At 36.8% G+C, this 72,089-nt stretch overlaps 1 protein-coding gene across 2 annotated transcripts; it reads left to right on the top strand.

The window, feature by feature from the left end:
- The first annotated feature begins 62,369 nt into the window (after positions 1-62,369).
- Positions 62,370-65,557, top strand: LOC143603111 (type I inositol polyphosphate 5-phosphatase 10-like). Of its 2 annotated transcripts, XM_077080015.1 has the most exons (10): positions 62,370-62,631; positions 62,705-62,786; positions 63,204-63,273; positions 63,361-63,465; positions 63,553-64,105; positions 64,264-64,457; positions 64,548-64,656; positions 64,735-64,883; positions 65,108-65,230; positions 65,311-65,557. In XM_077080015.1, exons 1-10 carry the CDS (start codon positions 62,602-62,604, stop codon positions 65,315-65,317), a joined length of 1,422 nt encoding a protein of 473 aa, XP_076936130.1. In that variant the 5' UTR covers positions 62,370-62,601; the 3' UTR covers positions 65,318-65,557. The 2 variants fall into 2 exon arrangements, with proteins under 2 accessions (XP_076936130.1, XP_076936131.1); XM_077080016.1 differs by lacking the exon at positions 62,370-62,631 and having other exon boundaries at positions 62,683-62,786; positions 63,372-63,465.
- The last annotated feature ends 6,532 nt before the right edge of the window (positions 65,558-72,089 follow it).

Here is a 72,089-nt window from a genome sequence, read left to right as displayed (position 1 = left end):
GATGTCTTGACTTCACCAAGTTGTCTGCATTAGTACAACTACTCAACGTGAAGTGCAAGCACGTGGTATCTCATAAGTTCGTTGATGAACTTCTGAAATTGTTGAAAAAGATGCTACCTGCAGATAACGAAATGGTAAATAATATGTATTGAGGGAAAAAGGATGATAAAGGCAATGGGCTCAGGATACGAAAAGATACATGTGTGTATCAATGACTGCATTATTTACTATAAGGATTACAAGGATTTGGAAGCATGTCCAGTTTGTAACAAGTCAAGGTGGAAGGTGGATGAGAAGAACTAACAAAACTTACATAAACACGCCCGCTAAGGTACTGTGGTACTTTCCCATTATTCCACGATTCAAGCGCCTCTTTCAATCAAAGACCACCACAGAGAATTTAACATGGCACGCCACGAGTACCAATAAACCCGGTGTTTTATGCCACCCATCAGATTCACCAGCATGGAAAGCCATAGATGACAGGTACTCTGATACCATCGGAAGCGATCCAATAAATCTTCGTCTAGGGATTTGCACTGATGGGGTCGACGTACATAGAGGCAACAGAAACCACGGTGTCTGGCTGTTTTAGCAGTCATTTACAACCTTCCACCTTGGATGTGTATGAAAAGAAAATTCATCATGCTTTCCTTATTAATATCCGGAGTGTCAGGAAACAATATTGATGTGTTTTTACAGCCTTTAATTGACGATCTAGCATCTTTATTTGAGGTCGGGGAGCCAACATATGATGTGTTTTTACAGCCTTAACGTACGGTAGTTACGCGAGACGTTCAAAGAAAAAAAAACAAAGCTAAAAACCTAAAACGCTAAGCAAACGCACCCAAAAATTAATATATACATATATATATATAAATATGTATATATATATATATATTAATTCGCAATATATTATACTCTTACTTGCAGACAACACAAGACCTCTTTGAAAAAACCAAATGCCTGGTAAACGACAAGCATTGCTGGAAGAGGAGCATACTTTAAAGTTTGGTGACTGGTTACGCGACAAGGTAGATCAATTTATTAAGTCTTCTATAATTTTTAAAATTCTTTTATAGTTTCTACAATGTAGGTGAAGAATCTAATCCTTGTAATGAAATTACGGTTGAAAGAGAGCTAGCGGGCTCCCAGGTTCTGTATCGGAAACCGTAAAGTGGATTGCACACAGAGCACACCGCAACGTTTACAAATACGACTCGTACGGCATCAACGGTTTTGAATTTTCGTACAAAATCTCATGATGGTAGAGTTTACCAGAACAGCGGGGTTGGTGTAGAGGCGGATGACATGCACATCAAAAATACGTGGTGACGTATGGACAAAAACTTTTATTTTGGGGTTTTGCAAGAGATATGGGTCCTATATTATCATACTAAAAGAATACCGGTCTTCATGTGCCAATGGGTTGACCGTATGTCAAACATGATATTCTTGGTTACACGTTCGGTCGACCTAAATAAATTTAGCCACAAGGATGATCCGTTCATATTGGCCTCGCAAGCACACCAGGTGTTTTATTTTCAAGATCAACTGGATAGAAAAAATCATGTTGTCCTCATGACTCCACCCAAGAATTATAGGCATTCGTATGACGAGGTCAATGAGGAATTTAGTACGGTAACTTTCCCTCATGAGGGTAATACATTGCCACTTGTACAACCAAATCAACTGCTTCGTAATGAGTCCCCGGATGATTACTGGCGGCCCGGAAAAAGCCTACAACTATTCATAATGGAGATTGACACCGATGTCGGGGTTGTCGACCCAGCAGTTGTGTTCGTTCGGCTAGTTAGATGTAAATAATGTTTAAATATAGTTGTGATACATGATATCTTCCTTCTTTACTTTGTACTTATTAATTCAAACTAATGAAATATTGGTTGTTTTTAATACTATTACTACTTATACGTACAGGCCGAGGTTTGTTGAATTCATTTCATCTTCTGGCTATTTTGGTCAATTGGTGTCAAGTTCAAACATACATCATGTTACATCGATAAAAGTCACAACTGCCTTGTAGTGTACCATAGTAAGATCAATAAAGTCATTACACTCATAACTGACTCGTGCTATATCAAAGTTACATTACTACAAAGAAAGCCCAAAAATGCATCATTTCTCGTCTGATGGTTTTGTTTCTTGCACAACCTCTATTTGGTTAATGTTTCAACATACTTTTCAACAGCTGGTTTCCTGCAAAACATTATCAACTCATTTTATAAAAAAAAAGACCATTATGCCCTTCTTTTCACTAACCTGCATACCAAAATTGTACCCTCAGACTCTGAAGAAGCATTTGAACAAATAAAATTCAGTTTTGAAAAACCGCTTCCAAACTCAATGCCATCACCAGTAACCTTAGATTTAAGATTTGGTGACGGCATTGAGTTTTGGAAAGGATTTAATAAAATCTAACATCTTTGGGAAGTTTAAGACCTGTGGAAACCTTAGATATTTTCTGCTTGGCCAAGTTTTGGAATTCACATAACATATATAGAAGTGTAATAAATTTCAGTCACCAGTTTTATTGCAGACATTAAAGTCTCTGTTGTTATATAGTTGGTTGTTGAGTGCATAACTGCATACTACCTGTCAAAATGGTTTCACACGCTTTGGAAACGCACAGAAGCTAATTAATTTTGGAAATTAATTACATTTATACCTACTACCTGTCCAAAATCTTGGAAATATATTTATGTAATGATAGCCTACATTCAAGTTAATTAAAATAAAAAAAACTAGTATATCACACGCTTTTACGCTTTTAATACCTGTCAGAAAATATTTGAAATATATTTATGTAATAAGAGCCTACATTCAAGCTAATTAAAATAAAAAAAAACTAGTTTTATCTTACTAGATACGCTACAAATCAACTGAACACCAACAAATTACTGTCTCAACTACCAAAAATTAAATTTTAGGTCTATTTTGTTATTCACTCCCACTAACATCTATTTTAAAGTTATTTATAAAAAATCAACATCAACTACGCTTAAAAAACGCAACCAAAAATATAATAATAACATTTATAGTTAATAATAACATTTACAATAATAACATTCACATAACATATTAATACCAAAATATAATAACATTTACATTAATATAGAAAACCAAATTACATAAAACTAACTCCTAGCATCCGATTCCATATCGGAATCTACATCGGATTCTGGAGTCCTGCCATCAGATTCCGTATCCGAATCTACATCCGGATTCTCTTCTGGAGTATGAGAGGGCATGATCCTCTCGTACATGCCATCGGAGGTGTAGGTGGAGTCCCTAAGCCTATGGAGGCGAAGGTTCACCTGAGAATGGAATGCCCCATAAACGGACACCGCATTGAAGTCCCTCCAAGTCGTTCAACTCGATGTACGCCACCTCGATTCTCGCACTACCATTTCAATGCTGAAATAATCAACAGTCGTGTACCCAAGCCACCTAACCATTCGGTTAAGTTGTTGGTACGTGAAGGTTTGAGGGTTTGACATAGTCAATATACCTCACCCTTTGATTCCTCCGGACGACGCCAGAAAAAAAGTGGAATCGTATGGTGAAAAATGTGGGGTCGTAGTAGATGGGGGCTTGAGCACTCGGTGCACGTTCGAGCCAAGCTGCAGCCATTATCGGAAATTATAATCGGAAGAAAGGTGGATTGTGATTATGATAGTGGATTCTGATTATGGATTGTGATTGTGATTGTGGATTGTGATTGGTATTTAAACACCATCGGAAACCGCCGGTACATCTCCCTGACAATTTGAATTTGGCGGCACAAGAAACTGTAAAGGAATGATGACGTCGCCACTCGTCAAATCAACGTGTGGCCATTAATGACGATTGGACACGCTTAAAAATATTACAGTGTGACCATTTATCACTTATAGCCACAAAATAAGTGTATCCGTGACAATAAAAAACTTACAAAAAATAAAACTAAGATATTATTTGGTCACACAACCTCATATAAGTGGCATTAATTACATTTGGACACACTAAAACATCCTTTAAGTGTGACAATTTATAACTTATAGCAACACATAATAACGGTATCCGTGACAATAAAAAAACTTATAAAAAACAAAACTAAGATACTCTTTTGTCACACACAACCTCGAATACGTGGCCATTAATTACATTTGGACACACTAAAACATCCTTTAAGTGTGACAATTTATAACTTATAGCCACAATAATAAGTGTATCCGTGACATAAAAAACTTATAAAAAGCAAAACTAAGATACTCTTTGGTCACACAAACTCGTATAAGTGGCCATTAATTACATTTGGACACACTAAAACATCCTTTAAGTGTGACAATTTATAACTTATAGCCACACATAATAAGTGTATCCGTAACAATAAAAAACTTATAAAAAGCAAAACTAAGATACTCTTTGGTCACACAACCTCGTATAAGTGGCCATTAATTACATTTGAACACACTTAAAAATATTTTAGTGTGACCAATAATAAGTGTATTCGTGACAATAAAAAACTTATGAAAAATAAAAGTAAACTACTCTTTGGTCACACAACGTCGTGTAAGTGGCCATATATTTTAAGCGTTTTAGCCACATAACTAATAGATACAATGGTTGTTCGTCATATTTCGCCACTTTATTAAAAATGTGGCTAGAAAATGTGACATTAGGTCACACAACGTAATATAAGTGAGCTATATCTTTTACCTTTTAGACACATCTCTTATCAATACAGTAGCCGTTTGTCAATTTGGCCACACTATTAAAACATGTGCCTAGTTAAATGCCACAGTTTGTGCTAATGCATGTGTTTTTGGTCACAAGTATCAAAGATCAAACAAACTATGACTATAGGTCACATTTCACCACATGTTTTTATAATGTGGCTAGTTTTTTTCAAAGTGTGGCGAAAGGTACCTGACTAGGTATAGAATGGTCACGTGAAGAATAATATGTGTGGCCAAAACATTCTGGAAGGTTTTCAAACATGGTCAAAGACCTTTTAGCCACACATTTAAGCCAAAGTGTGGTAAATCGCCCAGACCACATGTGTGGCCGAAGGTCGATATTCAGGTAGTGATAAGCAACCCTCTTGCAAACCGTTCACCCCCAAGTTATTCATGCAATGCTAAATCAACCTACCTCGACGGCTCAGGTTCTTATGGATCAAACCACTCAAGATGCTCAAGTTTCAAGGTTCCAAGTCATGCGCAACTGAAGGTTTAAGCTACTAGAAGACTTTGTCGCTCGTCGTATTCTATATTACTTGAATTTGACTTTTCTGCCTTGTATTGACTATTTAATAAGTTTTGAGTTAACATTTTTACGAATTATTGAAGTTTAAAAATTATCGAAGGGTCGCTTTATAAAATTCCCCATTTTAAATAACAAAATTATAAACTTTTGTCTATTTAAAGACGTTTCGCTTAAAACTCTTTTACCTAAAGGATTTCTATTCTAAAAAATTTATTTTTCAAACGTTTTATAAATCCACACGATGCGACGAATCATGTGGACCATCCGACGATCTAAATAATTATGGTCCGGAACATAATTATCAAAGTCTTCGCATGGAAATCATGATGCGTAAAATTGTGTGTCATAATGTAGAATCAAAAGTAGTTGGGATAACGGTACAAATGTAAAGATGATAAGGACATGGTGGATATGCCGCTGGTACATCCTATATTTAAGTGCCCTTATCGGATTTGCATTTGGAGCGTTATTTTAACAATTCAAAGTTCGGTGCTATGACATGTTTTTAAATTTTATTTTAAAATTTTCTTTTCCTCAAAACTTAATGGTTTGTTATAGTAGCCTTTAATTTCAGGACGAAATTCCTAAAGTAGGGGATACTATAACAACATGAATTTTTATTTATTTATATTATATTCGTTACCCGGCCCGTTATATGTTCGGGAAATTACCAATAAAATGGCACATTTATCGAGTCATTTTTTATTATTTTAATATTATTGTATAATTATTTATTAAAATATTAAAACTACTTTGAAATATATACACTCTTAACCCAAAACAAACCTTTAACCCATTTTTGTTCCCATCTTTATACTAGAAGGACCATTGTGCAAATCTAACTTATATTATTATATTATAATATATTAACCAATTTAACCCAAACCCTATAACCTATATCCATGAACCTAACCCGCAACCCGGAACCCGTTTGATTTCCTTAAACCATAATTCTCGTAACAATTTTGAGTAATTAAATCATGTGTATTGATTCTCATACCATAATCGGCCTACTGACTATGTTAATTAGGAAATTCGTATCTCGTGGACCTGAACTAGTTATATTACGAACCGTCTATACTCGTTTAGGTTTTTACCATACAACAGTCATTATAATTCAATTAAATTTTGGTACATGATCCTTATACAATCATCTACGAAAGCCCATAACGAATTGGTTTCACCATCGCCTGATAAATCATTTCTTGTTCTTGTTCTTGCCGGCTACACACTAATCAATTAACCTCTCGTTGTTCATCGTGAGAGGATCCTTGTCGGTAAATTTCAAAGAGCTTGACTTACCGGTTTCTAATTTAATCATTGTTTCTTGCTTAAACGCTAAGGTGAGTATTTCACTCCCTTCCTTTACTTATTTTTAACAATTTTGGGGAAATATGCGTTCGTATATATTTTCTATTATATAGTATTGAACCGCAACTGTTTAACCTTGTGTGTTTATCAGTCTGCATAGCTTGCTATTTGCTTACTTGCTTTATTCGAACGCTATTTGCTTACTTCGGCAACCTATGTCCATTTTTATGGGGCGGTTTAGTCCTTGCTTGGTAACCAATGTCCATTTATATGGATTGGTTGAGCCCTCTATGGATTGTTTGATTGTTATGTGTTATGACTTAATTGTATATCTCACAGGAACAGTTTGCACTTTTACTTATTATTATTATAGTGTCTTAAATCTGGTGTTATACTCACTCAACATTGTGTTGACAAAACATATTTTATTTTTAACGCATATGCAGGTTAACATGTGATGTGATTCCCAAGCTTATTTTTGAAGAAAACTTAGGTTGCATGCTAGAGAAGAAGATACAAGCATTAGAATATTGGATTTGTTTTATTTGATTAAATTTTAATTTATGTACTTTGGTTATTTTTATGTGAATGATTATTTAATTAAATCTAATAGATATTGTCACATTTAATATTGCATGATAGCACATTAAAAGCTGTGGGCAATCAGTTCACGTCCCGGCATTTCCACCGTAAGTTGGGGTGTGACATATCTTGTGGTATTTATAAGCTTTTCTTCCTTATTTGTGATATCTTTTGCATTAATTATTATTGTGGTACTTGTAAGCCGTTCTCCTTTTTCCTGATATCTTTAGCATTAATTGTTATTATTGCGTCTTTATTTTCTCTATTAATTAAACATATCTTTTTTAACTTTTAAAGTTTAACTTATTATTAAATTAAATACAATTTTATGCAAAATGTTATAGCAATATCACTTTAGAATTTTGAACTTGATTTAACATAAAATACCCAACCTTTTTAATTTATGATATAAAACACATCTAAAAATATATATTAAAACATATATGTGTTAAAAGAGCTAAACTCATTTGTCGTGTTAACACGAACATAATCAGTTTAGTTAAATGTCTTCATGTGTTCAATTTTAAACTAACTAGAGCCTGTTTAATTTTGAACAACATGATATCGAAGCTTAAAATTCAACTAGGGTCGCGGCTTATTGCTTTTTATTCTAGGTAATTTAATTTATTTTTCTTACTTTTCATAAAGATATCTGGCATGCATCTTAAATTTTGATAATTAGTATCGATCATTGATTGTGCATACCATAAGTGTAACATTTCCAACCTAATTAACAAATATGATTAATTTTCAAAATTTCTTAATTAAAACTTTCAATTTTGGTTTCTTTAGGGCCCAAAACCGAGCCAAACAGACATACCATTAACAACAGTGTTGTTTATTAGCTATTAGTTATTAAGGAGATTACTTGGCTTGTTCGGAAACCTACAAGAGTGGTATCCTAAGCAAACTAAAGGATGCGTGAACTACCATGTTAGTTCGAGGCATATGGACTATTGGTCTAGTTTATGTATTTTTGAAGAACATGAAAGGCTCTCGCCGAGATCCATGCTCGTCGTGTGACTGCTATTCCGAACTTAGTTAATTATAAGAGATTCATGGTGTGCTAACTATGACTATCTGATCTTGCAAGTTTACACCTAGGACTTCTGATGTAGATAGATACCTCATCAAAGAGTTGCAATTAATGGTGTAGCATTGGCTGGATGACCATTTTGCACTTATTCCAAAAGGGTATGGAATTGTCATGATATGACGCATACCATTGAATCCAATCTTGGCATAATTTGTAATTGCAATTGATGTTTTAGTGAAAAGAAAATGAGTGAATTATAAGCTTGAAATTACTTCATATTTCTAAAGAATAAGCATTATATTAAAAATTTAATGAAAGGGGCGTTTATGTTTATAATAATGGGTATGATTTCAAGAACCTAGGCAGCAATAAACAACATACCCAACAATCAAAGTCTCTAGACCGTGAACAAAAAATAATAATAATAAATAATAAAAACTTAATATTGTGGTTTTTGTTTTATTTTATTTTCCTGTTTTAACTTTTGAACACTTTATTGACGAACTAAGGACATAAATGGCAAGGGCCAAACATAGTAGGTATTAATTAATAATTAGTTAGTTCACAAATATGGTGAAAATATATTTGTTTTCTTAAGAGTATATATTATTAAAACCAAAGGGGAAAATTAGCAAGCAACTAGTCAACCTAACCACCAAATAAGGAATCACCGATAGTTACACTTTTGCAATTGCGCAATATAAAAAATACACCATTTTCCCAATGGGAAGTTTCTTTGATCCTTAGTCATATTAACTCCGTTAAACACTTTAACATTTCTTAACCTCTATATACTCCAAGTGGTGATACCAAATATTATGATTCTCTGTTTACTAGAACTTTGGTAGGTACACTTATAATATTCCGATATACATTTTATTGAGAAAGCATAAAACAGGTTAATTTTGCATCATAGGCTAATATTCCGCAATATTTCTATAGTCCAAGAGCATGAGACCATCCAATGTTCGATCAGCCGACTCTGAAAAGTTCGAGCAAAACAACAATAATCGGAGCTTACATGAATATTCCTTTTTGACAATGCATCGGCCGCATGCAATCTAAACATGTGGCTCCTCCAACAGAGTATGTTAACCTTTTTCGAAATCCAGTTGTTCCATTTAAAAACTTTTTCATTTTCATTTCTAGTATAATCATAAATTTTCTGAGTAATTGATCGTACCAAAAAACTTCCGTGATCAATATTCATTTGTCCACGAGTTCGTTGTAATTGATTGAAAACAGCTTGGCGGATCAGCCTCTTAGGGGAATCGACTCAGTCCACACGTTTAACCAAAACGGAATTTTGTTACCCATACAAATCACACCTTTGATGCAGTTCTTGAATTCAACCTCATAGCTTGTTAGCTTCAAGTTAGCGGTCGAGCTCCAAGCCCCAAGTACAATCAGTCTTTCTTTGGTATTGGCACCGACGATCTAGATGTTTTATGGATAGCATATATTACAGATTCTGCACGATCATTTAGATAGGAGGCCAAGGTTAGCCGCCCTCAACAGGCGAGTTCCTAGACCCCCGACAGTTTCGAAACATTCACCTTGTCCCATGAAACCAGTTTATGGTTTTCTTATCCAAGTGTCCACTCCAAAAGAAACGCCTTCTCAATTTCTCGTAATCATCCAAGACTTAATCTGCTGGAGCTAGCCTTGTAGTCAATAAATAAAATAATGGCAGGCTACTAAGAACCGACTTCACTAACGCTAAACGGCCACCAAATGATAGTGTTTTTGCTTTCCAAATGGATAATTTATCCCCTAAGGCTTTAATTGCCGGACCCCAATTGTTTGCTATATTCATATTTGGTCCGACGGGAAGCCACAAACATTTACAAGGAAGATTACATTTCCGACATTGTAATAGGGCAGCCCAAGGTTCGAGTTCCGGAGATCTTGTTCACGTCCAATGCCAACTAACTTGCATTGGTTCACATTTATTTTAAACCTGTGGAGAGATAGAAGCATCTCATGCATCGGCCAAGGTTTTAACAATTTCTACAAGACCGTTCTCCCAAGAAGATTGCGTCGTCAGCACAGAATACATGTGAGACTACCAGGCCATTGTTTGCTGTTTTAATGCCTTGAAAAACATTTGATCCACACGCATTTACCATGGCTTGGTCTAAACTCTAAAGCCTCCATGGTTAAGATAAAAACCTCACCAATGACGTTGGAATTCGAAGGAACCAATGGCAGATTCAGAAATGTTAGCCATTGGGTGCAAAAAAAGGACAACCTATAACGAGTCAAGTCAAACTATAACCGGTGAGACCAAAATGGGGTGGGTCAAATCAAAATGGGTCGGCTCATATAAACAAACTAGGTATTAAAATGCAAGCAACAAATTTCACTGAACATAATAAACAAAGTTCATATTACAAATAACCTCGACGTGATTTCATCTTTTGAAAATGATCAATTACAGCTTAATTCGTAACACTTGCAAGTACTTTTTGAATTTGTACCACTTGCAAGTGCTTCATTCATGATTTTATATTTTAGAATCTTAAAATCCATATCATCGTTCCCCGAATGACGACAAAAAAAAGTTCTTGCCTTTTGGATTTCAAGAAAAACGTAAACACAATCAAATCAAAACGAAATCTACACGAATCAAAAAATTAAGATAGATAAACAATTGTTTGAACGTTTCTTTTACTCCAAAATATAAACAAGAAATAGAAATCATAAAAAATCTAAACAACAACTTGAGATGCGAAACGGTAGGAACCTATTCGTCTCTCACTCCCATAAAACTTGCAGATTCCAAATTTCCAATTTATGAAGTAGTTAGACAATTAAGCAATCTGGGTTTAATTGTTATTTTTCAAAGAAAAAAAAAACTTAAACTGGCTTAGAAAGTTGGACTCAAAAAGTTGGGTTGCTCTCACTAAAAAAATAAAGATGAGGCACTAGGTACCTTGAGTCTAATATATTAGAATTTTATAAAAGACTTATAGGTCTAAAGTCGTGGCCTAAAGTCGTTCAAAGCGATGAAATCAGCCCGCCTCTTGGGAATTGTACCTATAAAAGTCGAGTTACATCTCCTACTTATGACACCACTTTCATTGATATCGCCATGATTTTTATGAAGTACACCTCAAAATGATCCCAAAATCTCCTGATGAAAGTGAACGTGAACCCGTCTGGACCGGTAGATTTGTCACCTCCCCCGTCCCAAACATCGTTAGAAAAAAATTCCGCCTCATTTTTTAGAAAATTTTTGAAGCCACTAGATGCAAACTTTGGTCTATATATCATTAATCAAATTTAATCTTAGAGAATCTCTAAGCCTCGGCTTAAATCTTTTTCAGATCCATTCCCAATGTTCATCAATTAAAAGACCACTCTAACGGTTTCTTGCAGCGTTGCTATTTATCATCGCATGAAAGAATTGTGAATTCTAATCTCCTTTGAATGCCCGTTTTAATCTTTGGTACTTCGGTCTTCCAACGTTTTTAGTTTCATTATCGCCTGTATCATTCTGCCTATGACAAGGGTCTATCTTCTCCTTAAGCTTCCAGTTGGTTTATTACCGATTTCCATTGTCTAGTTTCTGACTCCTCCTTGCCCCCCCCCCCCCCCTTCTCTCGAAGCCAAATTTGTATATTTCTCTTAAGTTTCCATTTTAGATATGGGGGGTACTATAAGAAAAACAAAAGCATTTTTGCTACTTCTTGCTTTTAACCAAATATGCTTACATGATGTTCATTTACAAACTCTACAAAGATGTGTGCATTCGAGTATTCGGCAACATGGATTTATCAACACAACAAATACAAATTTATTTTTTTGTATCATGGACTTGTTTGAACCATAGAGGTGATGTGTGGCATTCGTATGATATAGTTAAACAACGACTTTCATTAATCATTAGATCATAAACTTCTAAGTTGTGTGATATAGACCTTATATGTGGACTCATAATGGAAGTGATGAAGCAAATTTACCAAATGAGCCATCATGGTCAAATTATTCATGGAGTCATGGATCAAGTTGTGAAAGTAAAAAAATAAAAAATAAAAACTAAGAGATCAGACTAAAACTTTTCATATTCTTATAGTAATAATACAATGTGACAAATATAATGGCTGTTGCACCAACAAATAACTACTCCATTATGTTAGCCCGTAACCATAGAAGAGCTATTATCCCTTTCTTTTCTTTCTTTGATTGAAGAGTAGGTTGATCGAGTATCTGTTGCCCTTTTGTGCAGCTGTTTCTACTCGTTTTGCCCCAACCTGAAGCCGTTTTACATTAATGATAATGGTGTTACGGGTCTTATGTTTCTAAGATGATATTTCCAATGCAAAATCGGCAAAATTATTGCCGGATTTTTCTGATATTGTTTCATATGCCATATTTATGATACAAATTGTTAAAGCATACAACTTATTTATAATATAACTTCAATCTTTCATAGGAAAATGTATCTTTCTTATTACCAAAATCATTTTAAGATATGTATTGGACGATTTAGTTCCATAAATATGTGATCAAAGACACACAATACATTTGTACATTGAAGTATATTTTACTCTATTTATTATATTAAAACTTAAATGCTCGACTAAATATGTAAATACGAAAAACGCAGGGTAGAATTGTTTCAGTTGAAACTCTTGCTAAAGCCATATTATATTAAAGAAAAAGCAAGAATTTATGTATCTTTATTCTAAGCACCATGATAGCATCAATGACTATCAATTATTTTCATTATTCAGCCACCAAACACCACACAGATTCTCTTCATTCTTCATCATTGGAAGAAACCAACTATAATCCCTGATTTTGGGTAGGTTTCATTAATCACAAGACAATTAACAGTAATGTAAGATTAGAACAAGTTTTGTTCTAAAATGTGGTCCAAGTATCATTATTGAGAAGCCATCACGGTAAGCTTGGTGCCAACGGAAGTTGTCAATCTTCCGATTAAAGGTGACTCATCAGTCCAAATTCCTAAAATGTTGTGAAGACAAACAACATAAGATGCCCATATGAATTTTGTTCATTTCGCATTAAATGGAGGGGTTGCCAAATGTAAATAACTTTAGGATGTGTGACACCCCATAAAGGAACATCATTGTGATTCTCATGTTCGAACAACAAAACCACTGGAAAGTAAATAACTTTAGGATCAAATTTCAACATCAACGTCGACCCATTAAACTTAAGGCAATCGGGTAACAACACACACCTCAATTTACATTACCAAATAACACAATCTGAGCCACCATTCCCACAATATCCACAAATCAAAGATGCTCATATGAGCGGTTTCCCTCCGACTACATCACCAACTTGAATTTCAAATTAATTCATATTTTTAGATAATATTATATTGTTAAAGGTTTCCTATTTTGTTGTAAACTTTCCCAATAATTTTGGAACTCACTTTGTATATATTGTAATCTCAATCAATGTGAATATTTGGTTTTGGTTGAAACATATTTTATATGGTATCAATTGCCTAGGTTTATCTACAGCCGCCACCACCAATCTCTTTCTCCGGTCAATTTTTTTTTCCATTAACCATGTCTACTGCCAGTTCTCTTAATTCCACAAATGTTGGCACCCTCCCTCTAAAAACTCCATCCTCACTTACCATCGTATCTCTCCCTCAATCCCTTAAATTGACTGAAACCAATTACTTAAGTTGGAAGACTCAGATTGAAGCCTTGTTGTACAGGCTTGATCTCTATAAATACATTGATGGCTCCTTATTGGCACCAACACCTGCCATCGACAATACCGGAAAATCAACTCTTCATCCAGACTACAACGCATGGTTTCGTCAAGATCGACTACTTTTCGGGGCCATCGTTGGCAGCCTTTCTCCATCCCTAGTCCCCTTAATTACTAATTCCGCCTCATCCTTAGTGGCATGGAAAATTTTATCGGACACGTTTGCTTCAACCTCTCGAGGTCACATAAAACAACTCTACCACCGTCTCAAGCAGTCCTCAAAAAGGCCTAGCCAATCTATCACCGAGTTCATGCAATCGGTGAAAACCATTGCTGACGAGCTCTCCATTCTTGGTAAAAAGCTTGACCAAGAAGACGTTACCGATATTATCCTCAATGGTATTGACCCATCTGATTACAAAAACGTCATAGATGGAGTAAATGCTCGAGACCATCCAATAACCTTCCACGAGCTCCATGAAAAGCTTATCAACCAAGAGCTTATTTTAACCCAAAAACAACCCCTCACTTCCAATCTTCATCACCCAACCACTGCCTTTCCAGCCCACACTCGCCCACCACACAAGAACTGGCACAACCGTAATCAATCACAAACCGCAGGTCTCCTGCCCACCCCACCCGCTGTCAACACACAAACACATAACCAAAGTCGTCCGTTCCTTGGAAAATGCCAATTTTGCTTTACCAAGGGTCACTCTCTCACCTCATGTTATGCCTTTAAAAAGCAATATCCTCAAATCATATTGCCTGCTCTTCCTAAAGGTGCTCAAACCACTAACCCTCAAGCCCACATGATGACAGCAGCGGATGCTCCACAACCCGGTAACCGCCCTTGGCTATTCGATAGTGGTGCCTCACACCACATAACCAACGATTTAAATGCAATGTCTTACCATGCTCCCTACGACGGTACCCAAGAACTCATCATAGGAGATGGTTCGGCCCTTAACATTACTCATGTCGGCTCTTTAACACTTCATTTTGACAATACATCTATTGTCTTACATGATGTGTTATGTGTTCCCTCTATTTCTCGCAATATCATATCTATTTCACGTTTATGTCTTGATAACAATATACTAATTCAATTTTTTTCTCTTAATTTTGTTATCAAGGATTGCCACTCCCAAGTTCCTCTACTTCGGGGTCAAGCTAAACATGGCATCTACGAGCTTCGGCCTAAGCATCCACCCTTTGCTTTTCATGTTCAAACAAATAAATCACACTTGTGGCATCATCGTCTCGGACATCCGCATTCCCAAGTGTTAAAATATTTATCTTCTATTGTTTCGTCTATTTTACAATTTAATGAATCTTGTAATTCTTGTTGCATTAATAAGAGCCATAAGCTCCCTTTTCACATATCTTCTCTTAAATCGAGTGCACCATTGCAACTTCTATTTTCCGATGTATGGTCCTCGCCCGTCATGTCATACGATGGTTACAAATATTATATAATATTTGTTGACCATTTTACCAAATATACTTGGTCTACCCTCTTAAAAAATCTGATTCTCTTATCACTTTCGTTAGTTTTCAAAATTGGTAGAAAACTATTTTCAATGCAAGATTAAACAATTGTTTTCGGACAACGGTGGAGAATATATAAAACTAGCTTTACATCTAGCACTTGTGGTATTTCACATCTTACTTCTCCACCTCACACACCCGAACACAATGGCTATGCCAAACGCCGACATCGCCACATCGTTGAAACGGGTCTTACCCTTCTATCTCATGCCAAAATGCCTCTCAAATTTTGGCCTTTTGCTTTTACCACTGCCACATACTTAATCAACCGCCTACCCACTACAACTCTTAATAATGAATCCCCTTTTCTTTGTTTATTCCAAAAACTACCAAATTATAATACGCTTCGTTGTTTTGGATGCTTATCATACCCTTGGTTATGTCCTTATTCATCTCACAAACTGGATCCCAAATCCAAACCATGTATTTTTGTAGGGTACTCCTCCACACAAAGTGCCTATCATCTTCTTGATCCTACAAATAACAAAATTTATACATCTCGTCATGTTCACTTTGTTGAAAACCTATTTCCTTATGAATCATTAACAAATTTAACCACCCCTCCTGCTCCAAATCCGGATGATTGGTTACCATTTACAATTCATATTCAACCTCAAACTAACTCCACAATACAACATAATTCATCACCTACTTCCCCAATTCAAAATCCCAACACCCACTCACAAACTGACCACAACCAACCAACCCCTTCCATTCAACAAACCCCATAATCCACTCCACCAATTATTCCTAACCCAAATAATACACCTGCCCATATTGAACATTTTACAAATGCACCTTCCTCCATGGCCCACTCATCTAACACCTCATCCAGTGAACAACAATTTACCACAATTCACTCCACAGATTCCATAGACCCACCTACATCTCTAACCCAATCTTTTAATCAACATACTGAACCATCATCTGACACTCATCATTCTTCTTCCACTACCACCGCTTCTCCTCCTCACACTCGTAAGACACGCAAGCCTAACCCGAAGTATCACAATGATAACTTTGTTCTTTATAACGTAACTTCTTCTCACCCCAAAGAACCCTTAACTATTACTCAAGCTCTCAAAAGTCCACTTTGGCGCCAAGCTATGCAAGACGAGTTTGATGCTTTAAAACGAAACACCACTTGGTCACTCGTCCCTCCGGAATTTGCACCCAACCTCGTTGGTTGCAAATGGGTTTTTCGTACAAAATTTAAACCCGATGGTACGGTTGATCGCCTAAAGGCTCGCTTAGTAGCTAAAGGGTTTCACCAACGACCCGGATTAGATTATGTTGAAACTTTTAGTCCCGTCATCAAACCCGCCACCCTCCGTCTTATTCTTTCACTTTCGACATGTCAAAATTGGTGTCTTCGCCAACTCGACATCAACAATGCCTTCCTTCAAGGCACATTAACCGAGGACGTCTTCATGTCTCAACCACCCGGTTTCATTGATCCTTCCTTTCCTAATCATGTGTGTAAGTTAAATAAGGCTATCTATGGTCTCCGTCAAGCATCGCGTGCCTGGTATGATGAGTTAAAATCATATCTTCTATCAGTTGGTTTCAAACCCACCATCTCCGACTCTTCCCTCTTTGTTAATCATCACACCACGTCTCCTATATTCCTTCTTGTCTATGTAGACGATATCATAATTACCGGTCCTAATTCCTCTCTTGTTAATAATTTTATATCTTCCTTTGCTTCACGATTCTCTCTCAAAGATCTTGGCTCTTTATCCTACTTTCTAGGTGTGGAAGTCATTCACATACTCATGGTCTCTTCGTATCTCAATCCAAATATATACTTGATCTGTTAACTAGAGCAAACATGAGTGATTGTAAGCCAGCATCCACCCCTATGTCATACTCGGACCATCTAACTCTTACCAATGGAACACCCTTATCCTCTCCCACCCAATACCGTGCTTTCATCGGTGCCTTACAATACCTCTCTCTCACGAGACCTGATGTTGCATTTGCTGTCAATAAACTTTCTCAATTCATGCACTCTCCCACTAACTTGCATTGGGCTGCTCTAAAAAGATTATTACGTTATCTCCATGGTACACTACATCACGGACTTCGTTTAAAACGTAACTCGCCGCTACATCTACATGCTTTTACAGATTCTATCTCTAAACAATAATAAGCTCAACATTTTACAACATAATAAGTTGGGTCATGGGCTTTAAGGCTTCAATACATCAGCAACAAGCTTCCAAGCAGCAACTAGTAGAGCAAAGCCCAAACACATTTAAACACAAAACAAAACCAATTAGAAAAAACTATAAAGGGTTTAAATAATTTAGAATTGTAGGATAAAAAATATATCATAATTTTTAACACAAAATCTTCACTTCCTTGAATGATCTAACAATAAAACAATCAAAAAAAGAAGATTAATAAAAAAAATAATTAACATGATGCAAAGAAATATATAAAAAAGAAACCTTGTGTGTTATATATGCTTGTTCATGTTCCACTGTTATTATTTGATATGAAAGATTGAAAGAAATGTTTTAATGGTGTTGAGTTTGAAGGAGAGTACCTCAACAAGGAATAATCAAACAAGATATAAATAATGGCAGTGATGATGCTCTTAATATACATCTGGTGCAAATCTTTTCCATGGGTGCATCAATTGCGGAATGTTTGAATTAACTAATGGTGTACTAATGCACCACGAGTCACAGTTGTTGATCGTATCGCTTACGAAAAATGTATCACGATTTCAAACCGCTAGCGTTGGTGCCCATGTTCAAGAAGAATGCAGATAATGTATATCGTCGCACGTATTCACTTCAACTGGCCCAAATTTCCTCAACCGCAATGCTTGTGTTGTCCCCGCTGCTTCCACTGTGAACCCGAGTACCACCGCCAACGGTCACATCAAATCATCGACTACCATTGTCAACCACACTATCGCCATCACCGGCAAACATCAACACCTTCCGTCACGCTGAGGAATAGCAGCAATCCGAATTCACTATTACCATCACCAATTTCATCCTCGCATCATATCATCGACTACAAACTAACCACACAACAAATGTGCTTTATGTCAATCCATGTTTTCACCAACAGTCTGCAAACAACAATGGGAAATATGACACTGATCAAAATTTTCAAATGATCAGAAGGAGAAGGTGCAGGAATTTGTTGAAAGAATAGGATGGAAGATATCAAAGAAAGATGAAGAGATGATCCTAGCATTTTGCAAGGATATCGGGATTACTAAACGCATGTTTATTATCCCTGGTAACTTTGCAAAATCCCCGAGTTATCTCTTCATCTTTCTTTGACATCTTCCAACCAATTCTTTCAGCAAATTCCCGCATCTTTCCTTCCGATCCTATGAAAATTTAGATTGGGATCATTTTTTCCCATTGTTGTTTGCAATTTGTCGGTGAAAGCATGGATTGGAGGAAAACTAAATGCATTGTGTAGTTGGTTTGCAAGAGGATGAAAATGACGACAATGGCAATGGTGAATTAGGAGTGCTACTACTCTTTGGCATGGCGGAGGGTGGTGAGGTTTGCGGGTGATGGAGGTGGTGTGGTCGGCAATGGTAGGGGTTGATATGATGTAACTGCTGGCTGTGGTGTTCAGGTTGGCAGCGGAATTTGTGGCGACAACCACAAGCAAAAAGTGATTACGTTAATAAATGTTCCATTTGATATATATATATGCACATATTGATGTACCATAAAAGGATTTTGGATCTTCTCTTTCTCTCTTGTGGTATTTATAAGACATTTTTCCTTTTTTTCAAGATATCTTTAGCATTAATTATTATTGTACTGTCTTCCTTTTCCATCATATCTTTAGCATTAATTATTATTGTACTGTTTATAAGCCCTTCTTCCTTTTCCATGATATCTTTAGCATTAATTATTATTATTGTTCCTTTATTTTCTCTATTAATTAAATATATTTTTTTTTAACTTTTAAAAGCTTAACTTATAATAAAATTAAATACAAATATGATGTTATTACATATTGTTATAGCAATATTGCTTTAAAATCATGAAGTTAAGGTAACATACCCAACCATTTTAATCTAAGGCATTTAACAAATCCTTAAAAAATAAAAATAAAACATATATGGGTTGATACAAACACAATCCGTTTAGCAAAATGTTTTCATGTGTTCGACTGAATGCTTGAAACTCAACTCGTGTTGTGGCTTATTGCTTTCTTCATTGCAAATATCCTTTTACTTTTCATAATTTGAACCCGGCCATGACTTTCGAGTGTTTAACAGACTCTCTACAGCTACGTACCTGTTGCTTATTGCTAACTCCACCAAACTTATATCTTAACCGACATGCATCTTAGTACTGATAGTTAACATATGTCGACCATTGATTGTGCATACCATAACCGTAACAATTCCAAGCTAATTAACAAAAACGATCGATTTTATTCTTATTTAAAACTTTCACTTTTGATTTCTTTAGTGTCAAATACCAAGCTAAACTTTAGTTACAAGTTAATACTAGTTTCAGGCACGCCCATTACAAACAGATTTGGGTTTTTGAATATGGAGTCCGAATAACTTTTTTATATTGAAATTTGGGTTTCAATCCTGATGCTTAGAATTTTGAGTTTTGTAATTCAAAGAGAACAAGTAAATTGAAATGTTGCAGTTCTATTTGAAAAGAAATAAAAATGATGATTGTAGGCGCAGCTTATTAGTCGTTAACCTCTTACTTCATTGTAATTGATTGGATTTTATTAAATATATTTAAAAAAAGACTAATGATGAGTGTCTCTCTCTCTCGTATCTCTCTCACTCTCTCTCTATCTCTCTCATCTAGCTTGCTAGTGGGAGTAGAGATGGCCAAAAAAACCGGTTGGGGAACCGGTTTACCGGTTTAAACCGGAAACCGGTTTTTACGAAAACCGGTTTTTTAAAAACCGGTTTGACCGGTTTAGAAACCGCCGGTTCGTCTTTCGGTTACAAGTTCTAGATCCAAAACCGGTTAACGAACCGGTTAATGGAAAAAACGGTTTTTTTTATTAACCGGTTATGGAAAAACCGGTTAACCGGTTTATAAAAAAACCGGTTTATAACGGCTATATGCCCGTTTTTTTTGTTTTTGGACCGTTTTTTTTTTTTTACCATTTTACCCCCACAAACATCTATATATAGTTTAGTTTGGGTATTTGTTAGATCACACTCGATTATACAACTCCAAACACTCTAAACGTTTATTTCATACGCGATTATTTTTTTATCTCACGCTCAATTATACCACATTACCACTCCATACGCTCTTATTTCGTAGTCGTTTATTTCATACTCGAGTATACCACTCTTATATAGATGTTTATTTCATACGCTCTAAACAGTTATTGGCAGAGATTTCTTCAGTGTTAATGATTTAATGTTTGTATTTTTGAGTTACGAATATGTGATAACGATTTAATGTTTGTATTTTTAATGTAAAAACTATAAATGAAAGTTATGTGTTTTTAATCTTTGGTTTGTTGAAAACACATTCACCAACACACACTCATACTCATCTTCCAAGCAAAGAACCCTAACAACGAAAGCAAAGAATGGCTTCGGTCAGTCCGTTTTGCCTTGTAGTTACCGTTTTGCCTTGTAGTTACCGGTTTGTTTATACTGTGAAAAAATAATGGTCTTCATTAAGTACAAAATATAAAAAACAAATATTCGTATTTGAAACCGCGAAATTTAAAAAAAAAAAAAAAAAAAAAAAAAACCGGTTAATAAAAAAAACCGGTTAATAAAAAAACCGGTTTATTAACCGGTTCTAACCAGTTTCTAAACCGGTCCTAACCGGTTAGACCGGTTAGGGTTTTGACAGCAAAAAACCGGTTATTAACCGGTCCGGTTATTAACCGAACCGGTTTTTTTCCGGGCCAAAAAAAACCGGTCCGGTTAATAACCGAACCGGTTTTTTTAAAAAAACCGGTTTGTGCACCTCTAAGTGGGAGTATGTGAACAGTATAGATATATCTAATTTCTTTTAGAACACAACAAGGTCATTACGAACTTTTAGTACTAGCCAACATTTAGGAACAAGGTTTTCCATCATATGCAAAGAAAATGTGTGCTAATCTTCTTCGTCTCATTCGTTTAACTTTAAGGAAAGTTTTTTACTTTGTTTAGAACCCATTGACTTTTTGCTAATAAATCCAGAAGTGTGACTCTAACTGGCATATGTCTAACGAATTAATTTATTTAATGAATTAAACGGTTCCGAAAAAGAAAAAAAGGAATGAGATCGCAATGAGATTTTCATCTCAAAATGGGGGATATGGCAAAATTGGTAGACGCTTCGGACTTAATTAGATTAAGCCTTGGTATGGAAACTTACTAAGTGACAACTTTCAAATTTAGAGAAACCCTGGAATTAAAAAAATGGACAATCCTAAGCCAAATCATATTATGTTTTCCGAAAACATAGGTTCAGAAAGTGAAAAGAAAAAAAGGATAGGCGCAGAGACTCGATGGAAGCTGTTCGAATGAATGGAGTTGATTGTATTACATTGGTAGAGAAATCCTTCTATCAAAACTTCAAAATAGATGAAGGATAAACCTTTATACAAAAAAGAATTTATGTGAATAGGTTCCATATTGAAAAATGAATCAAATATTCATTGATCAAAGCATTCACACGTAATCTGATAGATATTTTGAAGAACTGTTAATCAGACGAGGATAAAGATATCATTCTACATGTCAATACCGGCAACAATTTATTTTTCTAATAAAATGATCTACGATGTTGAATGCATTAAAAATAGACTCATGATGACTTTTAGCATGCTCAACTTAACCAAGGTCCCAAACTGACACAGTTGACTATTACATAGCCTATGGAGATCAACAAAAGTCAAAATCATTAAAAGTAAATGTCAAAAGATGATCACCTAAGGTAGAAAATGGTGCAAGTTTTGTTTTGAAGGCAAAAGTCCCTAACAAGGTAATTTTCGAGCATAGTTCCACCAAGAGCCGCTACATTCCTTACACCTTCTACAAGTACACTAAATACAATAAAAATGGAGAAAAATATAAGAATTATTAACTTGATAATCGTTGCTTCAACGAGTATAGCAAACAATAAGAGTATGGATGTTCAAGAGTGTTATCCTATCGAAGCTTCTTAACCTTCTAAGAATCAAAGAAAACACGACCGGTTAGTCTCCCCGTAGTAGGGGGCTCTTACGATCAACCTCCGGCGTGAGAATCAGTGATATGATACAAAACAGATTGTAGGAGTATGAAGAGAGAGTCTAGAGAGAATAGAGTGAATAATAATGAATGATACCTTTGGTGGAGTGTCCTATTTATAGGCAATTTTGAAGCTTCTCGGAGGAAGCTGAAGCTTCTTAAGTATAAAAGGTCAGCTCTCCTTTCAGTTCATGCAAACTGGACATATGCCATTTCAGTGTAACCTGCGCTCAGCTTTTATTTTGTCTTGTAGTTGCTTTTACTTTATGGTAGGTGTCAGCTTTTGAACAGTTGTGACTTTTTCTAAAATTACTGTACCGTGAGCTTCTTGGTCAACTTAGGAAACTTTTTGGGCAAGTGTCAAGCTTCCCCATCTGACAGCTTGTGTTTGCTGCTCTTTTATTTCTAAGATTCCCAGCTTGTAAGTTGCTTCTCAATTATTAATCTTATGAGTGGGTAAGGGTACCAACGTCATCATCCCCCAGTTAAAAGTATTCAGATCGTAATGATGAAATCTTATGACACGACTCTTTTTTGTTATGTTTCCCCTGGCTGTATAATGTGTTTGGGCTCAGCATCATGCCTCTTTATAGACCAAAGAATTACCCATTTTTGTATTGGGTTTCATTATGGGGGAGCCCAAGAGCTGAAAAATGTTTCCTTGACTTGTGGTCCAGAAGTTGGAAGCTAAACATCCTTAGCGTTTCATTTGTGAAGCGTGAGGGTGGAAGCTGGAAGCTAAACATCCCTAGCATTTCGTTCGTGAAGCATCAGGGTGGAAGCTGGAAGCTTTGTAGTAACCTGGAGGTTATTATTATTTTTGTCAGTTTTGAGGTTGTTTCATGATCGATTGGACCTCTGCGTTAGGAAGCCATTATAAGGCTGACAGTTGCAGTTGTGGCCTAGTTCAATCCTGACCTCCCACCTGTCTCTATCTTTTGGGATTTTGATTTCAAAAATCAACTTATAAGTTATGTAACCGCCATTAATCACAACTCATCTTTGTTTTTCCCTTATTCCTCTATTATAACTTCTCCTTATTTTCCGGCGATCCCTAATTCTGACTTCTCCTTTCCAAAGATAAACCTTTCTTCTTCCTTGTTTTGCCGATCATGGGTTCCAAGGGTGACATGGCTACCCAATTTTCAAAATTGACTAAGGCAGAACTCAATGATTCTATTTAGATTATGGTATTGAGGCTGAGTTGAAGCCTGAACTACCTAATACCTCTACTCCCATTTCGGTCCGTCCGAAAGGTAAATCCGGTTTTTACACTTGATAATTCGATCAATCGAATCTTCGATATCCTTTTTCAAAGTTTTTTCTGAGTGTTTTGGAATATCATGGCGTCTGCCTCGGACAATTGGCTCTCGTTGGTGTAGCAAGGGTTCTGCATTTTGAGATCGTGTGCCATTTTTTGGGTTATGAACCTTTCCTATCCATGTATCGATGATTCTTTCAGCTTGCAAAGAATGGGAACTGGTTTACTGTGGAGAAAACTCGGTGCGAGGCTAGGTTAATTTCGAGCATTGTTGGGTTTTCGTCTCCTTGTAAAGATAAGTTCTTTTTCGTGTCGGATTCTGTTCTGCATTATCCTCCAGTTTCGAGGAAGCATGATCCCACTTTGAACACACCTGAGTAGAAGACCGAGGAGTTTGATGCTACCTTCCTCAAGAGCCTTCGGTCTGTGAGTTATAAGCTTCCGACTTTACCAGAGGAGTTTTTAGTCTACCTGGCCTGAGCACCAAGTGGCCTAAGTCTCATACCGAACCCAAGATTTTTATGGATGATAAAGGTGTGTTCCATGTTGGTTTTTATGCTTCTTTTGTCGTTCATGTCTGATCTTCACCTTCCCTATTGCAGAGATTAGTGATATGGAGTTTCTTTTCCTTGAGGATTTTTCGGTTGCTACCTTTGTGGCTATTGAGGTTACCCCAGGTCATCCTAACGTTGTCGAGAATACTAAGGAGTTCCACCAGTCTTCTACCTCCACCTCTTCTGCTCTTCCTCCCAAAGGTACTATTAGGAAGGCTTCTTCTACTCATGCTCGAAGTATCAAGAGGTTTAAAGAAACATCTGCTCCTAGCTCCAATGTTTCTGATTATGTTGAACTAGATGATGATGCTCTTGTCGCTTCCATCACTGGCTTTCCTCCTGCTGGTGCGAAGAAGCTTTTCAAAAGCCCTTCCCATTCACCATTGAAGGTGCCTTTCAAGCCTTCTGTTTCTAAGAAGGTTCCTCAAGCTGCTACTAAGAAACCTATCCTTGCAACTGCTGAGAAGAAGGTGGAGAAGCACAAGGAGCCTACTAGCAAAAATGTGGAAGGTAGCAAGGAACCTGTCAGTGTTAAACCTTCTACTGCTGAGACTGTCATGACCGAGAAGGTGAAAGGAAAAGGTGTTGCTGGACCTTCAGAAGGTATTCCCAATCCTGAATCAACTACTATTTTTGTTCCGTCTTGAGGTGCTCCTGATTGTGATACTTTGAAGAAGATCCCCATTTTTCGAGACCTCCTTCTTCACTGTATTCCTCCAGCTGAGAAGGTGATTGTTGAAGGTGATTGTTGAAGGTCTAAGCAATAGTGAGCTCATGGTCAGGGTTTTTTAGTTTTTGGCTTATTTGTTAGCCCTTGTTCTCGAGGGTATGGGATGGTGGAGTTATGCACCTGTGGAGATCAAGAAGTTTGAGGAATATAATTTGAAGTTAAAGGGTGCCTTGGTTGAGGCGAACGAGAAGGTTGTGACCTTGACCGCTCATGAGCAAAGCTTAGTTCATGAGCTTGTTGTTGCCAAAGCTTCTGCAAAGGATGAGCAGAGTAAGGTAGAAGCTTATACCAGGGACCTTTATGAACAGTGCCAGAAGGTTAGTAAATAGAGGAACTCACTTGTTGAGGTGAAGAAGAAACTAGTTGGTGAGCGTGAGAAGCTGGAAAGTGAGAAGCAAAAGCTGGTTAATGAGAAGTTGGTTACCTCCGTTACCATTGCTGATATTCAAGCTCAGGTTAACTATCTCTTTTCTGAAAAACGTTTGATGTTTGAGCATGGTATTTCTCATGTCGTTTCCTACCTCTTTCATAGTGGTGAGTTTAATTCGGCCCTTGGTGAAGTTTATACAATGGCCATTGCTCATGGTCGTCATCATGGCTTGTCTATCGGTTTTTAGGCGGGTCGAGCTGTTCTTCCTCTTGAGGGACTTTCAAGAGATCAACCCCATGTCGCCACTAATTTTGCAGCTTCTGTAAGAGCCATGGCAATGAAGACTTTTCCTTACTTTGAGGTCGTTTCCCGTTGTCACAACCTCCCTTTATTGGCTTTTCAAACTATTGAGCCATAAGGTCTCAAGAAAGAGCTGGCACATCAGGTGATCCAAGCCATGGTTACTAAGATTACTGGGAAGTCTAACTCCAATGAGGGTCATGAGGATGATGAAGCTAGTGTTGATGTCAAGTACCCAGCTGACCAGGCAGCTGACAAAGATGAAGAGGAAGTTAAGGTTACTCCTTCCCAGGTTGATGATTCTAAGCAGTCCCCCTCCCCCTTGCGATAAATTGAGCTTACTCCTTTTCTTACCACCGATGAAGCTTCCTAGGATGATTTTTGTAGCATCCCGAAATTTCTAAGAATAATATTTAATATATTATTTATTTATGGTGGAAAATTTTACTTGAGTTAGTAGGGAAATAATAAAATAATAAAGATGGAAGGATAAGTAGGCTAATTAGATGGAAGTAATTATGAATCAAAAAGGAAAGATGGGCTTTAAGGAATATATATACCCTTTAATCCCTAATCTTTTTCATTTTCATCCATCTCTACACCATAGCCTACACCATCAAAAACACACACTTCTCCAATTCCCGTTTTTGAGAAAATAGCCCACAAAGACACGATGATTCTCGGAGATCTAACCGATTACATCTTCGATCTGAGGTCTAACCGATAAAATTTTTAACTTAGTGTTCATGGCATATAAATGAAGATTCCACCGATCAGATCTTAGATCTGAGGTCGGGAAGTCCGGTTTTTATCAGCAAAACCATAATAGCTAAAAATGGAGTTTTCAGGCAACTGTTTCAGTTTTCCAGCTACTGTAGCGGCAAATTGCGGCGGTGGAAGTGGGCGGCGCTGGTAGATCTCAATGACTCAGTCGCGCGGCTGCTTGAATCACTCAAATCGGAGTTCGTTTGATATGGTTTTGGTCTTCTAGAGTGATTTCAGACATAAACCTCAAAGGTACGTTTTTGTTAGAAAAGCTTACTTTTCGTGCACGGATTTGCATGAAAGTTGGTAGGATGATAGATCGGGTCATGATTATTGATAAAGTAATGAACTTGATAGTAAACGGGTTAGTTGGTTCGTTTTGGGTAAAACGAGTAGTGTTCGGTTTGCGAAAAGGACGGGTAAACTAAGTCGTTTTTGCATGAAACTTGGTAGAATAGTAAATCGGGCCTTATTATACAAGAAAATTATAAACTTGAAAGTAAACGAGATGTTGGAATGAAAGCGGTTAATATATATGACGTTGGGGCCAAGTTAAAGAACGAAAAAGAACTCGCTATGGCTCATAACCCGTTCTATGGACAGCGGCCTTTCAATTTTGATAAAGAAGTTGGCATTCTTTATGGGAATATCTTTGGTGATGCACCGAACATCTCCGATGGTGATGGTGAAGATACTGCTGCCGATGAGTAGCTTTTTATTAAGCTTCGTTTGTGAAGTTTCTTTGTGCTTTGGTTATGTAAGCCTTTGTTGGCGTAGACAATTATTATCTTAAGCTTCGTGTGTGAATCTTTTTTATGTTTTGGTTCTGTAAGCCTTTATTGTCACAAACAATTATTATCTTATGCTTATGATGTATGTTGCGCATTTAAGATAGTGCCTTTCATGTTTTATATTCTAGTTTCGTAGTTTACCTTATCTACTTGTTTTTTATGCTTGTTTGTTATTTTTGCAATGTCTTTGAAACTTCGTTAAGGAGGTATGCTGCAGACACCCTTCCTTAGCTTGGTAACTAAGAACCGATGCGAATTTTATCCTACCCGCTTGTTAGTCCACAAGATTTTACTTAACTCGTTTTGTGGTGTATATATTGTTACACAAGTCCTAAACTTTTAGTACTTAGTTGATAAGAGATGCTTGGTCTCGTTTCATGGATATAATATATTTCTAAGTGTTCCATGGAGTTGTATTGTTTACGGGACTCACCTTGTATACAGGAAGATATAGCGTCTTGTTACCTGGTGAGCGATATGGCCTAGGAGCTCAACCCTTTACATGAGTAGGAACTATGTCGGACCTCATGGAGCCTAGTTTGGAGGGGCTCACCCTTAGATAGGATAAAAAACAAGTTTGTTACTCAAAATGCAACATCATTCATTGATCCTTTCAATATCATTGAACCAAAACAACTATTACAAGGACCTTGAATTGTTGTCCTAAACTAAAAAAAAAAATTTGAGGTGCTTGTTGCTCCAGTGATGTGGCACCTTCCTTCCATGTCATTGAGCTTGTAGGATCCACCCATGTGAGCTTCTTTGATGACATAGGTACCTCCCCATTTAGGTCCCAATTTTCTCGTGTCGGGCTGTCTTCCGGCCTCGTTGTTTCTGATGACCAAGTCTCCGGGTTTAAACACTTCCTTTCTTACGCTTGTGATGTAGAAGGCTTCTAGCTTCTTCTTGTATCTGGCTTCCTCAATGGAAACCTGCTGGCGGGCTAATTCTAAGAGATCGAGGTTAAGCAGGACCTCAGAGTCGTTGGCTTCCTCATTTATGTTTCTCACCCTTCTTGAATTTACCCCAATTTCCACGGGGAATACAGCTTCTGAGCCAAAGATAAGGCTGTAGTGTGTTTTTCCATGACTTGTTTTCTCTATGGTTCGGATAGCCCGAAGGACGCTTGGAAGCTCTTCTAACAGGTTTTTTCCATACTTTCCCAATATTGCCTTGATACCTTCCACGATGCTACGGTTCATTCGTTCAACGTGACCGTTGGATTGGGGGTATGCTATTGAGCTAAACACTTGTTTGATTTGCAGCTCCTTGCACCAAAGGCTGAATGGTTTCTTAGCAAATTTCTTCCCATTATCCGTCACTATTTCACTCGGCATCCCGTATCAACAAATTATGTTTTCCCACACAAAGTTTATTACATGCTTCCCCTCTATGGAAGCCAGGGGCTTAACTTTTGGCCACTTGGTGAAATAGTCCACAACTGATAGTAAGAACTTTACCTTCCCATCTGCTTTGGGGAAGGGACCAACAATGTCCATTCCCCACTTGTGGAATGGCCAAGCAGCAATAATGGGTACCAGGTTGTGCTTCAGGTTTGTTTTGACGGAAGTATGGAGCTGACAAGCTTCATATTTGTGGATGATTTCCGTGGAGTCCATGTGCATTATTGGCCAATAGTATCTAAGTTTCATTAACCCAGTTACCACCGACCTTGGACTGGAATGTGTCCCGCAAATGCCTTCGTGTAATTCTCTCACAAGATAGTTGCTCTGATATGGTCCCACACATCGTAGTAAGGGACTCAAATATCCCTTTTTGTATTGGGCATTATCTTCTATCACATACTGTTTAGCCTTAAGCTTGAGCTTCATGTAGTGGGAAGCTTCCCTTATTTGAGGAACTCAATTATGGGGGTCATCCAAGTGGTCCCCATTTCTTCAATGATGTCTTGTAACTCTAGTTCCTCGATTAATAGGCTCTTCAAAACTTCCACCGGTACCTTCTTTGTTAAGTGGGCGAAGATCAGGGAAGCTAGCTTACTGAGGGCATCAGCTTGCTTGTTCCGAGTTCTGGATACTTGAGTTAAGCTACAGCTTGTGAATTCTTTCATGAGCTCTTTGAACTTCTGCTTATAATTCAACTTTGAAGGTTCTCTTGCTATGAACTCGTTATTCACTTGGCTTGCCACCAATCTTGAATCGACAAAGGAACTTAGCTCTTGGAGCTTCATCACTTTTTCTAGGCGAAGCCCTGTGATTAAATCCAAAATATTTTCACGGATTGCTTAGAACATGTCATATAAGCGTTTTATAAATCTTTTTCGGCTTGACGGATGCTACAACGCTCGTTTTGATGTTAACGATTGCGTTTAAACTCATAGCGTATCGATAAACGAAACCTTTTTCACGACTAGGCAGTTGCGGAAGCGTAATACGGGAATGTAACAGATAACACTGGTATCAACCACATTGTTTATAAAGAAATTCAACAAACTAATTTACATCATTTTACATTGGTAGGTACTAAGTTTACAAACTAGATGAAAATCACATAACCAGTTCGCGTGATTCTTATTCTTTAATATATATACTAGCGTCTATATACAGCGATTCACTTCCCTTCTAGCACCGAGCACATAAGCAAATTATTCCAACTTGGGCTCACCAGAAAAGCATGTTAAAACGGATCAACTGCGTCTAGTTGATGAGTTTCAAGTTTCACGAGTATGAACGAAATCAATATACGAGTTCGTAAAGTTTACAATACGTATGTATGTTTGTATGTAGGTGTATGACGTTTTTATACTAAGCCACAAGTGAAACCGAAACAATCTAAAACACATGGCCACCCTTTCCCATGCACTCCCGTTGGCATTTAACAGCCACTTTGCCCCAAGTATGTACTATGTCTAACACCACATAGCAGAATGTAATAAGTTTAAATGGAAATGTGCAACTGGGTTAACATGTTCCGGCATACCCCTCTGGCCCTGTCAGTTGGGTTTGTCAAACTGATAGTACTATCCACACGTCACCGGCACAAAGTTAATCACTTGTGTTTGTGGGGACTTTCAATTGTTAGTACTTAGATAATTCACATCATCACACGTTTTCAAGTATATAAGTATATGTAAACATGATTTCCACCCCAAAGTTCGTAAAACAGTTTAGAAAGTGGGGTCGTGAAACTCACCTTAGTGTAGTTCAAGCTGGTGATACGTATCAGTAACTAGAGTGTCTCGATTATACCCGGTATAGTACCGTTAATATTAGTACAATGTTTAAACTAAATCGGATTGTATAACTAGTCTAGGTATAGCTGTTAGGCCCAGAACATGACCATAGACTTAGATTGTGACGTTGTATACTATGAAATGTTAAAAACCACATTTGGCTCAGTTTCACCGTTTTCCGAACCTAGCCAAGTTGATCGTTTACGCGTTTCGAAAATAAGTAAGATCACACAAACTTAAGTGAACATACTAATTGATAAAATGATTTGATTTATGAAAGAATATTAAGATTTTGGTATCCGGATTGATCGCAGGGTTCGTTTCCGTTTTCTTACGTGTTTGATTATACAAAAAGCGTAAAATCCACCAGAATTGTCCGAAAATTTCGGAAAGAGTTCGTTTTTATTAAATTCATCCAAAACTATAATATTTGACCACTTTTAACATTTTGACATGCCAGTCAGTTCGTTAAACATAAAACTGCCGGATTCGTTAAAACAAATATAATTTAAATCTTCAAATAATCATAACTATTTATGTAATTATATATAAATTATGATAATTTTTGTAAAAATAAATTAAAATCTGTAGAATTTTATAAAAATATTTTCATAATTTTTGTACTTAACCATTTATTTATAAAAATTCATTTTATGTGTTATAACTAACCGATAAATACCCCGTTTATACCAAATGATTCCCAGAAAATACGAAAATTTTTCTAAGTGGTCACAATACCATAAAACAACCCCTGCAGAATTTCCATATACTAATTCCGAGACCAAAATACCCTTTTGTGCATTTTTCGGCTATTAAAGCAAATATAATTTAAATCTTCAAATAATCATAACTATTTAAGTAATTATATATATCTTTATTTATTATTATATTTTAAGTTCACCTCTTTATATCATAGATTTAATCATTTTTATCTCTAAAGTATTCTGGTTAAAGCCTAGGTATTCCTATTAGATACCTAATTCGCTAAAACCTCGGGCTCTGATACCAACTTGTCACACCCCTCCCAGGATGAGGTACTTACAGTGACCAGTTAGCACAAACTTATAGTGGAAGTCTAATCTTATATAAAAACTATAGTATTTGTTACATGTCTAACTATTACACATATTACAAGGCATAATGATAATAGGATAAAACTTATAAACTCTTCCAACTCTTAGCAGCTAATCTCCATGCCCTTATTTATCAACCTGTAATACATGCTCGGGTAAAAATACATCAGCACAAAGCTGGTGAGTCACATAAACCGACATATTTAATAAATTGTACTAAAACAATTTTATTGATCAAGTATAAGCTCATTACATGCCATGCCATAATTATAACCCGCCCGCTTCACCTTAAAGCCGGGTCAGCATTATATATTCACACATACAGACTTTACGCACGTCTGCTGCTGTATAAAGTGTATGTCCCCTCGGGAAAATATAATGATCATTATAATATATAACACCTTGGGTGCCACACCATATGTGCCATGCAAATACAAGATCAATCACAGTCCAAAATGTTTTATGAGCATGTATAAGAGTTTTGAAAATAGTTTAAGTAACTCACCTGAATAGACTTTCTTCAGTTACTTTGGCTCTTCCCACTTCAACTCGAATCTAGGATTCAATATACTAGCTTAATTATTTATATCTAGGAACTAAGATTTTAACTCATGTAGGCCCTTTTCATAACAACCGTCGTTATCGTGCATAACTATTCCAGTCCAGACAATATTATGGTCTTAACAACCATATCCAACAAATTACAGTTCATTTTGCCGTTCATGACCAGAGTGGTCATACCATACCACAATCTTGTTATGCACGTACGGGCCAGGTTATGTCAAGCCCATACACCCTACTCTAATGGACTCGTTATTCTCAAGTCTACAGGTTATTTGTTATTAAAATATTGAAGGGATACACTTTTATCCTTATGAGTCACACATGGAGTTCCTAAATTATTCCTAATAAAATGATATTTAAATAATTATTTATAATTAAAATTAATTTATAAAAAATACCCTAATATTGTATCCCATTTCCTGAAGAGAGAACATTGAAAAGTAATTGTGAATATTTGAATGAGCTAGTTCGTAATATACAGGCATACTGTAGCCGACTTAGCTTCTTGTTGATATATTCAAATAAAAGAATCCTTATTAGAAAATCACCTTGACATTATCCATATCATACGTGCTCACAAAGTTTATATGTTTTCTATTTTTTTTATTTTTCTATTGTTATTATTATTTTTACTACTACTACTATAGATGAATTAGACACCTTGCACACGAACACTTTGTATGGAAACTTTCATAATTTTTTAAATATTATATTATATTATAATATAAATAGTCTATTACTATTATTATCTTATTAGCGTATTATTATTCAGCGTTATTTTGTAATACTAATTGTTCGTCAATAAATCGCATGTCTCATTACTCATCACTTACTTGTTTAGCAATATTCAAATATACGTTTTTTTATATTTTTATTTTTACCTATAAAATAGGATGTTACAAATATTCTCTACCAATTGAGGGTTTCGTCCTAGAAACCATTTATATAGAATATAAGTATGCTCTCGCTTTTTTTTTATGTAGTTGAGTTTGTTGACCAATGGTACATCTGCATATTCGTCACCTAAACATATTTTAGGTGCTTCATGTGGAAAGTAGTTATGGATACTCTATAACTCTTAAGGTAGGTCCAAATGATAAGTTACCTTTCCTACACATGCGATGATTTTGAAAGGTCTTATGCATTGAGGACTTACTTTCTCATAGTTTTATAGTCGAGTTCTATGGAGAAGCTTTTAGCATGACTAAACCTCTTAACTTTAAATTCACTGGGGCGACTGCGGTTATTAGCATATGTTTTCTACTAGTCATGTGCAACCTTTATCCGATATAAGTTGATCAACTTTCTCTGAAGTAAGGCCACCACCTCATTGATGATAAGTTCTCATGGACTATCTCTCCTCTGCATATAAAGGTTCAACATTTTCTTTCTATACATAACTTCATATGAAGGCATATCAAGACTCTGTAATAACTCCTAACAATAAATAGTTATTCAAACTGCCGCCAAAATCTAGGCATATGAATGTAGAAAATCTTCTAATGTTTGGGTAGTCCTTTCACTTTGGACATTGGTCAAAAGATGGTACACACTAATAAGACATAAATGAGTGCCCATCACTTCATGGCTTTTCTTCCAAAATTGATTAGTAAACCGGGTGTCTTTATTTAAAACAATACTTAAATGTGTTCCACTTTGAGAAACTATTTTCTAATAAATGTTTCAGCTAGCCTATCAAAGGAGTAGCTTTCTCGTATTGTTAGGAAATGCACGCTTTTCATTAAGCGAACTACTATAACAGGATACTATCAAATCTTTTAGGTGTTCGGGCAATCTAGTAATGAAATTCATAATTTTTTTTTATGTTTTCCTCCTTTACGGCCTCAACTTGAGTTGCTTTTACTTATGTCATTAGATTAAAATTTAGGCTAACTTTAAGAAATGAATACTTTTCTTTTCAGCTAAGAGCATCGACAACTACATTTTCTTTCTTCGGATGATATAGGATTTCATAATGGTAATCCTTTATTAAATTCAATCTACGCCGCCTCATATATAAATCCTTTTATTATAAGTAATACTTCAAAATTTTATTATATGTGTCGATGGTGCACTTAGTCTGATACATATAATATCTCCATATCCTAGGAGTGAAGACAGTTATTGCTAGCTCCCGATCATGAGTTGGTTAGTTAGCCTTACTTAGTTGTAATTACCGAGAGGCATGAGTTATGACCTTACCCAGTAACATATGTACACAAGCAAATCCTTAATAGGAAGCATCTGAATAAATTACCAATTCTTCCACTCCTTTTGGTAGGGTTAGTACAAGATCTTAATTAGGTGTTTCTTTAGTTTCTAGAAAGCTTTTTCTTGGTTATTGCTCCATACAAACTTAATATCCTTTTTTTAGTTGGTTTTATAAGGGGTGTTTCTAGCCTAGAAAAATTTTTGATAAATCGTTGGTAGAACCTAGCTATCCTAAGAAAAATCATGCTTCAACAGGTGTCTTGAGTTGTTCATATTTAATTATGGGTTCTCATGAGATCTATTTGTATCCCTTGAGCATCTATTGCATGCCCTAGGAACCGCACCACTTGTAACCAAAATTTACAATTCGAAAACTTGGTATACAGTTTATTCCTTTAAAAGGTTCCTAAGACTTACCATAAGTAACATTCTCGCTCACTACGAGCCTTAGAGTAATACCAGAACATCGTTGATAAATACGATAAAATATTTATCTAACATTGGCTTACATACCCGATTCATCATGTCTATAAATACAACAGATATATATGTTAATCCAAAGGATATGACTAAGAGTTCATAGTGTTCATACCTAGTACTGAACATCGTCTTGGAATATCTCTTTTCTTAATGTTCAACTGATGGCTAACCATAGGTTAATTTTAGATATCCAACATGCTCCTTGTCAATGGTCAAATAAATCATTGATACTAGGCAATAAATATTATTCTTGGTAGTTAGCTTATTCAATTTACGATAGCCCATACACATACTAATACGACTGTCTTTCTTTCTCTCAAACAATACCGGTGCACCCAAGGGTGAGAGATGGCCAAATAAATCATTTTTCAAGTAACTCCTATGTTTGTATCCTCAGTTTTATCGCAATGGTATGTATCAAAGATAGTTTCCATTGCGGAAATCTACCTTTAATTTTCTAGGGGTCCACTCTTCCCTGAACATAAAATCCTTGTACTTGTACTTAGTTGATCCATTGTCAATCCATGTTGTATTGACCTTTCCCAAAGGTATTATTTATTTGTTTGTTTATTATTATATATATATTCTACACACCTTGGTGCTTCTCGATTAAACTCCAAACACCTAAGAGAGTTCTATAACTAATCCATAAACGGAATGTTGGCTTCGAACGTCTTTCCTACTTCTAATACAATTTCACTCTGGATCGACTATGGGACTTGTTTTATATTGTTCTTGAGGTTATGTGGAGACAACGATATCAGATGGTCTCCTTCACATCAAATCTCCCAATTTTACTTCCCTGCCATGATCCTTTGTTGGGTACCATGTATGTTTATTTTCTTACTCGGTTACCCCAAATCACATGCCTCGGATATTCAATTTAGGCCTCATACCGTTCTACAAGTTAAAGTTTTATGGGATTTCAACTAATGCAATTATATATGCATATTCATCTATGCATTTTCCTTTTCGTGCCTACTATCTGCTAATTTAAGTACAATACAATTTGTGCGAGATCATAGCGGTGTCATTCATTAACCTCCATATTGGCCAGGCATGAAAGCAATCTATGATACACAGCATAATACTCCCAACTACCATATTATGCCTCCATAATACAAATTTCGGCACAACTAATATATATTTTCTTATTTACTCGAACTATCGAAAACAAAACTTCGTGTGGGTTTCAGTATTCATACTTAGGTATGTTCACCTCTTTATATCATAGATTTAATCGTTTTTATCTCTAAAGTATTCTGGTTAAAGCCTAGGTATTCCTATTAGATACCTAATTCGCTACAACCTCGAGCTCTGATACCAACTAGTCACACCCCTCCTAGGATGAGGTACTTATAGTGACCAGTTAGCACAGACTTATAGTGGAAGTCCAATCTTATATAAAAACTATAGTATTTGTTACATGTCTAACTATTACACATATTACAAGACATAATGATAATAGGATAAAACTTATAAACTCTTCCAACTCTTAGCAGCTAATCTCCATGCCCTTATTTATCAACCTGTAACAATTGCTCGGGTAAATATACATCAGCACAAAGCTGGTGAATCACATAAACCGACATATTTAATAAATTGTACTAAAACAATTTTATTGATCAAGTATAAGCTCATTGCATGCCATGCCATAATTATAACCCGCCCGCTTCACCTTAAAGCCGGGTCAGCATTATATATTCACACATACAGACTTTACGCACATCTGCTGCTGTATAAAGTGTATGTCCCCTCGGGAAAATATAATGATCATTATAATATATATAACACCTTGGGTGCCACACCATATGTGCCATGCAAATACAAGATCAATCACGGTCCAAACAGTTTTATGAGCATGTATAAGAGTTTTGAAAATAGTTTAAGTAACTCAGCTGAATAGACTTTCTTCAGTTACTTTGGCTCTTCACACTTCAACTGGAATCTAGGATTCAATATACTAGCTTAATTATTTATATCTAGGAACTAAGATTTTAACTCATGTAGGCCCTTTTCATAACAACCGTCGTTATCGTGCATAACTATTCCAGTCCAGACAATATTATGGTCTTAACAACCATATCCAACAAATTACAGTTCATTTTGCCGTTCATGACCAGATTGGTCATACCATACCACAATCTTGTTATGCACGTACGGGACAGGTTATGTCAAGCCCATACACCCTACTCTAATGGACTCGCTATTCTCAAGTCTACATGTTATTTGTTATTAAAATATTGAAGGGATACACTTTTATCTTTATGGGTCATACATGGAGTTCCTAAATTATTCCTAATAAAATGATATTTAAATATTTATTTATAATTAAAATTAATTTATAAAAAAAATAAAAATACCTTAATATTGCATCCCATTTTCTAACGAGAGAACATTGAAAAGTAATTGTGAATATTTGAATGAGCTAGTTCGTAAAATATAGGTATATTGTAGCCGACTTAGCTTCTTGTTATTCAAATAAAAGAATCCTTATTTGAAAATCAACATGACATTATCCATATCATACGTGATCACAAAGTTTATCTGTTTTCTAATTTTTTTTTCTATTGTTACTAGATGATTATTATTATTATTATTATTATTATTATTATTATTATTATTATTATTATTATTACTACAGATGAATCAGACACCTTGCACACTAGCACTTTGTATGGAAACTTTCATAATATTTTAAATATTATATTATGTTAGAATATAAATAGTCTATTACTATTATTATCTTATTAGCGTATTATTATTTAGCGTTATTTTGTAATACTAATTGTTCGTCAATAAATCGCATGTCTCATTACTCATCACTTACTTGTTTAGCAATATTCAAATATACGTTTTTTTATATATTTATTTTACCTATAAAATAGGATGTTACAAGCTTCGTATTCAGCTTCATTGTTTGTGCATGGGAACTCTAGTCGGTGCGCATAAGTATATTCGGTTCCTTGGGGGTCTAATTCCAGCTCCGGAACCTTCTATACTCGAAGCTCCATCAGTGTAGAGTGACCACATCCCCAAGGGGATTGCAGGTTAATCTGCATCCAACCCGTTCACCTCCATAGGTTCTTCTGGTGTTTCAACTAGGAAATCAGCCAAACCTTGAGTCTTGATTGCCTTTCTAGGCTCATATGATATGTTGGGTTCACCTAAGCCGATTGCCCATTTGGCTATCCTTCCCGCTATTTCTGGTTTTCCAAGATGGACCTTATAGGCTTGCATGTGACCACCTTCACCTGATGAGCTTGGAAGTATTTTTTGTAGCCTTTTGGTTGTGTGAACAAGCGCTATGATTATCTTCTCAATGGGCGTGTAACTAACTTCAGCTACTCGCAATGTCCTACTGGTGAAATAGATTTGCACTTTAAAATTTTCACGTTCCACAACAAGCACTGAGCTGATAGCTTCCCTTCCTGCAGAAAGGTAAACTATAATTACTTCTTCTTCTTGAGGAGCTACCAGAGCAGATAAGGAAGCTAGATGTTGCTTCAGGGCTAGGAAGGCAGCTTTTGCCTCACTAGTCCATTAAAAATGTTTTTTCTCCTTACAATTCTTCAAAGTTTTAAAGAAGGGTAAAGATTTTTCTGCTGATTTTGAAAGAAATCGTTTGAGTGCAGCGATCTTACTATTGAGGCTTTGAACCTCATCTTGGTTTTTGGATAGTGTAAATTAAGGACAACTTGTACCTTACTTGGGTTACCTTTTATGTTTTTTTATCAATTAAAAGACCCAAGAATTTACCTTCTTCGAATCCAAATGAGCATTTAACTAGATTGAGTTTCATGTTGATTCTTTTAAGATTTTGGAATGTCTCTTTAATGTAATTGAGCATTTCTTTCTTGCTTTTGCTTTTTATGACCAAGTCCTCAGCATAAGCTTCCATTGTTTTTTCCAATTTGATTCGATAAGGTGTTTTCGATCAATTGTTGGTACGTAGCCCCGGCATTATTCAAGCCAAAGGACATCTTCTTGTAGCATAAGATACCCTTATAGGTGTGGAATGTGGTCTTCTCTTCGTCTTCAACCTTCATTAAGATTTGGTGGTATCCTTTGTAGGCATCAAAGAAGCATTTGTATTGGAAGCCTGTAAGGGAGACTACCTTCCAGTCGATTTCTGGTAAGGGGTAGCTATCCTTGGGACATGCTTTGTTAAGATCCTTGAAATCCACACACATTCGCCAAGATCCGTCAGATTTTTTAACCATAATGGGGTTAGCAATCAAAGAATGATATCTTACCTTTCGGAGTATATCGGCTTTAACAAACTTGTCCACCTCGTTGTAGGCATCTAAGCTTCTTTCAGCAGCCAGGCTTCTCTTATTTTGAGCGAATGGTTTATTTGTGGGTGAGATGTTCAAGGAATAAAGTTATTAGCTTACTCATGGTCTGAGAGGGAAGCTTACTATTGACTTTGATGTTGTTCAGGGTAAGCTAGATTGATGCTTTTTCCCTGCACAAGGTCATCTTCTGTATCTTCGTTCGGCTCCCATGATTCTTCTACGGTAGCTGTGAGTAAAGCTTTTGGTGTTGGTACTATTGTAGCTATTCCTCCCGTGGTGGGGAATTTAATCATGCCATGAGCAGTGGATACTACTGCATCGAAAGTTGCAATTCCAGTTCTTCCGATGAGTATATTATAGTTAGATGGGTACCTTACCACTGTGAAGGTAAGCTTCTCAACTCAAGATAGGTCTCCGTCTCTTAACCGAACGTCTAAGGTGAGCTTCCCATGGGAACTACCTTCTCTCCAATGAAACTTTTAAGAGAGTTGTTGGTTTGTTGGAATTGATTCTTAATTTATTGTGAGAGATTTAGGAAACATCTTTCATACATAACCTTCATTTCTGCCCCACTGTCCATGTAAGCTCTGTCTATGGGGAAGCCATTAAGCTCAGCTTCTAGAATGACTAGAGTTGTGACTTTGTTGTGAGGGTTTGTTGGAGGGAAGCATATGCTTTGTTGGTTCCAGGCGAGCGTTCATTTCCTTTTACAAATTTGAATCATGTTTACCCCGAACACCTTCTTTCTGCTCCCTTTACCTTCTTTTGGATCCTTGAGTATGTGAGCTAACTCACCGCTTTGAACGGCATTTTCAATGCGCTTCTTCAATTGGAAGCAATCATTGGTATGGTGACCAATGTCATTGTGAAAGGCATAAAACTTACCCACATCCTCTTGTTTGTTGGTTTAGGCAACGGACGGGGAGGACGAAAGTTGTGTTTTACCTACTCGGAGACCAAGATTTCTTGTGGAGTTTTAGTTAACACGGAGAAGATCAGCTTGTCATTCTCTTGTGGTTTTTAGTTTCGAGAAGAATGGCTTCTGTCATCTGACCTTTTATGCTTGTGGTACTTCTGAGGGTGCTTCTCAACGAGGGACTAGAACCGAGGCTTCATCCCCTTTGAGGGGTAGCTTCTCCAGTTTCTATAGTCACGTTTTCTTGTTTCTTGGTTGTCTAAGGCTTCCTCCCCCCGAAGGAAAGCTTATGTTCTTTCGAAAGCTTATTTCATGGTTTGAGGAATGTTCTCATGGAACCTTCTTACCAGCTTCGTGGCCTTTATGGCGTTCATGTAGCCCTGGACACACGCATCTTTTCTTAAGCACCGCTATAATTCAAGCATTATTTCTTATATCTATCCATGAAGACTCTAAGATCTTCGTATTATTTTAGCGTAATTTTGTGTAGGTTAGCCGCATCTTTGGTGCACCTTCTTTCTTGAGTGAAGTTGGTCAGGAACCTTTGATAGAAGTCATCAAAGGAAGCTATGCTTCTTGATGAAAGGGTGTTAAACCAAAGTCTAGCAGGTCTTACCAAAGTTTGAATGAACATGTGATAACACTCCGCGTTGTTCCATCTTTCTACGGTAGCTACTCCAGTGGAGATCTGGAGATGACCTTCGGGATCTTCTGTTCCATCATAGGTCTTAACGTTAGCCGAAATATTGATTTTTGTTTGAAACACAAAATTTTCTATCTGTTTGGAGAAGCATGACAAGTTTGACGGCTTGTAGGGTTGGTAGGGTTCCAAGTGTGTCAAGACGCCTGTATTAGTGGCAATGATGCTTGGATCTTGGGTTACCACGTGATGGCTTATGGCTGGGAAGCCATGAGAAGCTTGCCATTGTAAGCTTCCGGGCCATGGTTGGCCATATTGGGACATCATCAAGGCAGTCATCTGAGGGTATGTCATACCGGGAAGCATGAGGCCTGGCTGTAAGTAAGCTTGTGGCATGGAGCATCTACCTTCTACCATAGGCGTTGTTATCATGCTTCTTGCCAGAGGTAATGACTTTAAAGTTTCTGCCAAGGAGGTGCTTGTTGGGGGAGGTACCATAACGGGTGAGCTTTATTCCATGGTGAATTCTCATGTTCCATTAGGAGTTATGGATGAAGCTGTGAGGCATACCATTTTCCGAGGAGAGCTTGTATTTTCGTATTCTCCAACCTGCGAGCTGTTAGGTCCCTGAGAGTTTATTCTTGATGGAGAAGGTGTGCTAGTGTTTAATGGACGAGGCGTGGGGGCAAGGGTGACCTCGGGTTCTTCGTCATAATCTAACCTTATCCTTACCCCATAGCTCGCTCTTTTTGAGCATAATTGTTCATCAGCTCTGTGAGCTGAAGGAAATTCTGTATAACACCCTCCGGCGTCATATCTATTTTTTCCACCGGCAGAATAAAATCACTCCTTGGGGAGAATTTTCCACTCTTAGCGAGGGTGGTGTTTAGTAAGGCCCCGTTCCCGGTAGCCCTACTTTAGTGTTGGATTTACTCATAAACACAGTTCTTACAAATCAGAGTTAATTAAAAACTTTTCGCGGAATATAAAACATCAACCATTCGTTACAAAACATTAAATCTTTTCTTTGATACCATAACACAAAACATTATATTTAAAACATCTTTACTTCTATCTTCAGATGCCAGCCGTTCAATCCATGCCATGTGCCATCCTCATGCTAACTCTATAATCAGCTCATCTGCGTGCATACTAAAAGTCAGCTACGCTGAGTGAGTTCTAGTTAATCAAGCAACTTATCATACAACCACTACATGCATTTATATACGTGTCCGAAGACACCTAGCCATCTATGTATCTTGCTCACCTTACCACTTAACCACTTAACTTCCCCTAACGACTTAGCCACTTGTTTACGAAGCACATAGAGGCTTACCCTCCCACGTACTCACGTTATGCCACTTATTTAACGAAGTCACGTAGAGGCTTTTCCACCCACGTACTATCCTCATGCCACTTAATAACGGAGGTACGTATAGGCTTACCCTACCACGCACTCACGTCATGCCACTTTAATAACGAAGGCACGTATAGGCTCACCCTACCACGTACCATCGTCAGGCCACTATCACTCTTACTAACACGCTCCACTTCTATCACACTCTACTTCTACTTGTATATCACACACTTCCTATCAGTACATTATTAACGTAATAAACAATTCACATCATAGCATTCATACACACTAACAACCACTTGGGAATCACTATCCTTGGCGATACGTGCAATATCCGAAGATCGTTCACGCATCGACAAGCATTATATAATAGCTACCTCGTATAACATCTATAGCATACACTTACCAGTTAAGGTAAGTGTATTCACACTTCACATCGAGTATGCACACAGCCCCAAAAACATAACAAGGAAATGGGGCTAGAAACTCACCTGAACTCGGTTACTAACTGTATAAAAATTACACATATCAATTAACTATCACTATCTATATCGCGTTTCTAGTTTATTCATAACCCACAACGAACGGGGGTCCGGGGGCAGCGCCCCTGGCAGCGGGGTCTAGGGGCGGCAGCCCCTAGCAGGGTCCAAGGGGCAGAGCCCAGGTCAGCTTGGAAAAATTTTATTTTTATTAACTGCCTTATCACATTTTCCACTACGATTTTAAATTATTATGTAATTCGCCCACTTGTTTGCAATAACGAATTAAGCCTAATTCGTTATCACAACACTGTCTAATTCGTTATAAAAATACCACCTAGTTCGTTATCTTGACTTAGCGAACTTAGTGAGCTAATTCGTTATCTTGCCCTGACGAATGGACGAGTAACGAATCAGCTAACATGGTCTGATTCGTTATCCTCATTCGTCATTTCTCCTTAACGAATCACTTAGCAAGCTGCTTCTAGTTCGTCCTCCCACCTTAACGAATTGCCATAACGAACTGGCTACCCTTCCGTTAACGAATCACCGCTAATTCGTTAGAATTCCGTAACGAATTAGGGTTAGGGTTTTGTCAGACGTCAGACGTCACATCTGATGTGACACAACCTCTGGCGCCGCTAATTCGTCAGATTCACGTAACGACAAACGTAACGAATCACCGCTAATTCGTCAGATTCACGTAACGAAAAACGTGAATCTCGCCGGAAAAGCGAGATCTCACTCGTTTGGCCACCGTTTTCACCATTTTTCGTCCCGTTCGATCCAGATCTGAGCTAGGGTGTCACACCCGGCCCTGAGTGGCGGAAACAGCCGGGCGCGCGCGAGTGGGAATTGATACTTAAGCACGGGCCATTGCAAACATTCAAAGTAAGATTTTCATTGCGCATGAAAGGTTTAATACAAATACATTACATTGTTTAAAAATTACATAAAAACATCCAAGTATAAAAATTGTTGAAGATTTCCACGCCATATCCCCATGCGCGGCGGGAACAACCACGCGCATCGAAGGGATAGAACTAAAATCTTCCAAAAAGCTAGTTTAGATGTTCAGCGTGAGGTGCTCTAAGTGTGACTCCATGCGCTACCTAGTTATCTCCTGAAAGACACGTAAAAACATTTGAATCAGTATAAACTGAGTGAGTTCACAAGTTTTAGTAACTTGATAAATCGTATTGCATCATAATCTTGATACAAATCATTCTGAAACATAATTCTGATAGCATTATTAAAACACATGCTTGGTAAAACATAGTTATATCAACATATTCTGATAAAATCGTTCCGCGGGTTACGCGCGAACATTTCTGGGAACTGTGCTCGTCTATGCAAAGTGGCGCTGCCACTACGAGCTAAAATAAGTAATACCGTCCCGCGGGTTACGCGCGAACGTTTCAGGAACATGTGCTCGTCCATGCAAAGTGGCGCTGCCACTACGAGCTAAAATAATAATTCCGTCCCGCGGGTTACGCGCGGACGTTGTGCCGGAAAACAAGGCGCTCGTCCATGCAAAGAGGCGCGACCCCTACGAGCGGGTTCAATCCCATAGTACTGCCCCATGACCATACTAGGCACTCGTCCATGCAAAGAGGTGCGACCCCTACGAGTGGGTGGATCAAACCAGCAGTCCCTACCCTTAGAGTTCCAATGGTAAAGTGATCACTTACTCGAGTTCTAGCGCACATACATCGAAAACCTTAGATAACCGTTTGCATTACTCATCATGAAACGTAACTTAAACACATAATCGCTTGCATAGCTTGTAAGTATACCATGATAAAACATTATTTAAGTACGTGTCCCTCGCCCCGAAAACAGTTTAAAAACAGTGAAAACAGTGAAAATAGGGGCTGTGAGACTCACCTGTGGTTCTTGTTAAGGGATTAATCGAGATTCGGGTTTTCTTGGTGTTGGCCTCGGAATCGAAGGTCTAGAATACGATTAAATAACAAGAAGTATATATATTAAGATCAAGAAATAGGAGAATATGAGGTTTGGAAAGTAGATCTCAAGTTTATAACCTCGGCTTACCTAGTAACTGGAACGGAATCGAAAATAACGGATGCTCGGGAGATGATTAGTGCAAGTTTGCAGTTCTTTGAAGTGTGTTTTGGGTGATAATTTAGGTTACAAATTTATAGGCAAACTCAAGGGAACACAATCCCTTGCTTTAGGGGATTGAAATCTTTTCATATCTAGGTGTAATGATGATAAAGTATGGAAATTATTATTGTTTATTGTTTACTTAAAAGTGGAGGAGTGAACAAAAGATCTTGATTTGATTTGGACAGGACATGCAGGTCTGGGGTTGGTGAGAATAGGGTGGCTGACAGTTGACTTTTCATGTTACAGTGTGCTTTTTCAGGTACTTTTATCAGTGTACAGTAAAAAGTGGAAAATCTCTGAAACACGCTACTGTTTCCTTTTGGGCGGGAGTAATCTCCTTATGTCTGGAGAATAGACTAAGTGTTCTGTGCGCATCACTTTGTGCGCATAGCTTTCTGCGTGTAGGACATTTCTTTGCTGCGGGTAGGTGCGTAACCTTCTCGCAGTTGGGGATATTGAGTTTCATTTGTAGATTCTCCAGGTGGTCTTGGTATTTCAACATAGTGATCAGTCATGTTGAAGTCAATTCCATCTTGGAGCTTCAGACAAACTAGCTCTCAATGTTCCCGCCATGCGGGGAGGTTAGTTCCCTTCCGCACGCGCATAAACGATGTAGGATGCACCCGCCTTAGCATCATGCGGGATGGTCAACCCATAGACAACATAACATAAAGCCAAAACATTCACGCATGGCGCATATAACATATGCTCACGCTGACTAACATGGCGCGCTCGCGCAGGGCGCACATAACAAATGCACGCGCTGACTGACATGGCGCGCTCGCGCAGGGCGCACATAACAAATGCACGCGCTGACTGACATGGCGCGCACCATATTTACAATCACCTAATTATTAGGTTGATTACTTAGTTTAAGGGATTGGGAATTTACCGGGTGTCACATTCTCCCCTCGTTAAACGAATTTCGTCCCGAAATTTAGGAGACGTTGCTGGCAGAAGCCATGCTCTGAAAGAGGTGTGGGTATTTCTTGCGTATTTGGTCTTCTCTTTCCCAAGTGAATTCAGGCCCACGCCTCGAGTTCCATTGAACCTTTACTAACTTTATTTTGCTCCTGCGTAACTTTTGTTCTTTCCAATCGGTTACTGCTATAGGTTCTTCTACGAAGTGCAGCTGTTTGTCGATGTGAATCTCTTCCAACGGCAAAATCAACGTTTCGTCAGATAAGCACTTTTTGAGGTTGGACACATGAAACGTATCATGAACTCCACTGAGTTCGGCGGGTAAACGGAGTTTATAAGCAACCGGACCGATCCTTTCCAGGATCTCGAATGGTCCAATGAAGCGCGGATTCAACTTTCCTCGCTTGCCGAAACGGGGGACTCCTTTCCATGGAGAGACTTTCAAAAGTACTTTATCCCCTACTTGAAACTCCAATGGTTTCCTTCGCACATCTGCGTAGCTCTTCTGTCTGTCGCGCGCTGTCTTAAGGCGATCCCTTATCTGAAAAATCTTGTCTGTTGTTTCTTGGATCAATTCTGGACCAGTCATTTGCTTGTCACCTACTTCAGCCCAGCACAGTGGGGATCTACACTTGCGCCCATACAAAGCTTCGAACGGCGCAGCCTTAATGCTTGTGTGATAACTGTTGTTGTAAGAAAATTCAACCAATGGGAGATGAGTATCCCAGCTACCTTCGAAATCGATTGCGCACGCGCGTAGCATATCTTCCAATGTCTGGATTGTTCGCTCGCTTTGCCCATCCGTTTGAGGATGATATGCCGTACTCATGTCAAGACGAGTACCTAAAGCCCCGTGTAACGATCTCCAAAACCTTGACGTGAACCGACTATCTCTATCAGAAATGATGGACACTGGGACTCCATGTTTTGAAACTACTTCTCGAATATACAGTCGGGCTAACTTTTCCATCTTATCGGTTTCCTTGATCGGCAGGAAGTGCGCTGACTTAGTTAGCCGATCCACAATAACCCATATTGTGTCATAACCCCCAGGTGTCCTTGGCAGTTTGGTGATGAAGTCCATAGAGATTTGTTCCCACTTCCACATGGGAATTTCTGGCTGTTGAAGCAACCCTGATGGTTTCTGGTATTCAGCCTTTACCTTCGAACACGTCAGGCACTTACTGACATACGTCGCGATGGCGCCTTTAAGATTGGGCCACCAATACAGCGTTTTAACATCTTGGTACATCTTGTCTGCGCCAGGATGTACGGAATACCGCGTCTTGTGAGCTTCGTTCAATACCTGCTCGCGCAATCCTCCCTTGAGAGGGACCCATATGCGGTTAGCGAAATATAGATTGTCGTTCTCTTTAAGTTCCAAATTCTTAACCATACCCCCAAGGCATTCGTTTTTAACAAACTCTGGTTTCAAGGCTTCTTGCTGAGCGTCTCGGATGCGGGTAGAGAGATCTGCGTGAATGGTTAACCTTAGAGCCTTGACTCGTAGCGTTTTTATTCGCTCCTTCCTACTTAGCGCGTCTGCTACCACATTCGCCTTTCCAGGGTGGTACTTAATCTCGCAATCATAATCGTTCAACAACTCCACCCATCTTCGTTGCCTCATGTTTAAATCCTTTTGATCAAATATATGCTGAAGGCTCTTGTGATCCGTAAAGATTATGCACTTTGTACCATAGAGGTAATGGCGCCAAATCTTTAGCGCGAAGACAACCGCTCCAAGTTCTAAATCATGCGTTGTGTAGTTCTTTTCATTGGTCTTGAGTTGGCGTGAGGCATACGCTATGACTTTGTCTCGCTGCATAAGGACACATCCAAGTCCCTGATGTGAAGCGTCGCAGTAAACAACAATGTCATCCATCCCCTCGGGCAAAGACAAAATTGGCGCACTACATAACTTCTGTTTCAACATTTGAAATGCTGTTTCCTGATTTTCGCCCCAAACAAACTTCTTGTCTTTCTGAGTTAGCGCGGTCAGAGGTAGAGCTATTTTGGAGAAGTTCTCAATGAAGCGTCGATAGTAGCCAGCTAGTCCTAGGAATTGCCTCACCTCAGTTGGGGTTTTTGGCGCTTCCCAGTTTTCGATGGCCTTGACTTTGGAAGGATCAACGTGAATTCCTTTCTCGTTTACAACGTGACCGAGAAAGTGAACTTCTCTAAGCCAAAACTCGCACTTGGAAAACTTCGCATACAACTTTTCTTTCCTCAACAATTCCAAAATCAATCTCAGGTGTTGCTCATGCTCGGCCTTGGTCCGTGAGTAAATCAGAATATCATCTATAAACACAATCACAAACTTGTCCAAGTATGGTTTGCACACGCGGTTCATCAGATCCATGAACACAGCCGGCGCATTAGTTAGCCCGAAAGGCATTACTAAGAACTCATAATGGCCGTATCTAGTTCGGAAGGCTGTTTTCGGCACATCTTCCTCATGGACCCTAAGTTGGTGGTATCCTGACCGCAGATCTATCTTCGAATAATAACTGGATCCCTGCAACTGGTCAAATAAGTCGTCAATCCTCGGTAAGGGGTACCGATTCTTGACTGTCAGCTTGTTCAGCTCCCTGTAGTCAATACACATTCTGAACGAACCATCCTTCTTCTTAACAAACAGTACTGGAGCTCCCCAGGGTGAAAAGCTTGGGCGTATGAAACCCTTATCCAATAGTTCCTGTAACTGATTGGATAGCTCTTGCATCTCAGATGGAGCTAGTCGATAAGGCGCTCGAGCTACTGGCGCAGCTCCTGGGACTAAATCAATACGAAACTCGACTTGTCGCGGCGGCGGTAATCCGGGCAAATCTTCAGGAAAAACTTCTGGAAATTCGCGCACTACTGGTAAGTCTTCAATTCTTCGCTCATCTCCTTTCTTTTCTACGACATGCGCCAGGAAGGCGTAGCACCCTTTCCTTAGGCACTTTCGCGCCTTTAGGCACGAAATCAGTTTCGTCGCAACTCCCCTTCTTTCCCCTTGAATTACCAAGGTTTCTCCGTTCAATAGTGGGATCCGAACCTGCTTCTCATGGCAAATAACTTCCGCGCGGTTCTCAACTAACCAATCCATACCTACCACAATGTCAAAACTTCCCAAGTCTATTGGCAACAAGTTAATATTGAACCCGTGACCTCCCATGACTATAACACATTGCTCAGTTCTTTCGTTTGCGCATAACTGCCTACCATTGGCTAGTTCTATAGTATAAGGCGTGTCTAGCCTACTGGTTGCTAGGCCTAGGGAGTCTTTAAACTCAGCGGATATAAAACTTAGGTCAGCGCCAGTATCAAATAAGACAGATGCAAAATGTCTGTTAAGCAAAAACGTACCGGTTACCACATTCGGCTCTTCTTTAGCTTCGCCTGCGCCGATCACAAAAGCTCTCCCGCGAGCTTGGTTCCCCTTTTGCGGGCAATCCCGACTAAAATGCCCTGGCTTCCCGCATGCGTAGCAGTTGTCGCTTGCTCCAGCTTCTCTGATACGGCAATTCATCGTCTTGTGCCCTGGTCTGCCACATTTGGCACATTCGATTCTTGCGCATTCACCCTCGTGGTGATACTTGCATTTGTTGCACCATGGGCGAGGCCCGCTGTATCCTTTTCGTGGTGGCTCCGCGGCCTGAATCGCGTAAACCCTTGCGCTTTCCTGTTTCTTGAACGGTGGCTGCTTGGTGTCGGACCCTCGGTGGTGAGAGTTCCATTTCCTCTTGGGATCAGAGGTTCGCTGCTCGATTCCGCGCGTAGTCAACATACCCGCACGGATCGTATCCCTTGTAAGGGTGATGGCCCGCGCTACCTCCTCATCAAAGGTTGGAGGTGCTGCGGCGTTGAGCGGAACCCTAACAACATGAGGTAACCCAAAAATATACCTCTCGATCTTCTTTTCCTCCGTGTTTGCCATGTCTGGCACCAACTGGCAAAGTTCGTTGAACCGGTTGTTGTAGGCGTCGATATCCGTTCCTACCATGGTGTGGTTCCAGAATTCCTGTTGTAGATTCTGGATTTCTGCGCGAGAGCAGAACTTTCTCATCATCATCTCCTTCAGTTCCTCCCAGGTCTTGTGGAGAGCAACTTCTCGCCCCAATGTTTTCGTTTGAAGCTTCCACCAAGACGAAGCTGCCTCTTGGAACATGCAGGTCGCGTAAAGGACCTTCTGGTTCTCACTACATCCGCTAATGGAGAGAACTGTCTCCATCTTGTCAATCCAGTTGTAGAGCCCAATGGCCCCTTCGGTTCCCTTGAATGGCCAAGGCTTACAGGCCATGAATGTCTTATAGGAGCATCCTTTATCCAAGGCTCCTGATTCGGGTTCTGGGGTCTCATTCTGACGACCCTGACTTGATTCGGCCTTGCTGGCCTCATGCGTCGCAATCGCCTGCGCGATTATTTCCGCGAGTTCCTCGGGTGTCATGGTAATTCCTTTGGCTTTAGTTGGAGGCATTCTCGCTTTAAAAGAATGAAAATATCAGACTTAGCGCATGTACTCTGAGCACATAATGTTATCATTATTTACTAGACAGTGTGACCCGTGTTCCTAAGTGTGTGTATAGTTTCTTTTGAAAATATTTTCTTTGAAAAATATTTCATGCGATTCCCCAACGGTTATAGTCTAGGTTAAAACTTCTTTTCCTAGTTCGCTATAACCAGTGCTCTGATACCAATCTGTCACACCCGGCCCTGAGTGGCGGAAACAGCCGGGCGCGCGCGAGTGGGAATTGATACTTAAGCACGGGCCATTGCAAACATTCAAAGTAAGATTTTCATTGCGCATGAAAGGTTTAATACAAATACATTACATTGTTTAAAAATTACATAAAAACATCCAAGTATAAAAATTGTTGAAGATTTCCACGCCATATCCCCATGCGCGGCGGGAACAACCACGCGCATCGAAGGGATAGAACTAAAATCTTCCAAAAAGCTAGTTTAGATGTTCAGCGTGAGGTGCTCTAAGTGTGACTCCATGCGCTACCTAGTTATCTCCTGAAAGACACGTAAAAACATTTGAATCAGTATAAACTGAGTGAGTTCACAAGTTTTAGTAACTTGATAAATCGTATTGCATCATAATCTTGATACAAATCATTCTGAAACATAATTCTGATAGCATTATTAAAACACATGCTTGGTAAAACATAGTTATATCAACATATTCTGATAAAATCATTCCGCGGGTTACGCGCGAACATTTCTGGGAACTGTGCTCGTCTATGCAAAGTGGCGCTGCCACTACGAGCTAAAATAAGTAATACCGTCCCGCGGGTTACGCGCGAACGTTTCAGGAACATGTGCTCGTCCATGCAAAGTGGCGCTGCCACTACGAGCTAAAATAATAATTCCGTCCCGCGGGTTACGCGCGGACGTTGTGCCGGAAAACAAGGCGCTCGTCCATGCAAAGAGGCGCGACCCCTACGAGCGGGTTCAATCCCATAGTACTGCCCCATGACCATACTAGGCACTCGTCCATGCAAAGAGGTGCGACCCCTACGAGTGGGTGGATCAAACCAGCAGTCCCTACCCTTAGAGTTCCAATGGTAAAGTGATCACTTACTCGAGTTCTAGCGCACATACATCGAAAACCTTAGATAACCGTTTGCATTACTCATCATGAAACGTAACTTAAACACATAATCGCTTGCATAGCTTGTAACTATACCATGATAAAACATTATTTAAGTACGTGTCCCTCGCCCCGAAAACAGTTTAAAAATAGTGAAAACAGTGAAAATAGGGGCTGTGAGACTCACCTGTGGTTCTTGTTAAGGGATTAATCGAGATTCGGGTTTTCTTGGTGTTGGCCTCGGAATCGAAGGTCTAGAATACGATTAAATAACAAGAAGTATATATATTAAGATCAAGAAATAGGAGAATATGAGGTTTGGAAAGTAGATCTCAAGTTTATAACCTCGGCTTACCTAGTAACTGGAACGGAATCGAAAATAACGGATGCTCGGGAGATGATTAGTGCAAGTTTGCAGTTCTTTGAAGTGTGTTTTGGGTGATAATTTAGGTTACAAATTTATAGGCAAACTCAAGGGAACACAATCCCTTGCTTTAGGGGATTGAAATCTTTTCATATCTAGGTGTAATGATGATAAAGTATGGAAATTATTATTGTTTATTGTTTACTTAAAAGTGGAGGAGTGAACAAAAGATCTTGATTTGATTTGGACAGGACATGCAGGTCTGGGGTTGGTGAGAATAGGGTGGCTGACAGTTGACTTTTCATGTTACAGTGTGCTTTTTCAGGTACTTTTATCAGTGTACAGTAAAAAGTGGAAAATCTCTGAAACACGCTACTGTTTCCTTTTGGGCGGGAGTAATCTCCTTATGTCTGGAGAATAGACTAAGTGTTCTGTGCGCATCACTTTGTGCGCATAGCTTTCTGCGTGTAGGACATTTCTTTGCTGCGGGTAGGTGCGTAACCTTCTCGCAGTTGGGGATATTGAGTTTCATTTGTAGATTCTCCAGGTGGTCTTGGTATTTCAACATAGTGATCAGTCATGTTGAAGTCAATTCCATCTTGGAGCTTCAGACAAACTAGCTCTCAATGTTCCCGCCATGCGGGGAGGTTAGTTCCCTTCCGCACGCGCATAAACGATGTAGGATGCACCCGCCTTAGCATCATGCGGGATGGTCAACCCATAGACAACATAACATAAAGCCAAAACATTCACGCATGGCGCATATAACATATGCTCACGCTGACTAACATGGCGCGCTCGCGCAGGGCGCACATAACAAATGCACGCGCTGACTGACATGGCGCGCTCGCGCAGGGCGCACATAACAAATGCACGCGCTGACTGACATGGCGCGCACCATATTTACAATCACCTAATTATTAGGTTGATTACTTAGTTTAAGGGATTGGGAATTTACCGGGTGTCACATAGGGTGATCCCTAAGCTCATCTTAGGTTCGGTTTATACCCAATTCCACCCGAATCTCGTGACTTCAATGGTTTAACGGTGTCGGCTCGTTGTTTCGTGGCTAAATCTAACGTGTTTGTATCTCTACAATATCATACTATCATTACCTCGGGTTAATGCCCGGTTTCTTCTATTTCGGCTAGAGAGAAAGTAGGATGAGAGAGAGCTAAGTGTGTGTTTTGTGTGATTTATGGAGTATGTGTGAAATGAGAGGATTAAAGGGTGATTAAATGCTTAAATATTATGGATCATGGGCTTGAGCCCATGGTCCATCTTCCTTCCTTATTAACCCAAGTCCATAGCCCATATCCATTACCCAACACTAGCCCGACACATGCTAACTCCTACTCTATTATTATTTCTCCGCTAACCCGAGTAAACTTTCTCCCAAAAATAAATAGTATAATTAATATTAATTTAGAAATTTCGGGATGTTACACCTTAGGGAGAATTTTCCACTTCTTTGCGAGGGTGGTGTTTGGAACTCAAATGATTGTGATGACATGACCAAAGGTTGGCTCATTTATGGCGAACTACAGCCAACGTTTTCCTCCTGCGAGGATTCGTTTTCCGACCAATCATCGTTCATAGGAATGCCTTGATTAGGATTACTCTATTCAGCTATAAAAGGATAATACTTTAGAACAATGGAGCTAAAGCTACCGGAATTTTGTTCTAAGTAGCCATTGTTCCACGGTGGGCGCCACTTGTTGCTACAACGAGTATAGCAAACAATGAGAATATAGCGGTTCAAGAGTGTGATCATATCGAAGCTTCCTAACCTACTAAGAATCAAAGAAAACATGAATGGATACTCTTACCATAGGAGGGGCCTCCTACGATCAATCTTCAGCGTGAGAATCGGTGATATGATACAAAAGAGATTGTAAGAGTATGAAAAGAGAGTTTAAAAAGAATAAAGTGAATCATACCTTTGGTGGAGTGTCCTATTTATAGGCAGCTTTGAACTCATGCAAACTGGACATATGCCATTTCAATGTAAGGTCAGCTCAGCTTTTATTTTGTCTTGTAGTTGCTTTTACTTTATGGCAGATGTCAGCTTTTGGTCAGTTGTGATTTTATCTTAAATTTCTGTAGCATAAGCTTCTTGGTCAACTTAGAAAACTTACTGGGCGAGTGTCAAGTTTCCCCATCTGACAGTTTATGCTTGCTGCTCTTTTATTCCTAAGCTTCCTAGCTTGTGAGCTACTTCTCTACTATAAAGCTTGTGGGTGGTAAGGGTACCCATGTCATCATTATGTAATTATGAAATTGCTTCATTGTTCATCTCTCCTCCTTTATATAGAAAAATATAGATATAGATATAGATATAGATATAGATAGTAAATAATAATAACATAGTATGTTTAATAGGAAATTAGAGTATGAGCGGGTAAAAAGTTTTGGATTCAAGCAAATCGGATGGAAACGGATAATCAACTGTCGAATTGAGAGACAAAAAGCACCACCCAATACAAACCAAAGAGCTTATTAACTTGAGTTTAAGATACATAAATCGCCACTTAATTCAAGAACATGTTCCAAATAACACCATGGAGAAACACAACCCGTCACTCATAAAGAGAGACACAACATCGATTTTTTGAATTATAAAATACCTCCCTTCTCTTCCTTGTTTCGTACCAGTTACACGTAGAAAACAAAAGAAATTGGTACTAGAAACATGAAAACTGCCGTTGAGTCTTTGACGGACCACTACCACATAAATAAAAAAGCAAAATTCAAAACACATCAAAATTACAAAAACTAGAAACATAATAGAGAATAAAAGATCGCTCCATTTGTTGTTGATGGGTCGGACCATAGTGGGTCTTCGAGTTCAAGTAATTATGTAAACAAATTAACCCACTTAATAAACCAAACCCGATGTATACCAACTTTATTAAAAGAATAGTGCTCCATTCGGGAAATGATTGGCTTTTAAACTACAACTAGTTTTAACACCCCGCCCCGTTGTGGCGGGGTTGTTAATTTTCATAGACGTATTGTTAAAGTAGTAGTTACATCAAGTTTTTAGTCTATTTTTCGACTAATTTGATTTGCAAGGATAATGTAACCCGTTTCTCCTATTTAAAGAAATGAAAGCTTCAAACGAAAATCGCAAATTCATGTCATATATATTTATTTAAAAGTGTATGCCATTTAATGATATGTAGAGAATGATACACGTTAGAAGATAATAATACCAAAATTTTTAATAGTTTATCAAAGGTTACAAAACGTTTCCCATTGTGAAGTCTTATAAACTATAGAGGTATCTTATATTTTAGGGAGTTTACATAATAACCTTCTTGTCAAGGTTACATGTGCAATCATTTAAGCCAAATATACAGTACTTAAAGCAAAGTTAGTGTTAAGAAAGTTGTCGTTAGAGGTGGGCCAATAAACTGAAACGGCCCGAAAATAGAACCGGTTTGAACTTAATTGTGTAGAAACCGGTTTGGAACCGATTGAAACCGTATGTTCGAAATCGGTTTGTAATTTTCTCTACCAAAACTGGTCAAAACCCGAACTGAAACCGATCAAAACCTGAACCGAAACCGATCATAACCAGATCAAAAACCGGTTTCAACCCGAATCGAAACCGATCAAAAACCAGTTTTGACTTTTGTTAACTAGACTAAACCGGTTTCAACCCAAACCAGTTTTGAGTTTTAAACCGGTTTGTGCACCTATAGTTGTCATTTAATATATAAAAAAATATAATTATCAGAATGTAATATATACTAAGCAAACATTACAATAAAGACAACGCTTAACAAAGTGTACAACCAATTATAAGAATGTAATATATACTAAGCAAACATTATAATAAAGACAATGCTTAACAAAGTGTACAACCAATTAAGCATAGGGTACAAAAGACCATGCACAAGAAAGTTGTAATTTAGCATATATAATAATTCCGGGTTACAAGATGTACAAGAAAATGGGGCTTGGTGTGATTTTTATTTTCAACAACATAAACAAATGGAGAAAAATTCTATTTAGTATCTTGAAATGATTTGTGTAAATTTTATATGAATTTGTACCGGGTGTATTTTCTCTTCTTAGCTTCTTGGTAAGTTGAGCATATATTAATGAAATATATTATTTGCCAAAAATATATGTATGAAAAGAATAAAGGTAGTGGGTTAAGGGTGTTTATAGACGGCACGTTGTATGGTTTGGACTACCAACTTTTGACGGATTTCTTGTGAAACTGAAGTCCAACTAGTTTTTGCTTTCCAATGATTTACGGTTGGTCATCTTTCAACCTTAAATCACTTTCGTCTTTCTAGATTTTTTTTTTCTAAACTACCATTTGAATCACTAACGGACAACTAGCTCACCCGATCATCTCTATTTTTTGAGTATGGCCCGAATACCACAAGGCCGGCTATGAGGCAAGGCCGGGTGATCGACCGACCTTGGTCCATGGATCTCGATGCGTCCGAATTTTATTTTTAATACATATATTTTTTTGAAAAAAAATATATGTGTTCTTAATAATTAAACTCAATTGCTCAACTAATCTAAGGCCCAAAATTTTTTCGTCTTCGACCTAAAAGATTTTCACGATTCTCAAAAACATACTTAAAGAACACCTTTAAAAAGAAACTCACAACTCACGTTATATGAGAAAAGAACCACCTATTTCTTGTCATAGTTTGGACTTGAACAAATGACTCCTTTCAAATGAGTCTTTGGTACCCTAACTTTGGTCTTTCTATATGCCCGATCCTTATGATATATTTAGTAACTATTTTCTATAATGTATTGAAATATTATGATGCTATCATATTAATCACATCTACTTATGAAATGGATATAAATAATTATTATGAAAAAGAAAAAAATGTTAATCATGCTACTTTTTACCCTAGTTTTCATGTAAAATTCAATCACAATAAACTCTAAGATAGTGAGTGAGTGAGTGGTATTTAGGTATGACAAAAGGAACGTAATGATTCATTGCGTGATGAAGAAAAAAGTTGTGTTTGATTGTTCAATGGAATGAAATCATCCATTACACATGTAATATTATTCCATCAAAATTATTCATTCTCACTCCTTTTTTTTCATTTCATTCATCCACTACCCTACTTTCTCAACACAACCATCTAACAACAACCACCACCACTACCATAGCCACCACCACCATCTGACCGCCACCGTCACCACCACCACCGTCGCCACCACCACACCTTACCACCAGCGCTACCACCGTCACCTGACCATCACTGCCACCACCATTGCCACTCCCTGACCACCACCACCGTCGTTGCTAATCTACCATCGTCATCACTACCAATGCTACCACCGCCACCCCCACCACCACCGTTGCCCTTGTCGCCTGACCGCCACCACCACAACCACAACCACTGCCCCTGCCGCCTAACCGCAACCACCACCACCGTCGCCACCGTCATTTCGTCGCCGGAGCTACCGCCATCACTGTCGCCATTGCAGTTTTTTTAATATGTATCAAGATGGAAGTGTTTTTATTATATATTTTATTTCATTCTCTCTCTCTCTCTCTCTCGTTCCATTTCATTCTCTTATCTATTTCCTTCTATTCATTCTTTCATTTCATTCATTCTTCATTTCATTACCTCCAACCAAACATATTCTAAATTTCACACTGAAACATATATATATATATATATATATATATATATATATATATATATATATATATATGGGTAAGGATCCTAAGAGAACTCTTTGCAAATTGAGAACTTTGAGAACTATTTTGGACCACTAAAAACACATTTAGAAAAATATATAAGAAAATCATAAAACAAAAAATAACAAAAAATTTTAAAAAGTAAAAAAATCAAAATTCTTATATTTCATTCCGGTTTCATTAAAAAAAACATCGTATTATACACATATGTATAATTTTATTTAATCTTTAGTTACGTAATATACACATATGTACAATATTATTTATCTTAATTTATACATATGTGTATAAAAAACATTTATATGTACATATATGTATATATTATACATATGTGTATATAATTTAGCTAAACCGTTTTTTCTTATGAAACCGGGATGTTAAAATAACAATTTTGTTTTTTTTTACTTTTTTCATTTTTGTGTTTTTTTTTATATTATGATTTTTTTTATTTTTGGGTTTTTTGTGGTTCAAAATAGTTCTCATAGTTCTCAATTTCAAAAAAGTTCTCTCATGATCTATAAATATATATATATAGGGGATGGATCATGCGAGAAGTGATATTATAGCGAGAAGTGCGAGAAGTCAATCTCAACCATTGATTATCTTCTAGTTATTCAAAACATTAATTCCCCTAATTACTCCTCAATAATTCTCCATATTAAATATTCTAGAAAGTTACAAATCTTAAAAAAGATAAATTGACTTTTACATAAAACATCATCTAAAATAATTTTAATGAAATATAATTGAGAGAAAAATATTTACATTCATGGTTTCATAAGATTTATTTGAATTTTCTTTTACGTACCTACATATGAAAATAATTGTATATGTAGGTGAATTGTAATTAATTGATCACGTACACAAGTAACACAATAATTTAGATATAGCTCATGTTTAATTATACTAATTGTTAGTTATTTTTATTTTTATCAAAATGTAACTCGTATTACAAACACAACTTATTTCACCTACACAAATTTTGTTTCTTTTGTTTTCACCAACAAATAACTAACATTCACCTACACATAACTCGTATTCACCTACACAGATTGCTAGTTCATTATATTTTCACCTGCATATAAATAATATTCACCTACACATAACTCGAATTGCCTACACATAAAAGAGATTAAAATAAAAATAAAAAACATGATGTGTTCCCACATTGCGAATATTTTACAAGTTTAGGTAAAATATTAATTGTATGTGATATCATGAATAATTTTTGTTTGTGTAGGTTATTTTTGTTTAATAGACCTAAACCTCTCAGAGGACATGGTTGAGGATAGGAATTTTTGGAGAAGTAGAATTAAAGTTAAGGATTTTTAGGGAGAAATGAACACTTTAGGGCGTCTATTTACCTTATTCTGGTCACACACAATAATGGTATTCTCTTCCCATATATATAGTATTATTATTATTTGTATTATTATTATTATTTGTATTATTATTTACTGTTGAACTTTGATTTCCTTATATTGCCCCATGCATATCTACTCTAGAGCCGAGGTGCCACATTTTTATCCCTTTGGATAGAGGTACGGTGTGCCTACATCCCACCCTCCCCAGACCCTACTTATAGCTTTGTTGTTGGTGGGACTTCACTGGGTATGATTGATTGTGTAGGTTATTTTTGTGATATGTGTAGGTAAATACAAATGGGTAGGCTATAACATGAAGTAAATTTGTATATATATGTTAATATTGTGATTTGTGTATGGTACCATGAACTAGTTATGTGTATGTATATTAATATTGTGATCTATATAGGTAATAATATGAACTAGTGTTTTTATGTGTATATTAATGTTATGATTTGTGTAAGAATTTGTTTTTATGATGGTTAATGTAATTTTTTTGTAGTATGAGTATGGTGGTTTTGTTTTATATATTTTTTTAAGATAAAATCAAATTAAAAAATAAAAATTAAATTATAGTCATTTGTAACTTAACATTAATTAGTACTCCCTCCGTCCCAATTTAAATGTCCTAATTTGACATTTTCTGCCTTTCTTGTTTAACTTTGACCGACAATATTTTTGTTTGTGTTACATAATACTTGATGTAAAATATATGAATGGATTGGGTTTTAAATGTATTTCACATTGATATAATTTTCATCAAGTATTATATAACACGAACAAAAATATTTACGGTCAAAGTTGCAAAAGAAAAACTTGAAAAGTCAAACTAGGACATTTAAATTGGGACAGAGGGAGTATTAATTACAAAAAGAAACTCATAAACCTTTTATTAATATACTTCTAGAATTAAATAATCCAAAATTAAATAGAAAACTTTTGATTGGTTAGAATCTCTTCTCGCACTTCTGAAATGAACCAAATCCTATAGGGGTGGGTTATAATAAAAATAAATAGTTTTCTAGGAAGAGTAAAAATAAATCTAAGCCTTTGGATCTATGATCTAGTGGTTGAGATTGGTAGTTTTAAACTACCAAATAGTTTCCTACAGGCCCGGCTATAAGGGAGGGCCAGGTGGTCGACGGACCCCGGCCCGACATCCCGATAGGCCCGGATTTTTTTTTATAAAATAAATATTTATATATTTTTATGAAAAACAATATGTATATATAATGTTTAAACTTAATTACACAACCACTAGCTTGGTTTAGTGGCAAATATGTGTGACTTTCAACAAAGAAGTTGTGAGTTCTAACCTCACTTGAGACATTTTAATCTATTTTTATAAAAAAAAAGTTTTTGACACAACCAAATCATAAGGTCGAAAAAATTAAAGATTATTTAAAAATTAAATTGTTTAAACCCCAACAATATACCTCTTTTTATTAAAGCCCAAAATTTTATTTTTTTTGCCTTCGGCCCAAAAATTTTTAGCCGTTCTCGGAGCCGGGCCTGGTTTCCTAGGATCTAAGATTTAGGCTAAATAGTTTCATAACTCTAAATTTTATGTTATTCTCACTCTTTTTACAAAACTATGTCTTTTTTATTTTAACTCTTTTATATATATATATATATAAGTTCAAGAGAGAAATCAAATTATTGCTAGAAGTGTGAGAAGTGATTCCAACCAATCAAACTTTTCCTTTTTATATTGTAATTTATTTTATTAGAAGGGTATAAGAGTAATCTGGATTAATAGACTAATTAAGTAACTTCACTATTTTAGATATCTAGTTTTAATTAATTATCTCTTTCATATTTTAAAATTACAATTTTTAAGTCAAAAGAAAATGGAAATGCAAATATACAATGAGTTAATTACTGTACACCAAAATATTGTATTGATGCTACGCCCCAATATATATATATATTTGAATGTAGGATGAGTCTATTACTACGAACCAAAATATTGTAATGATACATTAAACAATTATATTTTTTAACTCATCGTATTTACAACTTATATATCACAAACAAAATATTGTCTTTCATTACTACGCACCAATTACGTATACTACACAAACAAAAATTATCTTTTTCATTCCTACACAACAATTTATGTATCCTAAACAAATTGTTATATCATAACAAGCGCACATGTATGAAGCCTACATACAAAAAAAATAACCCTGCATATAAATACTAAATGTGTAGGCTTTGTTAAAATTGTGTAGGTTTAAATATCCAGTCTCGTTCTTATAATTCAAAGCCTACACAATATCATATATTTACACAAAATTATTTGATAAAGTTATTCATACATATTGTAAAAATAAGCCCTACATTTGAAATTACAAATAAGAAACAAAATAAAAAAAATGTTATCTTAATTTATTCAACAGATGCGGTATAGTTTTACCCTACACGATAAAACAGTTGTTCCTACATTGTAAGAATTTAAGAATCCATTACACGGTGTAGGTAATTAACTCAAAAGTGGCTATTATATTTAATTTGTTAATTATAAAACAAATAAAAAAAGACAAAAAAGAAAATTGTAACCTTGTCAATGAACGACCTTCTTCACAATTACCAAATATAATACTTGCTTTAATTATACACTAGATAATAAATCTTCAACAAATTAGTGGAGAATGTGTCAATCAACTACAGGGGCGGGGTGATTCTCATCGGCAGGAGAAATACCAAACTACCCTTTTAGTATAAAAATCCATCAAAACCAATCAGGCTTAATTACAATATTGCCATTTTGAATATATACCATTGATCAAACAACATCAATGGTCAAGATTTATTTCTCGCACTTCTCGCAATAAAATGACTTCTCTCCTGAACCATCTCCTATATATATATATATATATATATATATATATATATATATATATATATATATATTCTAAGACCTATTATCATTCCCTCTTCTTTCACATGATTTTGGTTGTAGATCTACGGTTTTGGGTTTGTTTTTTCGTATGTACTTGTTTGTAAGTTGATTTCGGGTCTCTAATGGTGTTTGAACATGATGAATGTTTTGTGGTGGTGCTTAGACAATGGTATTTTTTTGCATTCATACTAAATATGATTGTTGTAGAATTGTCGGATTGGTGACGATGATGACGCGGATAAGATTAAAATCATAAATAGAACATACTAAGGTCAGTTTACATGTTGGTCGAAGTCAACCGAGCCAGGTCAAGCTCAAGTTTAACTCAAATTCTAATTGAGCTAAAAGCTTAAGCTTGACCTAGGCTAGCCTCGATAGAAAATGCCTTGATGTGAATTGGCTTAATGAAGAAAATTCAAAGATTAGTTTAAATAAATAAAAATCAGTATAAGACTTTTCTATAAATATTATAACTTATAGAAACTACGTCATAACATTTCGTGGTCTATACGAAAATAAACATATCTATTAGGGTCTACACAAACAACTATCCCATAGTTTTTAACACGTATTGGTGCCACAAGTCAAAACCACCAAAAACAGTAAAATTTGACAGGAATATATATATGTACTCCTTCTAACAACTTCCAGCCCGATTCAAACTTATATTTTAATGCACGAACATAACCAGACAGGATTGAAGCCACTGTTTCAGATTCAACAAAGTACATAATGTTTTTGAGGTCACCTTTCTTGTGATAATAATAATAATAATAATATTAATAAACTGCATCAAGTTGACTACTTTATGGAAAACGCATGTGGGACTTTCAATGTCTCCTTATTTTGAACAATCTTTTTGTTTCCAGAAATCAGGAAACATGGTTTCTGGGTTTTTATTTTGGCTTTGATATATATATTTGATGGTTTGTTAATTTGAAGGTTGTTTTGTTAGTTAGTATACAATTTCCCCAAAATAACTGGATCATACCCTTATCAAAATGACTGGAAAAAATTTAGATATTAAAAAGGTATATGGATTTGATTAATTAGTTTAATCCATATTTTATTTATCAATTTTCTTTCATTATGTTATTATTTCAGTCATTTATTCATAAGTTTCTGTCAAAGAAGATGAATAATGGAGATGAAGGAAGAATAATGAAAGATTCTGATGATCCCACAGGTTGAGTACTTCTTGAGCATTCAACTTATGCTTTATATTTATTAATAAATTATTATGAATTCCTTTTGTAGATTAAAAGTTGTGTGAGAAACTGTCAGTTGACCTTTGGTCAAAGTCTCTCCTAAATACCTGCAAATTAGAGAACCAAATTTGTTTGTAGGAAGATAAGATAATAAGGAATATAACAAGTTGATGCAAAAGACAAAGGAAAAAAAAACAGGGAGAATATGTTCAAATTTATGCTCTTTAACCTGACTAAGCAACCTAAAAAAAGTATCACATATCAATGGTCATAAGTAGTTCATTAGAATCATTTTTAACATTTTGTATCACATAATATCTATATATACCTGTTATTGGTCTTGAGCTTCAACTCATCTGATATTAGAAACCTTGAATTTACTTCTCACATTGCAGAAATTCAAGTCGGTAGCGAGGTCGGTGGGTTGGCTTCAATGGCAGTTAGTCATGACTTACAGTCCCTCAGGTTCAAAATCGTCACATTTTTTTTTATAATTCATGAGTTTTATTCATGTTTTCGTGATCTGTTTTTGTTTTTTTATTTTATTATTAGGGTGTTCACAGCAACTTGGAATGTTGGGGGGAAATCTCCGACTAGTGATCTAAATCTTGATGATCTTCTGCAAATCCACTGTCAGTCTGATATATACGTCCTTGGGTACGAAAAATAGTTCTTTTCTGCCATATTTTTTATATAATTTATAATTTCTGAAAAATAATGCTACAAACATGTTCTTGTTATCAGTTTTCAGGAAATCGTCCCTTTGAACGCTGGAAACGTGCTAGCCATAGAAGATAACGGTTCTGCAGCAAAGTGGTTGTCATTAATAAGCCAATCCCTGAATAAGTCATCTAATAATTCCTTACTAAAGAGATCAAATACAAATTTATGTTCAAGCTCAATTTTCTTGCAAAGAACATCTCTTAAACAAGCCAGTCGAGCCTTCCGGTCCGAGAGCCGAAGGAGGTTTAAAAGTTGCAACTGCATTATTAATGAGCCCGATAGAAGGGGCTATGGTCGGGACTCGTGTTTTGCGTGTCCAAAGTCACAGTCAAGCGGGTTTGATGATGCTTCATCGTCTGAAGAAGATGACACGGTTAACAACACTAGTGCTGATGTCGGTGCTGCTGTTGTACCATCTGGCAAGAACCAACATTTAAGATATAGTCTTATAAAGAGCAAGCAAATGGTGGGAATTTTTCTTACAATTTGGGTCAAAAAGGAGCTTGTTCCGTACATAGGCCACTTAAGAACTTCTTGCATAAGTCGAGGGATTTTGGGTTATCTTGGGAACAAGGTATGTTATTAAATAGTGTTTAACAAAGTTAATGAAGAAATGTATCCGCATGCAGGGCCCCGCTTAAGGGTTCTGCATGTTGATGTCTCTTTGTTAGGTTGTTATATATATATATATATATATATGTATAATCATATTGATAGTTTAATTATTTACAGGGTTGTATCTCGGTGAGCATGACTTTCAAGCAAACAAGCTTTTGCTTTATTTGCAGTCACCTAGCTGCAGGAGAAAAAGAAGGGGACGAGCTTCGAAGGAATCTAGACGTTTTAGAAATCCTTAAAAACACACAATTTCCAAAGATTTGCAAGACACCCAATGCTAAGATTCCGGATAAGATTCTAGACCATGAGTAAGCGCTTCGCATTACACTTATTTTCTTAATTATACATACAACTTACATATATTTTAAGATCCATCTAATTATAATATCTCTCTCAAGTCCTGTTATTTGGTTAGGTGACTTAAACTATCGGATAGCTCTTAGTTACCATGAAACCAAGAAACTTCTAGAACAGAATAATTATGACGCACTTCTTAACATGGATCAGGTACTTCCATATGTTTGTTTGATCATATGTTTGTCAGATTTTTATAATCTTTTATTTGTTTCATGGATGTTTGGATAGCTAAAGATTGAAAGAGAAGCTGGGAGAGTGTTTGATGGTTGGAAAGAGGGGAAAATATATTTTCCTCCAACTTATAAATACTCGTATAATTCAGATTTGTATCTAGGTGACACCACAAAGTCAAAGAGCAAAAGGAGAACGCCAGCATGGTAAGCAACCGAGAGTTTTGACTTTTTTTTCGGGTTAAAACAGATTGAATAAGTTTCCCGAAATTTTATAAATAGTTTCTCTTTAATATATATGACCCTTTAAAGATAAAATCATAACTCAAATTATCCAACTTATAAGTAAACAGGTTAAAATTGTCATCAATGGGTTGAATTAGACTTATTTTCGGGTCAAAGCGGATTGAATTGAGAACCTAAAATTGCAGGTGTGACAGAATACTGTGGTATGGGGAGGGGATTCATCAGAAGTCATATACGCGTTGGGAGTCACGGTTCTCGGACCACCGTCCCGTTTGTGCAACATTTTTAATATTTTTATATAACGGAAGGTGAGTAAATGAGTAATATGAGAAAATTTGGTCAATGTTAGTTTTGACCCGAATTAGCATGAACGCGTTCTTTCGTGCAGGAATTGAGAAGGTTGATTGTGGGTGCTGATATATAGTGGATGCTTGCGAGTTTTGGGCCGTCAATGGATAGAAAGACGTAAAATAATCAGATTCTAAGTTCCTGTAACTGTATATAGCAGCAGAATTCTTGCAGTAATTTATATTTGACTTATATAAAGTCAACTGTTAATTATAGACTCACTATATATGGTAAATTGCAAGAGGTCAAGGACAACAATGTTACACTTAATTAAGAGTGCCATGTTATACTATATATGTAGTATGTGACAAGTTTAAAACTTTCACAAACTTGGATGGTGATTTCATTCTACACTTTAATAAATAAACATGTAGTTACACGTCACTTATGGGCGGTTTCGGTGAAATGAGTCATGTAGGTTGAATTACAACTGTTTTTTATGAACAACTAAATTACTAACTTAAAGATGTTCTTTTAACACGTGCCTAATCAAGGCATGTAAAATGGTATTTCATGAGAGTGTATGTATTAGTTCAATAAAAAAAAGTTAGTTGACTTACATAACCAAAAAGATCCACGCTAATAAATAACAAGCTAGTTTTTTCTACTAGAATTCATCAACTTTCTTAGGCATGTATATCTCGTTATTAGTATGTTAACACGATATGAAGAGAGAAAAGTCACGACATAGACGTAATAAACATATAATATATTCATATTCAATATCAGAGAGGAAGAAAACAACATATAAACGTGATAAATGTTTAATATATTTAATGTTTGAGACATGACTTAGGATGTTATGTCTATCATCTTTTCTTTTAGTTACTTTAATCCTATTACGTGACTAAATCGTTACTCTACTATTTACTTTAGTTGTTTTATTTAAAGTTATTTAATTTATTTTGATTCTATTAATTATTTGAATTGAGCACCCTGAATTTCTGAAAATAAGATTTGGTTTGATCATTGATGTAAATTGTTAATAATAATAATAATAATCAATGGTTATGGTCTGCCATGAACTTGGGCTTGGGCCCGTTATCATGCACGATTCTACGGGACATTGAGGCTGGACTAGAGCCATGCGGGTCTCCTTGATATAATTATAAACCGTTTTTTAATGGTATTGAATGAATTTTTAAAAATATGAAATGTTTGATTTCAAATAAAACCCAAAAAACGGGAATATGTATGTATTTACGTTGACAAGTTGGAATGAAATTGATACAAAATATGGGACTATATCCTTTTCATAATTCTTGGAAATAAGTTTACTCTTTGTAATGTTCTATGATTCCATGAAAATGGTAACATTGTATTAATAACTAGTCATGTGACCCTTGTGTTGTGATGGGGATGAAAAAAACCATTTTGATAGAAAACAAAACAATCTAGTATTAGCAATGTAATGCCCCAGTCGATAAACTAATAAACATTCAAATATATTTTGACACAAACCTTATATGTTACGTTGTTATATAAGCAGGGTTTTTTTAATGGTACTAAAAGATAAGCATCGGTAAAAAAAGTTGTAGCGTAAACATTAAATCGCATCAAAAGCAACCTTGAAAACGTTAAATCACGCATACGCATTAAGCACAATAACTCCCTTGTGAAATATAATAAATTCTCTATCAGATTATTAATTATTTTGTTTTTTATAAAAGAAAAAAAAAACTGTTATCCGGTTGGTTAATAAACTAATGAAAAGTATTTATTTTTAACATGAAGGAAAAAACAATGGTTGGTTTATAAAGAAAGTTGTTCAATAACTCTAGTAAACTTCAAAATATTTATGCTTGTAATGATAACTAAACTAAAAATAGTTTGTAGAAATATGAGTGATGTGTAGACAAAAAAAAAACACATATACATGTAAGGTGTTTACAAAGGTACAAAAAAGATTGCATCATGTACAAGTTGTAATACACAAACTAAAGTACAACATATTGAGCATAATGTACAATGATTCATGCACAATTTAAAGTGAATAGTACTTTTGTGAGAAAACTTCCTTTTGAAAATTGTAATATATATAATTTGTAGCTTACATTCTACCTCGGTAGAAAATATCGTATGTTATTAATATCAGATATGAAGAAAGCTAAAAATGCTTAAAAGTATCTAAATAGTGTCACATAAAATTAAGGGTGTCTCTAGTTTCATTAGCTCATCCTTGTGTGCAATGTTTTGAAACCCGGTCCGACCGAGACCCAGTAGGCATGCCGATCCGATTCACATACATAACCCGTTTTCCATTAACCCGGTCGGGTTTGGCGGTTTACGGTCCGACCGGAACCAATTGAACCGATTAGACCTTGTTTATATGAAATAAAAAAGTTTTGGTGATGCCGGGAATCGAACCTAGGAGGTTTCCGAGATTAGAAGCTTAACAAACATCCATCAAACCAACCAACCAACCAACCTTAATTAATGTTGCCTTACTTCAAATATATATCATATATAGTATAAATAAACATTGTAAATGGACATGAAAGTTACTTAATTTATATTTTCTATATATATAAATTATATATGTTTATATAAATAGGGTATATATATATATTTATTTAAATTATTTATGATGTCATCCGGGTCAAACACCGGTCCGCCCTCCCAGGTCGGTCCAACCTTTGACCCGGTAAGACGTTCGGGTCGATGTCCGGGCCGGGTCTGAAAACATTGCTTGTGCGTTGTTCTCGCTTACCCGGCTAATGATCGAGGGTATCGATATCTTGACCATACCAATGGCAAGGTCATCCTCTCCCGCTATGGCACATTCTGTGAACAAACCTTTCCCTATTCCTCCCCTAATAACACCTCGACCCATCTCCCCTCATCGTCCAACAGCCCGCATCGATCACCCCCACCACAGCCGCCCCAAAGTAGCCCACTGATTTTGCATCTTCTTCTAATATAAATTCTCCCCTCACTTCATTGTCCTCCCTACCCTCTTCCACTTCCTCACAAGCCTAGCCTACAACATTCACATCTCCGCCCCAACTTCATGCTTCCACGTCTGAAGCCCAATCCATCAATTCTATACCTGACTTGCTCGCAACTATAACCGACCCACATACTGCCCCACAATGTAACAACTCGGGTTTTTCAAATTTACATTTTTATTAAATACCCGACCCGTTTCGATGTTTAGATTATTTTATTAAACAAAAATATCGCGTTTATCGAGAAGATTAATTATTAATATGTTATTTCTTAATTATTTATATAATATACATTATTAACTTTCAAATTATGGCAATTTTTACCCTAAGTTAAACTTTTACCCATTTATGTTTACATCTTCAAACTGCAGGGGCTAAACTGCAAATTGAATTAATTACTTTAATTTATATTAAAATATTAAAACCCTATCTGGTTCATCCAGCCCCATACCCGTATCCATATTGCAACCCAAAGACCCGTTCAACATCTTGGACCACAATTCTCGAAACAAACATAGAAATTGAATCAATATTATGATTTACATGCTATTTACAGCCTAACCGACATTCTAATTACGTTAATTCAATCAAAAGGATTCTGTTTACTCGTATTATACTAGCCAACACTTAACCTAAATCGTTATACAAGCAAACATTTATAATAACTCAATTCAACTTGCAGTCACAATCAATGTTTTAAAAACAGGTTTTTTACTTATATCGGATTGAGCTAAAAAATGGTATAACCGTTTAAACCGGGTTATACCGGGAGGTTCAACCGGTTGAATAGTTTATCTTATAACTTCTATAAATGTAACTTCAACTCCAAAAATTACCCAAAAGTAAATGATTTCATAACAAAAAATAATTCAAAATTTAATCCATATTAAAAAAAATAATACAAAACCACTCAATTTTTAAAAATTAGTCATAAAGTTTACACATTTAAATGTTAGTGGTTAGGTTAAAAGTAATTTTGAAAATATATGGACCGCAAATATCAAAAAATTTTCGGACTTAAAACCGGTTTGCCGGTAAAACCGGTATTTTAGAAAAAAAAAAACGCCGGTACGATGTTCTAGTAAACCGGCCAAAAATACCGGACTCAAAATACCGGTCTGCTATAGAGTTGAGCATTTTTTCCCGAATACCCGTACTCGTACCTGTTCAGTACCCGTACATGTCTATTGGGTACGGATATGGGTAGCTAGATTTACTTATTACAGGTACGGGTACTTTTGGGTACACGTACGGGTACAAGTACGGGTATTATGGGTACTGGTACCCGTTTAGAATATGTAGGGGCTTTTATTAGGTTTTCAGCATTCATAACTTAACTTTCAAATGGGATTTTCAAAACATAATATATATTAGTTGAATAACTTCATTCTCAATCTATATGTGTGTATTTATATATTGTGTATTCATATAGTTTTATTTCGTGTGTGTGTAATTGTGTGTGTCATTAAATAACATGTATTAATTTTCTCTCTTGTTTTCTATAGAAATTAAAGAAACAATAAACAAAGAAAAGGAAAAGAGAATGGATTTTATATCATGGTTGATTTGTTTCATTTTTAGTTTTGGTCTTATGTTTTGGTTGCGGTATTATGGTTCTCGTTATCATATTACGGTTTTGGTATTATAGATAATTGATTGTCGGTAGCGTACCGTTACCTAGGTTAGTGGAGATTTAAAAACAAAAGAACAAATGGGTACCAAAGCGAGTATTGTACTCGTAACCGTACCCGTACCATATAATTTGGGTACGGGTATGAGTACCAAGATTTACTGATTTTAGGTACGTGTACTTTCGGGTACAGGTATGGGTAAAGGTATGGGTACGGTCCCGATCTCATCCCTAGTCTGTTATGCGAAATCCGGTTCAATCGGCCGGTTTGAACCGGTTTTTAAAACACTAGGCACAATCACCTAACCCTCGTCGTCCTAACCCCTATAATTAATTGCATTAACGTTGTCGTGGTATCATGTTCTTGATCTGTTTTGGTCGACGGCTTACCGAGCTTTTAAACCTGCAATTAAACGTTGTTAGATCGAGGATTTGACCTTGCTACATCTCGAGCGCGACGTTTATTTTCTTACCATTCTTAAAGCGTTTATTTGTTTGCTTATTGCTAAGGTGAGTATCTCACTCCTCTTCTTTTTAGCTCATTTTAACGGTTTTGGGGACATGTGCGTTCGTAGATATTTTACTATTATTTAATATTCAAATTTGCAGCCGTTAAGTCATGTGTGTTTAACAATTTATACCTAATGTGTTATATGCTTATATGCTTTACTTCAGACAAGTATGATCATACGACCGTCGTGTTAGCCATCGTTCAGTCCATCTGGCATCGAGCTTATAACCGGCAACATTATTTACTTGCTTATTGCTTAAATTGCTTATCTCACTTGACAGAGTTTGCTATTTTATATTATTATTATAGTGTCTTAAATATGGTGTTTACCTCACTCAACCTAGTGTTGACAAAACCTATTTGTATTTTTAACGCATATGCAGGTCATCGTGTGATGTGATTCTCAAGATTGCTATGAAGAAACAAGAATTTAAATTTTATTTTTGTCTTTAATTATCTTAGTTATGGTCTGTGTACTTGGTATTTGACAATTGTTGGATATATTTAACTTAAACTAATAGATATTATAATTTTAATTATTGCATGATAGTATCTTGAGAGCTGTGAGCAATCAGCTCATGCCCCGGCATTTCCGCCTTAGGTTGGGGTGTGACAACCTAGCCCTAACCACAAACCTCTCCTACAAGTTCCCAACCTATGGTGACTCGTTCTAAACACGACAAATTCAAACCTCGTATCGTTCTTGATCTACGCATCCAACCTGATACCATTATGTCACCCTTTCCTAAATCCCATATTCCAGCCTTAACAGACCCGAAATGGAAAGATGCCATGCTTGATGAATATAGTCCTTTATTGAACAATGAGACTTGGGATCTTGTACCTTGGCCGGCTAATGCTCATATAATTCGTTGTATGTGGTTGCCCCTTCATAAATTTCATGCAAATCGCTCATTGCAATGGTACAAAGCACGCTTGATTACTGATGGTAAGACTCAACAAGTGGAATCAGTTGTAATGAGACATTTAGTATGGAAACTAAACCTGTCACCAATCAGACTTTTCTAAACCTTTTCATCTCCTGAGCTAGGCCCACTCATTAGCTGGATGTAAAGAAAATGCTTTTTTACATGGCGACTTCCAAGAAACTTTTTTATATTTCAACCACCTGGTTTCACGGACCCAGCTTGTCCGGATTGCGCTTGTAAACTAAATAAATCTTTATGTTGTCTTAAACAGGCACCTCAGGCATGATATCATCAGTTCGCTTCGTTTATTACTCAGTGCGGTTTCAAGAGATGTATTGGTGGCAACTTTCTTACAACAGGGCATGCAAATTGCATACTTGTTGCTTTATGTGGATTATATAGTCCTCATATCTTCTGCCATCACCTTGCTTTGACTAAGAATTGGCATCTTATCAAAAAAATTTATCATGGCCTTGGTTTAAAAAAGCACGCCTGAGGCGAGCTGAGGAGAGAAGCGACCTAAGGCAATGGCCTCTTCGCTTTAGGCTAGTCAAGGCGAGCAATGTTTAAAAGGCGACCATGAGGCGAGATTTTTTAGGCAAAAAAACGACTTAAAGTGAAGTTGAGGCGCTCGACTTTCGAAAGCAAGTGGTTTTTAAGCATCTGAATGTTGTACAATATATATTTTAGGTTGTATGTGTAGATAATTTATATATTAGGTCATATATAATTCTTAAATATAGCTACATTATAGGTTGGGATGCTAAAAACTCATGATATATATACATATATAAAAATGAT

Source organism: Bidens hawaiensis, unplaced genomic scaffold (assembly GCF_021521415.1).
Source record: "Bidens hawaiensis isolate Kalapana, Puna unplaced genomic scaffold, B.hawaiensis_p1.1 tig00060829_1, whole genome shotgun sequence".
Classification (NCBI taxonomy): Eukaryota; Viridiplantae; Streptophyta; class Magnoliopsida; order Asterales; family Asteraceae; genus Bidens; species Bidens hawaiensis.
This window is presented reverse-complemented; position numbering and strand designations above follow the sequence as displayed.

Bases quoted from the DNA above. Each gene is read 5' to 3' on its own strand.
- LOC143603111 (XM_077080015.1), top strand. From the start codon at position 62,602: ATGACTGGAAAAAATTTAGATATTAAAAAG. The intron at 62,632-62,704 runs GTATATGGATTT...TTATTATTTCAG, and splicing joins AAAATTTAGATATTAAAAAG to TCATTTATTCATAAGTTTCT. The intron at 63,466-63,552 runs GTACGAAAAATA...TCTTGTTATCAG, and splicing joins TCTGATATATACGTCCTTGG to TTTTCAGGAAATCGTCCCTT.